At 32.0% G+C, this 72,089-nt stretch overlaps 4 protein-coding genes and 1 long non-coding RNA gene across 7 annotated transcripts; 3 read left to right on the plus strand and 2 right to left on the minus strand.

Annotated features, from left to right (window-relative positions):
- Window positions 1–2,964: 2,964 nt before the first annotated feature.
- Window positions 2,965–15,060, minus strand: LOC123291605 (gamma-aminobutyric acid type B receptor subunit 1). Of its 3 annotated transcripts, XM_044871947.1 has the most exons (14): window positions 14,548–14,669; window positions 11,654–11,920; window positions 11,449–11,583; window positions 11,213–11,383; window positions 10,807–11,023; window positions 10,235–10,516; window positions 9,900–10,027; window positions 9,392–9,533; window positions 9,176–9,326; window positions 8,647–9,095; window positions 7,560–7,816; window positions 7,275–7,412; window positions 6,599–6,755; window positions 2,965–3,300 (listed from the first exon to the last, which is right to left on the minus strand). In XM_044871947.1, the coding sequence occupies exons 1-14, from the start codon at window positions 14,623–14,625 to the stop codon at window positions 3,278–3,280; spliced, it is 2,595 nt and encodes an 864-aa protein (XP_044727882.1). In that variant the 5' UTR covers window positions 14,626–14,669; the 3' UTR covers window positions 2,965–3,277. The 3 variants fall into 3 exon arrangements, with proteins under 3 accessions (XP_044727882.1, XP_044727880.1, XP_044727879.1); XM_044871945.1 differs by lacking the exons at window positions 2,965–3,300; window positions 14,548–14,669 and adding an exon at window positions 14,849–15,060 and having other exon boundaries at window positions 6,450–6,755; XM_044871944.1 differs by lacking the exon at window positions 2,965–3,300 and having other exon boundaries at window positions 6,450–6,755.
- A 2,369-nt stretch (window positions 15,061–17,429) lies between these two features.
- On the plus strand, window positions 17,430–20,131 carry LOC123294183 (box C/D snoRNA protein 1). The gene is made up of 5 exons (XM_044875290.1): window positions 17,430–17,570; window positions 17,633–17,924; window positions 18,784–19,237; window positions 19,869–19,979; window positions 20,067–20,131. Exons 1-5 carry the CDS (start codon window positions 17,524–17,526, stop codon window positions 20,129–20,131), a joined length of 969 nt encoding a protein of 322 aa, XP_044731225.1. The 5' UTR covers window positions 17,430–17,523.
- A 1,262-nt stretch (window positions 20,132–21,393) lies between these two features.
- Window positions 21,394–23,607, minus strand: LOC123293263 (28S ribosomal protein S5, mitochondrial). The gene is made up of 4 exons (XM_044874024.1): window positions 23,445–23,607; window positions 22,786–23,370; window positions 22,017–22,216; window positions 21,394–21,868 (listed from the first exon to the last, which is right to left on the minus strand). Exons 1-4 carry the CDS (start codon window positions 23,584–23,586, stop codon window positions 21,470–21,472), a joined length of 1,326 nt encoding a protein of 441 aa, XP_044729959.1. The 5' UTR covers window positions 23,587–23,607; the 3' UTR covers window positions 21,394–21,469.
- Window positions 23,608–25,807: 2,200 nt separating this feature from the next.
- LOC123293264 lies at window positions 25,808–26,347 on the plus strand. Its single transcript, XR_006535009.1, has 3 exons — window positions 25,808–25,868; window positions 25,975–26,138; window positions 26,227–26,347. It is a non-coding gene; the product is annotated as an uncharacterized LOC123293264 (long non-coding RNA).
- A 2,487-nt stretch (window positions 26,348–28,834) lies between these two features.
- Window positions 28,835–60,459, plus strand: LOC123294185 (baculoviral IAP repeat-containing protein 6). The gene is made up of 38 exons (XM_044875291.1): window positions 28,835–29,104; window positions 30,827–31,008; window positions 32,663–32,797; window positions 33,001–33,242; window positions 33,654–34,231; window positions 34,340–34,921; window positions 35,249–36,019; window positions 36,295–36,715; window positions 36,821–36,980; window positions 37,051–37,224; window positions 38,256–38,829; window positions 38,920–39,061; window positions 39,864–39,925; window positions 40,025–40,229; window positions 40,873–41,145; window positions 41,283–41,551; window positions 41,640–42,127; window positions 42,822–45,607; window positions 45,800–46,184; window positions 46,421–46,873; window positions 46,936–47,203; window positions 47,847–48,039; window positions 48,122–48,648; window positions 48,996–49,334; window positions 49,678–49,881; window positions 50,134–50,538; window positions 50,830–52,431; window positions 52,636–52,974; window positions 53,154–53,729; window positions 53,868–54,364; window positions 54,481–54,802; window positions 54,907–55,005; window positions 55,126–55,216; window positions 56,019–56,587; window positions 57,121–57,431; window positions 57,805–58,149; window positions 58,225–58,389; window positions 59,222–60,459. The coding sequence occupies exons 1-38, from the start codon at window positions 28,930–28,932 to the stop codon at window positions 59,678–59,680; spliced, it is 16,368 nt and encodes a 5,455-aa protein (XP_044731226.1). The 5' UTR covers window positions 28,835–28,929; the 3' UTR covers window positions 59,681–60,459.
- The last annotated feature ends 11,630 nt before the right edge of the window (window positions 60,460–72,089 follow it).

The raw sequence follows: 72,089 nt of genomic DNA on the forward strand, positions 1-72,089 counted from the left end.
ACACTCAACTTTACAAAAACTTTTAATAAATATATATTGCTAAGTTTGACATAGATTTTTTAATAATAGAACTCTTTTGTTTGTAAATATTTATTACTTTCATGATAACAATGAGAATATATACATTTAATTGAACTAATTCAAGTGTGCAGCTGATTAGCGCTTGTGAAATGAAATATACTGAGTACTGGTTGCTCATTCTAAAAAGTTACGAACCACATTAGTGTTTTTTGAATTTCAAAAAGGATTCCAAGCCCTATGTATCCAAGAGCTCTTCAATAGCCTAAAGTGGCATTGATATTGAGTCATCAATTTTATGGTAAATACAATATAAATAAAGCCATGAAAAGTTGTCTACTTTATCGTTTTTGTGACCTTATAAACTTTTTCTATGGAAAAATTGATATTCAATTATTTATTTCCAATTATTCGCGAATGCTTTGAATCTCGAAACTTTTTGAAGCTAAAGTTGTGAAGGAAAACAATCCTTTTTTAAAGATCTCTTTATCTTGAGAATTTTTGATAAAATATTTCATGTAGAAAATACATGTCCAAAAGTTTGAGTCTAATCTAAACATGAAGATTCTAAACTCATCGAGCGTGAGAGAAAATTGATAGCTTCAATAGCTTTAAAACTTGACATTAGAAGTCTATGATCTGTATCTTATGTAAGAAACCTATTTATTTGTGCATCAATAAGTTTAGGTTCTATAGACCTGAATGTTGCTTCTCTTTATTTATGTTTATTTATTATTGATAACTTGGAGCTGCAAGCTGCCAACTAACGGTAATAATTCGTACTAATTAAAATCGGAAATGTACCGTTTATCAGTAGTTTCAATTTAGACCACCAGATTACTTAAAATTTATCAATCATGTCTACAATAATATTTTACCTGGGAAAATATTTAAGATAAAATCTTGGTCTTGAAAAGATAAATTCGTAACATTTCAGATTGAATAACCAAATAATCAATAGAGTGTGTCATTTTATATGAAATTTATGACGTAAACGATCTCTTCAGTGTTTTAACAACATTTTTAAAAAGCGTGCTAAAAAAGGTATAAATATACTCTTATCATATGAAATTTCGTGATATTGACGAATCATGCCTTTCGTTTTTTTTTTATATTGAAAGTTTCATAGAGAATGACACCGGTTCTCTTAAAAAATTATTTGCAAAAATAAAAATAATTTGAAAGTAATTAACTAATTCGTGCGTTTTGATTTAATTTCCATTATGAAAATTGTTTATAATTTTCTTCACTTCCTTCAAAATCTTTGGTTAAATGGAAATTAAATCATGATCAAATTTCTCGTATTTATAAAGTTGAAGAAATTTGATTTTTTTTTTTCATGAAGATTCAATTTTCCAAAATTTAAGAAGAGTTTTGACATTTACGAATATTATTTTGATTTGAAAAATTGAATCAACAAAAGAACATATATATTTTAATAAAACTGACATCAGTGTGCAAAGTTCACAGCTTTTGTTTTGTATTACACTCATGTCCAATGAGCTGTGTGACGTGTGTTGTTCTTTAAGAACACACCCCAATCTCGTGTATTTCTGTGTCAATGACTTGGGGTACAACAACTGGATAATATGAAGAATTATGTATGCATTATTTATGGTTTTTTAACAACGATTTTTGTTTAATAATGAAAATATGTCACAGAAATCACATTTTTTTAAGGTATTAGGTATGTACGAAGAAAATTTTTCTAATTTTCATTATGTACGATTTTAGCGAATTCGATGGATGAAAATAATAATAAATTTTTGCTACTTATTTAAAAAAGAATTATTTAAAATTTCTATTTAAAAAATATACTAACGAAATTTTTTTTTTTGTTAATAAATAGATTTTTTTTTTCAATAAAAATGTTTGTGGCGTGTTTTCGTAAACTTGCCATATTATTTTTTAAATATATATAATATTTCCATATAAATACAAAAATTTTTCACTAATTTTATTTTAGAATCTAGAACTGAGCACGTATGTTCTTAAATGCACTTTGTGACATTTTAATTAAGAACGTCTTTTTTTTTTCAAATTTGAATTTCTACAACTTTGTTTTTTTTTAAGTAAGATCAAAAATTGACATTGAATTTTGTACTGTGTTCAAATTAAATGTTTTTTTTGAATTTAATTATAAATTTATTGTACTACAATTCGTATTATGGAAAAAAATTTCGTAAGAAAGTTGTAGAAATAATTTTTTTATAACAACTATTAATAATATCACAATAAAGAAAAAACATTTTTTTTTTTTTCAAAATTCGTTATACAATAGTTTGGATTATTTTAACTCTGTGACGTTTCTTGTTAGATTTCTTCATCTCCAGTTAACTTAATCTACTGATAAGTCAAAACCACAGTCTATATATATACAAGTCTGTTAACTCTATAAAAAATGCTTTCGGAAATTGATGTCCGTGTTAGTTCTCAAAACTGCTACATAGCAACGCCACCAGTATCGAATCCAAACTGGCCAATAATTTATTAAATTATTTATTAATAATTATTCTTATTTCAACAGATATTATTATCAATTAATTAAAATTATTGAGTAATTTAACGGAAATATAAATAGAATTTATGCAAAATTAAAACTTGTTTATTTATTTTAAATTTTTTACTAATATCGCTATTTGGATTCAACATATGTGGCGCTGCCTAGTGTTTAATAATGTTACTAAAGCATTTTCATTAAGAGAGCAATGATTTTTTGAAGTTAAATGACTTGTATATATTAAATGGCTGTGGTCAAAACTCAGATATTTCATTTCATTATTCTGAAAATGTGGTTTTAATTACTTTACTTGAGATGACATAACAGGAAAGAGCATTAAAAGTTTCTTTCCTGCTCTTTTTTATTATCTTAACCAAAGATAAATGTCAAAAGTTTTTTTTCTGAAAAATGATTGATAGTTTATAAACTCAAGTTAACTTAGATTTGAAGAAATCGAACTTAACATTTGAGTTTGGATAACATTTTTTAACATCAAAAAGATTCGAGGCATACTCAAAAAATACTACAACATTTAAAATTTATGTGTTTACTCACTGAAATTCATCCTCAAATGTTTTCGCCATAGAAATAATCAAAATAAAGTTAAAAAAATTTTAACTAACAGTTTTAACCTTGTAAAAGAATTTTAAACTAAGAACAAATATTTGTTTGTTTTGGTAAAATAGATGTTGAAACATGGTGAGATCCTTTCTTTCAGCACATCTATTTATCCAAAAGATTATCAATCAACGGGATAATTTAGATCTGCTCGTCTTGGACATCTGTAAGACAAAAAAAAATCGATTAATTAAACTCCCAAAATGTTTAAGCGAGAAATAATGATGAATTTTTTTTTTTAATATAAAAAACTTGTCTCGTTACAACATAAATTGTGTTTTTTTTTCTTGAAAATTTAAAACTCGCACATTTTGGAAGTATAATGTGATTTTTTAACGTCCTTTTCTTTGTCCCTAAACACTTTGTTTACATAACTTTTTAAAAAAAATTTCGATTTATGTTATAACGAGATTTTTCAGTTACTACGATTACTCAGCAAACGATTTTTAAGCCCTTGGATTAAATTTTACAAGTGGTGGGATCGATATTAGCATTGGAAAACGTTTTATTGAAAAGCTGTGAACTTTTTAAGAGTTTGTGTAATATTGAAGATGAAATTACTACCAACTTAAATTTTTTTAATATTAATAAATTATTTAAATTGGAAGTTAATTCACTTTCTAAATTAAAATTTAGCTGGCTAGTTTTGTGGATACGCGTGAACATCATTGCATGTAATAATAAATTAAGCAATCCAGATATAAGGTATAAACATCTATGAAAACTGGTGATTTCATGACCATGGACTACGAGCTGTACACAAACAAATAAACATGGACTGCCACTATAATAGATACAAGATAGTTGCACCCCATCTATGATGTCAGTTTTCGAATTAAATAAAATGTGTATGAAAATCTACAAAAACGTAGATGGAAAAATTTGTTTTCTAATTTTAAGGAGGTAGAAAAATTTGTGTAAATAGGTTTTTATTGGGTTTTATTTATTTTTTTTTTAATTTAAAAAAATTAATATTTTTGAATTACTTTGTTCATTTTCAAGTTTTCCAAAAAAATATTAATTTTCAAAATAATTTTTTTACTTTTTTGCACACATTGGGTGTATCCCCAATTTTTGTGAAATATGAATATCAAACGAATTTGTTTTAGAAATGTATTCAAAGTATAAAAAGTTTTTATTTCTAAAAAATTGATATAGGTTTTGATTTTTTTGTGTAGTTTTCGGGAAGTTGTAGTTTTTTTTTTAGTTTAAAAAGTTTATTCTAAAGGTATGACCTCACTATGCTGATCGACAAAACCGTACGTCATCACTATCTTAATTAAACAGCTTTGTTGATCAACATACTGATGACGTAACTATGAATAAATGCATTATGATCTAAAGCATTGTTTACAACAGTCGTATGTCGCATGTAGTACTTATTATTTTATTTTACACTCCCAGAAAATTACTTTAGACTTAAAAATAATATTTTTAAAGCTCTACCCAAAATTAATTCTTGTCTCGGTGAAAAAATATGTGTTATCTTAGCGATTTGTTTTTACATAATGCCCGTGCTTTAACCAACTTTGATTCAATTAAATATTGGATATGTTTGCCAAACATTTGGATACTTTAACGTCATACAATTCATACCTCTGATCGCTACAATTGTTTGCGACATACGACATACGACAAATTGTAAACGTCCGCATATTTCTAAAACGTGACCATACATAAATTATAAAATATTTTGAATCATTTTTTTTTGATAAAATTAATGAAATGTTACGTCACGTTTTTATTGTTTTTTTTTAAATATAATAATAATTATCGTTATCAAACTAATTAGTGATGATTTGTGGTAGCTAGGTAGCCATTTTGTGTATAAAAGCATTTTTTTTTTATTTTGTGGTATATTTTAAAATTTTTATTATAATTTGTGTGCGCTATAACATTTAATTATATGTTGCATTCAACTGAAATGAATCAGTTAATTTGATATCGAAATGTATCAGTGTAAGCTTTCAGTTCCAAGGGAGGGGGTAGCTAGATCCTCCTGTTACGCCCATATGAACGTTATAGGTTAGGAAAAGTTCTAAGAATTAATTATTATGTATAATTTTGTGAATTTCACGATTAATTAGTTAATTTTGTAATAAATCCCTTAAAAAAGAAATCAAATTTTTATTCAATCGATAAGTGCCATTAAAAATGCATTTAAATTATACATTTTCAAATCTCGCGGGTAATTTGACGAAAACGCAGGACGCCATATTGCTCCGTAGTCATGACGTCAATTTGACGTAGGTATAAACAAATGCGTTGACATTTCGCGTGATAATTGTTTATAATTTAAACATTTTAGTTTACCCAGCATGTTATTACACCGAAGGCCAGTGATATCAAATTAACGATTCAGAATTTTTTAAATTTATGTTTTAAAAGCTTTCTTATTTCAGATCTACATTTATTTAGAAAATAAAATTGAGTTAATGAAATTTTTGAATATGATTTATGCGCTAATGAATCTCTAGTCTAGTTAATGAAAAACGAAACATTTATATTCAGTGCAATTTTTTTTAAAAATATAACAGGCCCGTCCGTAGTACTTTTTGTTCGAATCAAATTTGAGGCATTTAGTAGATTTTGTCCTAATCAACAAAAAAAAAAAAAATGTATATACTTATGTACGCGCATGAAAAATTATCCATCTTCGTTAATAACAAATATAATAATTTATAAATAAAGTAAGCATATCATGATACTTAAATTGTCATCTATCTTTCTTTGTCTATTGTTAGTGACATTTTGTTTATCAACTAGCTTCATAGTGTTAAAAAATTGTAACTAGCTTCAACATGTAGTTTTCATGTCACACAGTGCTTCGGTATAAGTACAAAAATGGACCAAATGCATAAAAAAATGTATAAAAGGGTTCCGTAACATACTCTATAAGAAATATTTAACTGGATTTTTTTCAAAATGTAAAAACAGCAAACATAGTATTATAAATTATTGAGTTAGGTGAAATTTATTGAAGTTTAGGGTACAGCAATGCTACCGATGCCATTATTAGCTTCTCACCTGTAGAATAAAAATAGGATGATTTAGGAAAAATCAACGATTTTCCACGTTTTCCCAATTTTAGAAAAAAATAGACCGATTTTACCGATAAAATCCGATCCCTAGCCGCAGGTGATTATAATACTATGGCCAGACATAAAAGTGAATGCCAAAAAAGATGGAAGTTGAAAAAAAACATTGAAGGATGTACCAAGAATCAAAATGAAACAAAAAATTCGTAGACGGACCTATTATTTAATAATTTAAAATTTGTTGTAATAAGGAGATTGGTTTTAATTTGATTGTTTTATAAATAACTCTCACTAAACTCGAAATCTGATTGACTAGCACGCGATGATCGTGTATAGCATGACGTTGTCCCCCCACCAAATGCACTGTCCGAGGTGCCAGCATCTGTTATAAAATCAGCAACAATTAACATATGTTCCTTACTACCTTGTGTCATTATCTGGGTGCCACCCGTTGTTATTGTTGTTGTTCCACCCACCACACCAACTGAACCACTTGTAGATGTTATCACACCACCGCTTGACATTTTCATTGCATCACGTTCAGCTAAACGCATTTTTAATAATCGAATTTTTTCTTCTTTCTAGAACAGAAAACAAACCAAAATCAATGCTTAGATTAACAAATACGTATTTTAACTATCAATGAAATCATCATCAGCGAATTAATTTTTGACGTCCTGCCCGGCAATGCGTTTTCGCTAAAGTTTAACTTCATCGATTATTTTTCCGGAGTATAATTTGACTTGAACGAGCGAACGGTTGGCGCATCCGAACCAACAGAGAAATCCAGGAGATCCTGAAGGCAGAAGATATTGTGAAGTTCATCAAATCACAGAGGCTCAGATGGTTCGATATTGTATGCCAAAGTGTACGCCACACAAAGAAGAGGCAGACCCCGACTCAGATGGTTGGACCAAGTTATCGACGACCTTAAGGTGATGCGAGCTCCCTGATGGGGATCCGCTGCCAAGGACCGAGCAATCTCGAGAAGAGTGGTCGAAGAGGCCAAAGCCCTCCCCCTGCCGGGTTTAGATGGATGGATGTAATTTGACTTAAGATTTCTGAAAATACTGGAATAAAATTTCTAATCTTGAACTTACCACAGAGATTAATTTTTGCAATTCTTCGTTTTCGACTAATAACTTTTGATAACGTTCTTCATCTTCCTTGGACACACCAACATCTGGATTGTATTTACTTTCAGCCTTATCTTTTGGATGACGAATTACTTCAATTACCTGTCCACAACAACAACAAATAAGTTTATTTCAATACAATCAAGCATCGACAAGCGATAAGTAAAAAAAAAAAACTGATTCTAAAATAATTGATATTATAAATGTGAAAGTAAGAATGTTTGTCTAGAATGCGTAGATGATACATACCTTTGGTACAAATATTAGTGCCATACTTAAAAAACAACAGAATATAATTGCCAATGCCACAAATGCATAGCTTGCATCTTGTTGGGATGCAATGACCATGGTCACTGGACATGTGATCAAACATAGAACGACAACGTTATAAATACTCATGCCAACGTAACGGGAATCATTGATCTGTTTTACTTTTATCGAACGTGTTTCATATGCCAAAAATAAACCAAACACAAGGACTAAACCTTTGTAACCATATATCACACCTGCAAAAAATAAACATGCAATTAAATATTAATATTTGAAGGTTTAGATGGTTCTTAACTTGGTAAGATTGTTGATGCAATGTTACCAGGAATAGACACACTTAGACCATAAGATTCACGGTTATATCTAAAAGGATCAACGATTTATGCTTGAACTGTTGGATAACAAAGAAATCTTCGTCATGCTGAGAGGTGCTCCGATCTGTAACACGAAGGATTACAGATCGGAGTACATATCAGCATCTGCCCAGATAGTCAGGTTACACTTCAGTCCCTTGAGGCGTCAAGATTCCAATCGAGGATAGTCTATGAATGATCGCTTGGAACTGAATAGCACAGGTAGACTGATCTGGGTATCGGTCCACTCTGGCGTTAAAGGGAATGAAGCAGTGGATTTGTTGGCAGGAGAAGGGTCGTATCAAACGCCCCTTTAACCTGAGTCTGCCATTCTTTTAGTAGAATGATCTGTAATTTACCGAATCAAGGAATGGCACGACAAGGCCATATTGATTACTGGAACGGTGTATAACCAGAGTTAGGCCATTTGAATGTTCTCGCCTGGAACTCAATAGAGCACAGTTGAGAAGGGTGGTGAAACTCTTGACAGAAAAATATTGATTGAACTAAGACTTTCATAACGTGGGGATCTGTGATGATCCCGCTAGGAACTCCATACATGTTATTTACACCTGCAAAAACCTCCAGGACGTCATGCTTAAAATGTTTAAGTCTGAAACATTGGATTTATAAATCCTAGAGAAATCCCCATTCGATTACTTTCGAGATTTCACTCATCTTCTTAAAACTTTGTATTTTTATTATGTACTTACCAAGCCAAACTGTGTTATGATGACTTTCACAATGTTCCAATTCTGGTCGAATTTTAACATCATCTGCAACAGAGGGTGGCGCTTCCAATGGGAACACTTCAACACGCCGTTGTAATGGATCATGTAACTGCCATGCCAATAACAAAACAACATCCACAACTAATAAACCGGTCACCATTGAATATAATTTCCATGGTTCAACTTTTTTCTTTGGATCCGCTTTTGATTTGGTTGTTAAACGATGTACACGCCATACTTTACTAAACATTGCACCGTAGGCCAACGTGAAACCAATGGATAGCATCCATGCACGCACTTGACATAAGAATGGAAACGAACTGGATGAAATAAATCGTCCATCCAGGCCTAAGATGAATACACTGACCAAACATACGATAACACCGAATAACATGATTGTATTGCATACGGGATGTGACGATTGTATTACTCTGTAACAAAATTACCCAAAAAATCACGCTGTTAATCCATATAAATTTGGTATCATTTTAGAGAAAGACTCTTATAGTACCTGCGATGATTATTCCAAATATTAAAGACAATTAATCCAATGGCTACAAAAATTCCACCTGTTGAAATAATCCCCATACATACAAATAACGATAAAGACACTGTGCGTAGTTCTCGTTTTACAATTGTACGATCTTGTGGTACTTTACCACCTGCAAAAAAAGGTTTTCCAAATTTATATTCCTACATAACAACAAAAATAAAAATATATACTAACCACTCCATCGTTCCCGATTATGCCATGTTAAATTATCCCGTTGTGTGTCGTAATATCCTAATGTAACATAATGCCCTTCTAATAATTGTTCAACTTGTGTAAGTGCTATACGATCTCCCTGTGAACTGAACGCGACTTGACCCTGAAAAAATTTATTAATTTTTAGCAGCTTCAAAATATTTCGAAAAAAATTATTACAAAAAAAAAAATTAAAATGTTAATATTTATAACATTCTTGTAGTTCTTGGGGTGTTTTCCCCATATTCTAGGGAGTTGCGATGTGGTTAATGAAATTTTTGGAAATATTTTGGTAATTTTATTTTATTTCGAGTTGATTGACGAAAATCTCATCTTTCTTGCATGTATATAGAACAGGAAAACGTAATTTTGGAGGGTTTTTTTCGGTTACCCGGAGGGTTGAAATGAAAAAGTCTGAAGTTTTTAGGTTTTAAAGCGCTCCACAAGATTTTGATTGGTTTTGATAGAGGTCTTTTGAGCAAAAACTTACCGAAACGCCTAAAAATTGTGTAGAATTGATTGCAGAATAAATTTCATCAGCTGTTTCTTTATCGGTGTATGTAAAGTTTTTTAAACTTCGTCCCTGTTTTTGTAAACGTTCCATAGTTTTATTAAATGCTGCAAAATATGAAATGGACATTTTGTTACCTTGGATGTATGATTCGGGAGACCAAAGGGGTTTTTCGAGATGAAAAGCATTAAACTAATACTTCTTACGGGGCTTCATTTCGATGTGACGCCCAACGAAATATTAGTTAGCTGTTTATCCCAAAAAAACCCTTTAATCATCCGGAACCCTTTAATCATCCGGACTAGAATACAAACCTAAAGCGACAGACCAGACAGCATCGTAAGCTAATGGCGCTTCTTGATACCCTTCTGGATAACGTTTATTATCGATGTCATAACCCTCTTGCTTCAGCACACTATTCAAACGATCCCGAAAATCATCGGATGTCATTCCCGATATTGTTGGTTCATGATTTTGATTCCACATTAATGCTTCGGTTGTAATATGTCCTTCGGCTGCACGACGCATCTCATCTTTTGTACATTTTATACCTTCTTTTTCTAAATTTATTTCAAACCAATCATCTTCATACCAACCTGTAAAAAGAGAACAAGTATTACTTAAAACTTCTGAAAGAATGCACTTATACCATTTTTATCATCTGCAGGTTCAAAGCCCTAGGTGAGAAAGGGTCTAGGGTGGTTCGTGACCCTTCTTAAATTATTCGATAATTTGTGAATCTCATTGCGTCACTTTCAATGCAAGTTTGGAGAATTAAGCCCAATCTGTTTTGGAAGAAATCCTGGTGAGAAATAGCGTCGTTGTTGGGTTCCTTAAAATTGTAGCAATTTACCTCTGTAAGAGAAGTCTTAAAAGTGTTACTTACCAATAAAAAACCAGACATAAGATTTCCCATACAATTCATTCCGATACATTTCACAGAGAACTCGACGTGCGGCCACAACATAAAATAAACCAACAATAACTCGTGCATCCTGTCGCCATAAATTTCGTACAGCATCCGTTGGATCGGACAAAAATGATTGTCGTGTTACAATTTCAATACTTGCTTCTTTACAACGTACTTCCAAATCTTCAACAGTCTGAAACGGAGAAGAAAAAAGTGAAGATAAATGCTCCCCTAGTCACCGCGAAAACCATCATTTTCCAATCAATAATGAATCAAAAATTTCGGGTAAGTATCTCCAAGTTTGTTATGAGAACAAATATTAAAGCCATTTGGTCGAAATTGAAATATTTTTAATTTAAACGAAATTATTTTGAGAACTTACAGATATAAAAACTTCTTCAGCCTGTTGGAGAATTGCAATTCGGGACCAGCCGAATTTTTGCATTAATTTAATACGTGTTGGATTATGTACGGTTGCCGATGGATGTGTTCGAAATAATGTTGGAAATCGATTTCGATCAGATAATGCTGGTGAACTAGCTCCATAACATAGCTGAAACAAACCAAATAAATTGCTTCTTATATACCATCTCTTCTAAATACGCCACATTTACTTACCACAACTAAATTCCACATTTTGGCAGCCTCGGCCACAGTTGTACAAACAGTACTACATCCCGCTAACAGCATTAACTTCTGTGGCTGATTGTACAATAAATTGTACATAACACTGGCACCGAGTCCTGGTTCACACTACGAAAAACAATCGAATTATAACATCGTAAAAAAGCTTTTTCGAAAAGGTAAAAACAAATTGAATTACCTCACTATCATTACTATGCAATTTGAGTGTGAACCCGGGCAACAAGTCTGGTCGTTTGTTGACATCGATTAGAGCTAAATTTGCAGCGGGCATACATGCTTGGCCACCTTGCCAACCGCCCTCGCCAGCGATTGGAAATATGCCACCAATATGCAAAACAGTATCTCCATCGTCACTTTCGTCAAGAGATTGTCGTTCGACAGTCAATTTTTGTGTTGATAATGTGGAAACACATGCTAGTAATGTAATCAGCCATAGTGGCAAATACTGCAAAGAAAAATGAAACATTTTGGAAAAAATCGATAACAATTAATACCAATAATATATAAGAGGGGTACCGCAAATATTTCCTTAGCATCTAGACCAAGGGGTCATCTGCGCCCTCCTTGAGAATAACCTGGTACTCGAAGGTGACGCTATTTCAAACGCGCACATGTATCTATAAGATATGATCGAAGCCAGAAGCGACACAGAAGACGAGACGTCTGTTATGCTATAGCAAATGAAACTTCAAAATTCTGTCGAGGATAGGTCCACGCCAAAACATTTGGCCATGCCAAAAAGAAAGTTTTTCACATATAAAGACAAATATATATCAGGGTATGCTAATTTTAGTACCAAATTTGTAACGCTTAAAAATATTGATGCTATGAATAAAATTTTGTTATAGGTGTTCATAAAATCATCTAATTAGTCCATTTCTGGCTGTCCGTCCGTCCGTCTGTCCATCTATGGGCACTATAACTCAAAAATGAAAAAGATATCAAGCTAAAATTTGTATGGCGTACTCAGGGCGTAAAAAATGAGTTAGAATTCGTAAATGAGTAACATAGATCAATTGGATCTTATAAATAAACAACTTTTGTTTGAAACATTTTTTTGTAAACGTCACTGTTTCTCCAAATTCTCCAAAACTATAAAAGATAGGGATAGTTAAAGATTTCCAAGTAGCTTCAACTAGTGGTCTTGTGAAACATTCTTGAAAAGCGAAAAAAAAAAGTTCCACAAAATACTTTCGAAAATTTGCTGAAAGATCGCCACGATTGTGTTGATTTTTTAAACTCTGCTATATTATAAAAAAAAAAATAATGCATACACTGACATTCAACACTTTCTATACAGAGTATTTCAACAATTAACTTAGTCAATAATTGTTTGTTTTCATTTTTTACTGTTAGATTTTGTTGTTTTTTTGGTTATAAAGCTTTTTTTAAGTTATGACATCAGAGTTCTAAAAGATACAATCTATTTGTACTTTTCGTAAACATATATCAATAAAGAAAACAGAACCCGAGCGACCATCATAAACTTGATCATAAAAAAGTCAAGATGTCACGCCATTGGAAATTTTCTGAATTGATTTATTTCTCCTCAATGAAATATAAATAGACATACTAAAAACTTAAAGTATATAAACTTTATCAATTTATATATTTTACGATTTACTATTTACCATACGATTCAAAGCGATGCGACACCATATTCTAAGTAATATACGAGCATATTGTTCAGGTAAAATCTATAGGGTGATCAAATTTTCCGGGAGTTTTTTTTTCCGGTCTTTTCTTTCATAAATACATAATTTATTAGGGTCATATTATGAATACTATTATGTTAAAGTAATTCGGCTATTTGAGCAAGTCCCTTGATCACAATAACCACAGTTTTGGGGACTCTTGTTGGGCAAAATTTTGAATTATTTCATTTTAAAATTGTGATTTTAAAAACTTTAACTTACGGCGCTTTCCAAAAAGCAAACATAAAACAAACTTTGGTTTTTGACGCTTTTACGATATTTTTATACCAGTTTATTACATTTACGTCATACAAATTGCCTAGTTTACGATATTTTTAGAGCATTTTATTAGAGCATAACAGGCAAAAGGTAATCACGTTAGTCTTTTTAAACTCCGAATTTCTTTCTCTTAGCAGGATTTTTGATTGTAAATTGTATCTGGGGCCAAATTACATTAAAATAAATTAATAGAAAATGATAAATAATAAATCTTAGAATTTCATAGAATCAAATTTATTAGAAAATATAAAATTTTTATCAAAACTTATCATTTACGAACAGAAAATATAAGATACTGAAAGCTAAAAGTACTAAAGTATTTTTTCCATCAAAAACAATAAATTTTTTTTTCCATTCACAGTACATTTTTTCGTGGAATCACCCAAATGGCAAAATGGTTGAAATAACAAAACGATATTTTAAAGAAAAATGGCAATTTTTTCCATTTTAGAAGTATTTTGCTAATCGAAACGATGAAAATGAATATCTTAAGGATATACTTAAAAAAAATATTTGCACAAATTTTAAGGTCCTGAAAAATACATTCACGTCAAACCTCGGAATATTTTTCACATTTTAGCCAGCACTGAAATTTTTTTTACCTATCTTCGACGGCAAAAATTAGGCATTCAAATCTATCAAAAGGTTATCTAGTCTATTAAGAAGCTACAATCTTAAAATAATCGAATTCGAAACATCTAATTTTTCAGATATTTTAAAACAAAAAGTGATTTTTTAAACATAAGCTTTTATTTTAATTTTTTTTTTTTCAAAAGATTTAAGGCTTAATTTTCTAGATTCAAAATCTAAGAAATCCTTTTATACAGGTAAAAATTATCAAACTAATTCTCAATAGGGAAAACAATATGAATAAATATTTAATTACGAATCTAGAAACTTCTAAATTCCCCTTCAATAAAATTTAACACTTAAGTGACTAATAAAAATCTTTAGAGACCAATAATTATTTTAATATTATTTATATAACATTTTGGGTTGGGCATTAATTATAAAAATATTAATTTAAAATAAAAAAAATAAAATAAAAATAAAAATAAGATAATGATATAATTGATATTAGTTTATAATAGGGTCGCACCTTATTAATAATGAAAGTTAGGCAGACCGCATTACCCACATGCAAATACGATGGCTGCAGTTGTGGAATCCCAGGCATAATATTTGTGTTGAGACCACATCAAGTAACACATTTATAATAAAGAAAATTTTATAATAAAAACACAACACACATTTAAAAAACTATGTTAGAAAAAAAAGAAATTTTAGAATTTTAGAAATAGGTAGAAAAAATAATATATCGCGATCGTTTTATTTACTTATTATTACAAGTAAAAACTAGAACACATTGATTATATTTGAACGAAACTTATAAAACTTACTTTACACATTTCTCTCACAACTAAATTCGATTAAAAATTCGAATGTACGACATTTTCGACATTGTTCGACATTATTTTCTTGGTGGTATATATGTTTTTCTATTATATACTTGCATCCATCATGTTACATTTATTGATCTAGACTTAGTACAAGTAATGTTAGAAAGATGTTCGTTCGAGGTTCGAGTCGAGCACTCTGTTTGTAGACGACCGTATGGACCGCACTCGCGTACTCACTGTTTTAATATATATCACCTGTATCTGTATCAATGATATGCTTTTTCGCTTTTCGCCTATATTCGTTCCTCTTTACTATATATGGTGGTCGACTAAAAACTTTACTACCGAATACCGAATACCGAATACTATCATATTATTTTATCCCACTTTACTATTTTATAAGCGGAAAGTGGTTGTTATACAAAGATTACAGGTTGCACTTTTTAATGTTTTTCAAAAAATCCGACAGTCGAGACGATTTAGGCCGATGTAGATTTTAATAGGTCCCAACTGTTAAAGACGCGATATGTAAACTGCTGGACATGTTTTTTCCTTTTCAGTTTATATTTAACTCAGTCGAGTTTTTTGATTTTTTAAATAATTCAAAAAAAGAATTCAAATATCTATTCAACGATACCCCACTTACCATAGTTTGTCGACTTTCATTTTTAGCCAATCCCCCATAAAATTTCCAAAATTCTAAAAAGGTCGGTATAACGATCTCTTTAAAGAAACCAAAACTATTTCGACGTAGTATTTCAACAATTTACTCAGTCAATTGTTAATTTTCACTTGTTTTATTGAGGTCACTCAATATATATATATATATATATATATATATATATATATATATATATATATATATATATATATATATATATATATATATATAATTTTAAATATATAATAGTAAAGAGAGCTTTTACTATTTTATTAGAAAAGACATACTTTTCATTCAATTGCGTGTACGTAACGCATGCGTAATACATTCAAATAAAATCAATTACGTATGTCGTAAAGCTTGCTAGAAACTAGAAATAAATTTATTTATGAGCTTTCATACTAGCAGAGAGTATAGTAGTGATAACAGCAGCTTATATTACATTTAAACGTATATATAATTGAGCTTTTTAGATCATATATTCTCTCCCGAAAATATAGACTTGTAGGCTTCAGAAGCATTTTAGACACAGTTTTTTTCATAAAAATATTTTTTTAATAAAAATCTGACCTTTTGTTTCAAATTTAAAATTGACTTTGTGATTAAAACTTAAATTGACACAGTTTTATTGAACGTTTGTGTAACATTCTATTATTTAATTTAAGTTAAATAACAAAATTTGGAATTGTTATACAAACTCTCGATAGTAGTATGTTGAAACCTGCTGTATAAATAAAAGTTCTTCCAAAATGTGTTAACCCAAATGAATTAATATACCGTGTGGGATACTCCACATAAATTTTTGTAAGAGCCCTGTTGCAGGTCATCAATATGATCGCTTCATGGGCTCTATTTTTCTAATTCGAAAAAACAATTCACCTAGAACGCTGACCGTTCTAAGAACTGATTGGGCCAGATTATCATGTTAAGGTGATTATTATGTTACCTTATCCGCGTCGGACAATTATTGTTGGCGGCCAGTAGCCATTTAACATTATTACAAGTGTTTCATGGACTTTCATGGAAATTAATTTGTAAGAGGCCATTTTATTGCAAAATTTGTGTCTATTTTCAAGAAAATTTGGTGTAACCGCTCTTATCGTGGCAGAAAGCTCTGTCACATCGATTTTTTAATATATAGAACCAATAAAATTTTACCCTTATCGCGGAATTACTTTTTGTTTAAATTTCTTTTTGAGTTCTACTTTCGAAATGTCTCGGTGTGGCAGCTCAAAACTTGACCATAATACTTGTCACACCAGTAAAAAATTAAAAAAACCTGGAAACAAATTTTTCTTCCAGGATAAACCCTGGCACATCTATACCTATCCATATTGAATCTATCGTTAAAATAGCATTGATTCTTCATATGCGAAATTTCAAAATACGTGTAAGAGCAGTTTTACAGTTACGGCGCCCAGGACTATAATTTCAGCGAAAAAAAATTGTAATTAAACAAATATGTTTGCTTTGTATTTATGAAATTTTTTAATTCGATAAATATTCCTACTGGAATGCCTATTTTTGGACTATTTAAACGCTAATCATCAGCGATTTTTGTAGAAATTTTTCTGGCAACACTGATGGTGTACCATTTAAGTCGATAGTTGAAAAAATCTTTAAGGGTTACTAAAATACAGCACAATATTGGGCTATATTTGGTTTTTGTCCACCTTCAGAGTTACCTGAAAGGCAATTTGGGCTTGTAATATGGTAAGAGATATTATAACCAAAATATATGCAGGATAATTAAACAATAAGTCATTTAGTTGTTATTTTCACTTCCATGCACCACCTATTGACACATTCTGAAATGAACAAAAGCTTTCTACATGCATTTGTTTATTCTTTTTAAAACGACATCTTGTGTACATATTTCGAACTCAATTTTAAATAAACAAAAATAAGAGTATTTTCGAAAAAACGTGCTCAAATTTGGTTAGTTTGACATTTAATTATTAATAGTTTTGAAAATAACTTGACTCAAATCGAATAAAAATTGTATCTTCGAAAAATGGACGATGAAAATATTATGGATGTGGATTATCCATTTAATGATCGGTAATTAAAATTAAAATTAATTTTGTAAATCACTTTTAATTAATAATAATATTAACTTCTAGTTTAGGACCATGTGAGGTATGTGGACTCAAAGAATCAATTTATACATGTCCAAAATGTGAGGTGAAAACATGTTGCTTAAAATGTGTTCGAATTCATAAAAAAGAGCTGAGTTGCGATGGTGTACGAGACAAAACAAAGTTTATTCGTATGAATAACTTTTCGAATTTGGACTTGTTAAGTGATTATCGTTTATTGGAACAAGCGTCAAGAACTGTAGAACGTTGTAAACGTAATCCAAACACATGTTTTAAAAATCGAGGAACACAAAATCAAACTGAACATTTACCGTTGGTAAGAATCTATTTTTTTACTTAGAAATTTCAGTAATTGGGTAATTGGGACACCTTTTTCATTTCGCTGGGTTTTTTCTAAATTTTCACTTCCAAAATCCGTTGGCTACGTTTTACCTTCTCCTAACTTTGGGAACAGGTTCTCAGTAAAGATCCCTTCCAGACAGGATTGGGAGGAGAAACTAGTTAAGCCAAAGGGCGTTGTTTTCTACATTGACGGATCTAAGTTGGAGAAGAAGGTGGGTTGTGGGATCTTTTCCGAAGATCTTGATCTGTGTCTATCATTTCGGCTGCCAGATCATTGTAGTGTGTATTTGTGAATTCTAAGACTGAACATCCTTAGGTGCAGGGACATTACAATCTTCACCGACAGCCAAGCGGCTCTAAAATCCTTCAGTTCAGTCTATCTATCGTCAAGGGTAGCACAGGACTGCCGTACGTCCTTAAATGAGCTGGCGGAACGAATGAATGTAGACCTGGTATGGGTACCGGGACACAGAGACATTCCAGGAAATTGTGAAGCCTGGCAGTGTATCACGGCTACAGCAGGAGCTGTCACAGTGATGACGAGGAGGAGACAATGTCTCATCCTCTCTGTCACTGCCCAGCTCTTGTCATGAGTAGATGGACTTACTTGAGCCAGCCTCTCTTTGACGATCTCTCCAACCTAAAGTCAGTCGACGTCAAAGCCCTCCTGCTGTTCTTAAACAGCTCCAAATGGTTCATAGAGTAGTGGCCGGAGATGAGCCAACCTATTTACGGTATCACAACGGACCCTATGGTCTAAGCGTGTCCCACCCCAGGACAGCCACTCTAACCTAACCTAACCTTCTAAATTTTTCTGATTTAATTTTTTCCAGCATTTATATCGTTTAAACGCTGCATGTATTCGACGTAATACTTCATTAAAATTTCTACCAAAAGAATTCACACGTCGTAAATCAAATACCACATACTTGGATTGGAAAACTCAAACGATTTATTGGAAAATTGAATGGATTTTTCCATTAGACGATGGAAATTTAAAATTAATCGATGATAAATGCTCCGAGAATGATACGTTCGGTTTAGTTTTACAAAAATATTTTACTGAAATCGAAAATTATAAACGTTTAGAATATTATCAATCGAAAGGGATTAATGGTGTTTGTTTATTGTTAAAAGCTGAACAAAAACGAGGCGGTAAAAGTTTCTATGAGCTAGAATTAACGAATTGTATTAAGGATTCTTTTAAATATAAAATTATTATTGAGAATCCTACGATTTATGTTATTTTTAAGGAGCATTTGTCGTTGTATAATCTTATTGATGCTGGTAAGTTTCATAAGGAAAGGGCCATGCAACAGGCCTGTGCGTAGGAATCATCGGATGGGGGAGGGCGAGGGGAGAACTCAAAATTTGAATTTGTTCATCAAAATGTAATATTCAGTCACTATTTTACAACTCCGATGCACAATTGGAGTGTTCACTCCTTAAGTGTTGTATATTGTGTTAGTCAGGTTATTGTCAGTTTCAAACAATAGATGCTTTGTCTGTTATACGTACTATGTAGCATAATTTTTATATGAAAACCCGAAAAAACTCGTAGAAGTGCGATATACGTTGGCTAAGTAGCTACGCAGTCATTCTGTATCGGTGGTTAATAACTACACTGTGTACTGTGTCCGTCAGGTTATTATCAATTTCAAACAATAGATGCTTTGTCAACAACACACCAGTATATACATACGTTTCATAACCCTTCTCCAGCGTTTTCTCATCACTTAAATCAAAATCTGTTTCGTAGTTTTCAAATTGTTGGGGAATCACAGGGGGAGAGTTAAACCATAAAACACCCGCTCCCTTCGTACGCTCGGGCCTGAGAAGCATGATCGAATACAAGAAAAATATGCCCATAAAGAAATTTCTGATTTTCACGTGTTTTTTTTGTGTGGTTAAATTTTAGATGAAGAACGAGAAACTTTATTAAAAGAATCAACAACGGCGGATCCAATCAAAGATGAAACGGATAAAAATGAAAATATCATGTCGAATATATTAAATGTTAAAAATTCAATGAAACGTCGAAAAAAAAATAAACGAAATAATTTATTATTTATAAATACATCGGATGAATCTGAGAATGATTCGGATGGTAATCAAGAAACGGATGATTCTATTGAAGTTAAAATACCAAAACGTATGTTTAAAATCGAAGAAACAGTTTAATTTAATTTAGTTTAATTATTTAGAAGAAAATTAACTTAATTAAGAATTTGTATTGTTTTTAGTTTTTTATTATTAATTGTAATTTAATATGAATATTTTATTTTTTACATTGAAAAGGAATAAATTTTTATTTTTAGTTATATTTTATTCGAGTTTTTATTTAACAATCCAAATATCCAATGCCTTCAGCAGCCTTAAACTTTATTGTCAAATATGTGTTCGCTAAAAGAAAATCTTTTATCACAAAGGATCCCGGGCACAATATATTGATTTTTAGTTTCGGTAAAAATTTTGTTTAAACTATTAAGGTAGTTTCGATCATGCTGATCAAAAGTTCTTATGGGTACAACTCTCAAGAACCCTCCTCTTTCGGGTTACGGCCCTTAAAGGTTATGTCTACCATAACCTTCGAAGGGCCGTAGCTCGAAAGGGAAGGGTTATTGAGGGCCCAGTTCATAAGAACTGTTATTAGCATGATCAAAAATACCTAAAACCAAAAATCAATGTATTGAGTCCGGGGTCCTTTCAAACCATCCAAATTTCCGGGATCCTTTATCCAAATTTAATATAAAAATAATTTTTCTTTACTAGAAATTTGTTTTTGAAGTCATAATTGGCGTAAGGGACGATCAAGGGCTTAGGAGATGGTCAGAGCAAAGGAGGGATAGTAAAAAGACGGAGGGGAATATTGTATGATGAGTTTTCTGTAGTTTGTTTTAGTTTCAAGGAAACTTAAGGAAGAATCGGGAAAAGGCGGCATAAGGACTGGTCAGTTAAAGGAAGGGTAAGGGTACGTCATCAAAGGAAGACTGTCTCAAGTAAGTCCATCTTCTCTTGGGAAGACCTAAACAGTAGAAGAAAAGGCAAGACTTCATTACCTCCTTTTTCTCCACTGTAACAGCTCCTGCAATAATCGAGATACACGGTCAGGCCTAATCGTTCAGCGTGCCTGCCGCCTATTCACTGTTCTATAAACCTTTTCCAAACAGAGCCGATTTTGATGAGCATCACCAATTTTTTAGTTCTTTCGGGTACGGAACCTTAAACTCGTTCTTGAAATAAAGCTAAAAACACTCGCCATTAAATTACCTTTCAAACGAAACAAAAAAATTCAAAATCGGTTCATCCGTTTAGGCGCTACGATGCCACAGACAGACAGACAGACAGACGCACACACACCCATAGTGGTCAAACTTATAGCACCCCTTTTTTTAGCTCGGGGGTTAAAAACATCCCGAATGATAGGTAATTTTCAAGAATGATTTACAACTCTATGAATTATAATTTATTAAAATAAAATTAATTAACAACATCGAATCTTATAAGCAAGAACTAATATTATTGATTAAGTTCTTCTTCTGTTGTTTCCTTTGATTCTACTTCTGGTCGAAATGGTCTACACTCTGGATATTGATCAGTTAAGAAACTTCGTAGTTCACCATATTCAGCCATAATATTCTGTCGTACCATTGGTTTATTTCGTATATATTCCTGTTTCTTTAAATAGATTTGCCACGATGGTTGTTTGGTGTATGCCGGTGGTAATTTTTTCTTTTTTAATACAATTCGATTATCTAAACAATATTGTGTAAAATCTAGAACTTCATCCGTTGGTATTTCATCGATTTTTCGACATTCGGTACTTGGTGATGCAACTATTTCTGGATAATAATCATTTTCTTTTTTAAATTCAACTAAATGCAAACGTTTCTCTTCTGCTATTTCTTGGTGTGTTTTCTGGAAATCAAAAATAATAATACATAAAAGGAGTACCCGCAAATGGATCCCTAGCACCTAGACCAAAAAGTCCTCTGTGTCCTCCTTGAGAACAAACTATCCCCTCGAAGGCGAAAAGTCTCCGGGTAAGAGATGTTATTATACTTACTTGTTTTAATAAGCCCAAAAAGAAAGCTTTGACAACATGTTGTAAATTTGTTGAGCCTTCAACTTTCGCATACAAATCTTTAATACCCACAACTTCACAGATTGTTTTAATGGCTCGATGACAAATTAATCCATGGCCTTCAGGTTTTTTACTCACAAAGATTTTCGTCTTACCAAATTGAGTAAAGAAATCATGATAAACTGAAAAAATAATTTTTTTTTTAATTAAACTTTTTTTTCCGGCGTTTCGAAGTTCTCATTTCACTTTCAAGGGCCTCTGTTCGCAAAGTTGGTGCGGCTATCACAGAACACTGGCTGGGCTGCAAGCATGCTGAACGCTTAGGCCTGGCAGTGTATCACGACTACTGCAGGAGCTGTCACAGTGGTGACGAGGAGGAGACAATGTCTCATCTTCTCTTTCACTGCCCAGCTCTTGTCATGAGGAGATGGACTTACTTGAGCCAGCCTTTCTTTGACGACCTCTCCGACCTAAAGTCAGTCGACGTTAAAGCCCTCCTGCTGTTCTTAAACAGCTACAAATGGTTCATGGAGTAGTGTAGTACCTCTTTTTTCGATCATCGCCTTGCAATTCAAACATAGCTAAGAACACTCTCCATTAAATTACTTTTCACTCAATAAAATGAAAATCGGTTCGCCCGTTTAGGAGCTAGAATGCCACCGACAAACAGACAGACACACACATATAGCGCCAATACCTATAATACCTCTTTTCGATTTGGGGATTTAATATAAGGGGAAAAAAACCTAACCTGTATGATTTTTATAAATATTAATAAACATTAATTTTTGTCCAGCACGATTTCTCGCTTTACGAATAGCAGCTTTTGTATCAACAGCTTTCCCCAATGCAAAACCAGCTACACCATTCCCATTTCCAGTCACTGCCAGTACAGATAAACGACGTTTCCGTCCAAAATTTCCTTTCATATTAAATACAATTTTCATTTCTAACGCCTTTGTATCAAATCCTTCAAAAGTATCTTCACCGATTGGATCTGGAGGTCCTATACTACGTCCTGGTAATTTTGCACCCGACCAACCACGTTCGATGGGACTTAATTTGATGCGACGAAATGTACCCATTTCGTCACGCATTTTAATTAAACGATTCTCGTAATCTGGATCGGTAGGGAGTTTTTGTTGCTGCACGAGCTCCCGTCCACGCATTATTGGTGCGGATAAACCTGGCCATAATATATTCGCTTTACCGACACCAATTACTTGGCCACGATTTAAATTTTTTGCTACTTTTTTACTAGAACCTTTTCCTCGACCACGCTTTTTACCAGCATTACTTACAGATGTTACACCTTTCCAAATTTGCTCAGCAGGCACTGTGCATAAAAATTTTTAGATTTAATTTTTGGGGGTTTTAAAGGTTATGTTTGCGAAAGATTTCCCAACTTACATTTATTAAAAAAACTTGTGGTATTTCTTGTGCAGTTTTTCAATATTAATGTGTTTCCTGTGGGACTGAGCAAATAATTTTTGGGTAAATTTTGAGCACATTTTGTTATTAAATGACAAGCTTTCAATATTTTCGTGGCCATTTTTTTTTTGTTACGTCAAATAAATTTGTCGGTAGCAAAACATCGACAAACAAAATGATTGCATAATAAATGTTGAGTTATTTTGGTTCAAATGTTTGGTTTAACTTTAAAGATCAATTAAAAGATTATTTTTATTAATTAAAAAGAACAATATTTAATTTGTAAAGGTGTTCATAATGACGCTTGAGGCTGGCTTTAAGTGTTTAGCTGAAAAAAATAGAACTATGTGTAGCGTCAAATTTAAAAGATGTAACTTCATGATGACGCTTGACGCTGGCTTTGACGTCAAATTAGGAATCCACCTACCAGAAAAAAATAGAAATATATCCAGAGTCAAATTGTAAAAAGGAGCGACAAAAAACCACAATATAGTTAGCGTGGAATATTAATAAAATTTATTAAATCATATATCAAAAAATTGCTCTCTAAATGCTCCATCAGATTCCAAAATTGCTCCAATTATTAAATTATCAATTAATTAAATATTTGCAATTAAAAATACAAAATTTTATTTTCCAATATTTCAGTAAATTGATAGTTTTTCCTAACGTTTTTGCTATCAATAAATTGCTCCCGTTTATTTCTTTCGGGATATAACAATAACGATTTATAAATATCTATTATTTTTGCATAATTAATTAAAATTAATAATTGCAATTCAAACAGGTATGTGATGACGTCATTCACAAGGGGAATGTCATAAACTGGGGGGAGCGGGAAGGGAAAGAAAAACAAAAAAGAAATAATAATAGAAAGTAAATAATTAGATGTATCAGTGAAAAATATCAAAAAATTGCTCCGTAAATACTCTTTCAGATTCCAAAGTTGCTCCAGTCATATAATTAATATGTAATTAAATATTTTCAATTAAAAATACAAAATTTTACATACACAAAGGGGATGGGGGGAAGCATGAAAATATATAACAATAGATTGTAGTTATTATCTATGGTTATGATATTTGTTTTATTTAATTAAATATTAAAAGAAAATAAACAATCATATGTATCAGCGGAAAGTATCAAAAAATTGCTCCGTAAATACTCTTTCAGATTCCAAAGTTGCTCCAGTTATATAATTAATATGTAATTAAATATTTTCAATTAAAAATACAAAATTTTACATACACAAGGGGGATGGGGGGAAACATGAACATATATTCCGATAGATTGTAGTTATTATCTATGGTTATGATATTTGTTTTATTTAATTAAATATTAAAAGAAAATAAACAATCATATGTATCAGCGGAAAGTATCAAAAAATTGGTCCGTAAATACTCTTTCAGATTCCAAAGTTGCTCCAGTTATATAATTAATATGTAATTAAATATTTTCAATTAAAAATACAAAATTTTACATACACAAGGGGAATGGGGGGAAACATGAACATATATTACGATAGATTGTAGTTATTATCTATGGTTATGATATTTGTTTTATTTAATTAAATATTAAAAGAAAATAAACAATCATATGTATCAGCGGAAAGTATCAAAAAATTGCTCCGTAAATACTCTTTCAGATTCCAAAGTTGCTCCAGTTATATAATTAATATGTAATTAAATATTTTCAATTAAAAATACAAAATTTTACATACACAAGGGGAATGGGGGGAAACATGAACATATATTACGATAGATTGTAGTTATTATCTATGGTTTTGATATTTGTTTTATTTAATTAAATATTAAAAGAAAATAAACAATCATATGTATCAGCGGAAAGTATCAAAAAATTGCTCCGTAAATACTCTTTCAGATTCCAAAGTTGCTCCAGTTATATAATTAATATGTAATTAAATATTTTCAATTAAAAATACAAAATTTTACATACACAAGGGGAATGGGGGGAAACATGAACATATATTCCGATAGATTGTAGTTATTATCTATGGTTATGATATTTGTTTTATTTAATTAAATATTAAAAGAAAATAAACAATCATATGTATCAGCGGAAAGTATCAAAAAATTGCTCCGTAAATACTCTTTCAGATTCCAAAGTTGCTCCAGTTATATAATTAATATGTAATTAAATATTTTCAATTAAAAATACAAAATTTTACATACACAAGGGGAATGGGGGGAAACATGAAAATATATAACGATGGATTGTAGTTATTATCTATGGCTGTGATATTTGTTTATTTAATTTTTTTTTTGAGGTTAATTATATCATTTTTATTCGCCGTTGTATTTTCATTAAAACATTTTTAATTTAAATAATGTTTCAATAAGTTACTTGAAGAATAATTATTTATTGTAAAGATGGTTGTAAAAGGTGAGTCGACAAACCTTTATTTGTTTACATAAATTATCGACGTCTTAGGTTATTTGTTTATAAACTTTTATTTTATTTATATATAATTATATTGTTGAATTTTCAGTTTTCAGATACAAATATTGGCAAGCAGTTGGACTAAAATTATATTTCTAAAAAGAGATCAATCATCGAGATGATATTGAATCCGGACAATTCCTATAACTCGCCGATGTACCTATTAACCCGAATGTTGAATGGAAACCTATGGAAATATCTGACCAAGGCATTGTAATTACTAATTTCTCATGCTTTCTATCGTTAGTATGTTTTATTGCGTAGAATTAGTTTTAATTTTTATTATTATTACTTTTTTCAGTTATGAAAATACTGATTCGTCAAAACACTTACGGAAAAGCTGACCGAGCACTTTTTATGGATTTTCAATGTTTTATCAAATAAATTAAAGGTGGAAATAATATTATATAAATCTATTGAAAATAAATTTTAGAAGTAAATTATTTATGTACATATTAAGTGAAAACAAATAAACATATTATTAATAAACAAACAGATTGCACATATTAATTACATTTTATATTTTTTTACATTTTGGCCCGCTCAAAATAATAATAATGCTTTTGTGAGAACTTATTCAAAGTCTCGGAAGTGCCAAAGTTGATATAATTAACGCTATATATACATAAAAAACGGTTTTTGGCCAATATTTCAACAACCAACTGGATGAAAAAAAGGTTCAAACAAAAATTGTCGAAAATTTTTTTTCCTAAGAAAAATGTAGAATAAAAAATTGTGATATCTCAAGTCATTTTAATATTTAATTAAATAAAACAAATACCATAACCATAGATCATAACTACAATCTATTGTTATATATTTTCATGTTTCCCCCCATTCCCCTTGTGTATGTAAAATTTTGTATTTTTAATTGAAAATATTTAATTACATATTAATTATATAACTGGAGCAACTTTGGAATCTGAAAGAGTATTTACGGAGCAATTTTTTGATACTTTCCGCTGATACATATGATTGTTTATTTTCTTTTAATATTTAATTAAATAAAACAAATATCATAACCATAGATAATAACTACAATCTATCGTAATATATGTTCATGTTTCCCCCCATTCCCCTTGTGTATGTAAAATTTTGTATTTTTAATTGAAAATATTTAATTACATATTAATCATATGACTGGAGCAACTTTGGAATCTGAAAGAGTATTTACGGAGCAATTTTTTGATATTTTTCACTGATACATCTAATTATTTACTTTCTATTATTATTTCTTTTTTGTTTTTCTTTCCCTTCCCGCTCCCCCCAGTTTATGACATTCCCCTTGTGAATGACGTCATCACATACCTGTTTGAATTGCAATTATTAATTTTAATTAATTATGCAAAAATAATAGATATTTATAAATCGTTATTGTTATATCCCGAAAGAAATAAACGGGAGCAATTTATTGATAGCAAAAACGTTAGGAAAAACTATCAATTTACTGAGATATTGGAAAATAAAATTTTGTATTTTTAATTGCAAATATTTAATTAATTGATAATTTAATAATTGGAGCAATTTTGGAATCTGATGGAGCATTTAGAGAGCAATTTTTTGATATATGATTTAATAAATTTTATTAATATTCCACGCTAACTATATTGAACTCGACAAAAAACAAAATAGTTTAGTAATCCATAACGAAATTTTTTTCCCGCCCAGATGGCAGCACGACCTAAACTGACCACGTGACCTAATTTGACGCTCAAGTTCAGCGTCAAGCGTCATCAACGTTAGCTTTGAGCGTCAAATTAAGAATCCACTTAACTGAAAAGAATTATGTCCATTTACAGTTTTGGAAAAAATGAACATCAAAGTTTTGACCTAATTTTCACCTTCACAAATAAACAATGATCTTTGCGAAAAAATGTTTCGAACAAAAGTTGTTTATTTTCTATAAGGAATAACTTTTACAATTAAAATTTTTTCTTACGGTTTACAAAATGGATCCAAGACCAAAACTTGTTATCTTTTTTCGTTTTTGAGTTATCGTATTGTCAGATAGACGTATGTCTGTCTGTCTGACTACCTGTCGTCTGTCCATCTGTCATTACGATTACTCAAAAACGAAAAGAGATATCAAGCTGAAATTTTTACAGTGTGCTTAAGACGTAAAAAGTGAGGTCGAGTTTGTAAATGTAAAATGAGTCAATTGGGTCTTGGATCCGTAGGACCCATTTTTTGTAAACCGTTAGAGATAGAACAAATGTTTAAATGTAAAAAATGTTCCTTATAAAAAAATAAACAACTTTTGTTTGAAATATTTTCTTGTAAACATCACTGTTTACCCACGAGGGCGCTAATTAGGTGAAAATTTTGTAGTATGTATTGATATGGGAATATCAGTTACATGTGTGTGTGGCTATTTAAGAGTGGAAATCTTTCTTTATTTACGTGACGCCAAAAAACAAACGATTGCGTCATCAAAACTGTCTATACATGGTATTTCAACAATTAACTCAGTCAATTGTTTGTTTTCACTTGTAGTCAATGTATATTTTTTGATAAATATCCTTAGCTGACCCAAGCAATTACCTCAGTTTTTGGCACACCTTTCACTGTACAGAAAGATAAGTGATGCTCAGTCTAGGTATTATAATGTCAAAGTATTTTACACAGTATGCGTGTAGTTTTAAACAAAATTATATAGATGTCACTTTCATTATTTTATGTATGTTCAAAAAATATCCACTAGAGACCGTTAGCGTTAGAAAAATATAAGATCTTTTTTGATGTTGCTTACCCTTAAAAAAAAAAAAAAACTTTTTCACAAACTCATAGAAAAATTATTAAAGTGTTATTATAACCAAATGTATACGTGAATAAAAATTGAGACAATTTTAAAATCGAAAAACTCGAATTTTATTTATTTTTGTTATTCTTCATTACAATTTTCTAAAAAGTGTGTGAATTACATTGAATTGTGTGTTTTTTTTTGTATTATCAAACTCTTTATCCCAGCCAATATCAATGGCGGATCGACAAATGTGCTAGCAAAATGGCTCAAGAATTGTGGTCACTCAAAGAAGATGGTTATTTAAATGTTGATTTAACAACGAAAAATATTGTTTATCATCCTGCATTAAATATCATTCTTGTTATTACACGGAATGGCAGTGTACATGTTTTGGATGTGAATTCTGGCTTTATTTTGCAAACAAGTAATCTTTCTGGTACGTAATTTTGGTTATATTTTTTTATTATGCTGTTAAATTTCAATGATTTCGCCAAAATTTATTCATCTCGAAAGGTTTCTCGCAGATAACTATCCTCGAATAGACGACATGTCATTGTATTTTTATTGTTTTAATTCTTTTAACGCCTGTTTTCGGCACTTTAAAGTGTTTTTTTTTTTTTGAGTTTAAACTTATCTCCGTTGTAGAAATTATTTCCGTGAGTTCTTATCAATTGTGAATCATTTGTGGGAAATCCCCTAGTAATTTGATTAAGGCGTATTCTTAAATAGGAGCTGTCATAATTTCGTAAACATATTTGAAAGGGTTTCGATATGTAAACAAAAAATTTCTGAAAAAAATATTAAGACGTCATGAGCCTTGAACAGGAATTCTTAATGTTTTATTAATTTCTGAAATATATTGCTAGAAAATTTTCTAGATCTAACTAAAAAAAAAAAAAAATATTAGAAGTTTTCAAAAATTGTCAAAGCTTTTAAAAGTTATTAAGGCCCTTTAACCTGAAAAGCCTGTTGAGTGAAGGAAACTCGCTCGGTAACAGCGCCGAGGAGATCTTGAAACTAACCAAAGCTGATATTAGAGTCATCGTAGAGTTACTTACAGGGCATGATAACCTGAACAAGTTCCAACATCAGATTGGAAAAAGACAATCTCCTGCGTGTGACAGTTGCGGAGAAAATTCAGAAGAAACATCGATCCACTTTCTCTGTTACTGTCCGGCGCTCATACAGCAGCGAAGGAAATGGTTTGGTCCGGACATAATCGAACCAGAAGAAATTAAGAAACTCAGCGCTAGGCAAATCCTGGGTTTCAATACATCCGTTGGTTATAATAGCCACTGAAAAATGTAGCGGGGATAGAGTACAAGGGTCTATTTGGCTAAGTGCTCTGAATCATTGCTTCGAGGCGCGATGCTCGAGCATGGCCCGCTAACCTCCATACCATACCATACCAAGGCTCTTTAACAAAATTTTTTTAAGGTTAAAAAACACACCTAATCGAGGAAATGAGGCATTTGACTCAGGAATCAACTCCTGGTTGTCAGTGGATTTTTGGAAAATGTTTGTCTGAGTGTATTCAATAAAATCATATTCTTGTGAACTTGTGCTTTTTCGATTTACGCACAAAAAGTGGGGCAGAAATTCCCTACTTCCGGGCAATACATTTTCTTTATTTAAGATTTAAAAAACATTTTTGGATCCTTGACAATTTATCCCAAACTTCACCATTTTCGAAATGTTTGAACAAAAAGAGTACGGGTTTTGCCGAAAATTCGTTACTGACGAGAATAAAGATTATTTTATAGTTTTTGTCCAAAATTTAAATTGAGAACGGCGCCGCTTGGCATTTTGCATGCAAAGATGGGTGGATTTGTCGTAGCCATTCCTTACTGTAGGAATGACAAGCTGAGGAGAAAGAGCCGTTTCAGACAACTCCTGTCGTTAGCCTTGACTGTGTTATTCAGTCTCGGGGACAAAAATTAGGCCTGATTATCTGAAATATGAATTTCTGTTTGAAAATCGTCGCATATAGACCCAAGAAGAATCGATTCTTTTATTCTAGGTCCTTTAGCTGTTCTTAAATGAATTTCAAAGTACAAATTTAATTTAAATAAATTGGCCTTGAAATTTTATCAAGGGCAGTTCGTCAAGAATAGATTCTCATTATTCCATTTTGAAAAGTGAATTTCTCTTTTCACAGCTGGTTCGAATGCAAATATAAAATGTCGTTACCTAGAAGATCAAAATAAAATCTTATTCACCGATGGACATGGAATTGGAATGCGATCAGATTACAACGGCGTTTTATTATTGGACACAATATTACAGCGCCGTTTAAAATGTAGCGATGACGTTGTTAAGCTAGAATTACTCTTGTCTGAGGTAAGTCACCTTTTTTTCTCTTTTTAATATCTAACATTCTGCTGTAATTGCGTCGATGAGCGAGAAAAATTTATGATTTAACGATTTGAAGGATTTTGCTCTATCAAACGCAAATTTCATCCTATTTTAACAAACCAAGTATGTAATTCCACTAATTTTGGGCCATACTTTTCAAAATTTTAGTCAAATGTAACGTTATTGCAATACTTTTCAAAATTTAACTACTTTTGTTTCCTTAAAGGCTCAAGGAGTGATATAAGCGACATAGTAACAAGAAAAACGGAAAATACGACCCAAAATTAGTATGATTAAAAAAAAAATTCATTCAAATTGAACAAAATTTGGCCAAGATATCCAAAAAATTGATTTTTTATACTTTATGACGTCACTAAAATTCAAAGAATTTGATTTTGCTCTATCACACCCAAATTTTATCCTATTTTAATAAACCAAGTATGTAATCCCACTAATTTTGGGCCATAATTTTCAAATTTCTAGTCAAATTTAACGTTATTGCAGTATTTTTCAAAATTTAACTACCGTTGTTTCCTCATTTGACTCAAGGAATGATATAAGCGACATACTAACAAGAAAAATGGAAAATACGACCCAAAATTAGTATGTTTCAAAAAAAATTTCATTCAAATCGAACAAATTTTGGCCAAGATATCCAAAAAATTGATTTTTTATACTCTATGACGTCACTAAAATCCAAAAAAATGTATTTTGCTCTATCACACTCAAATTTTATCTTATTTTAATGAACCAAGTATGTAATCCCACTAATTTTGTGCCATAATTTTCAAATTTCTAGTCAAATTTAACGTTATTGCAATATTTTTCAAAATTTAACTACTAGATATTCATTAAATGACTCAGATACTTATTGATAAATTCGTTTCTATTCCCAGCCGAAGTCTTTAGTTCTTGCCAGATCTTGCCTCAATCCTTCTCTTCCTTTTCTACTGTTATTCTTCAAGTTTCTCAGTCTACCCTTTCTTCTGGCGCCTTGAGAATGCAATTCCAAAGTGACTCAACTACGTCAATTGTTTTCCTTAAATTATGGCCAAGCCACTTCTTTCCAGGCCATCGGGTATTCATTAAATGACTCAGATACTTGTTTATAAATTCTTAAAGCCTGGCATTTATTTCATTTTTTCCATGTTTTTAGCCCCCGACGCAAAAAGAGGGGTGTTATAAGTTTGAACACTATGAGTGTGTGTCTGTGGCATTGTAGCTCCTAAACGAAGAGTGTTCTTAGCTATGTTTCAAGAGAATCGGTTCAGTTTGGAGGGAGCTACAAGGAAAAATTCGCATTTGTCTTATGTTTTTTTTTAATTTTCGTAATCTTCACTTGTACTAGCATACAATAAGACACACTTTACATAAAATATTTCCCATTTACGTGGTAACATTATATTGAACAACCTTGTATATATTTTATACATAGGGTTAGTCGTAGTATTTGACAAAGGGTGTTGTTATGTTCGTATCTAACTTTTTAAATAATAAAACTTGCATAACTTAATATTTAAGAATATTCATTGAAAACAAGTCCGATATGATGATCGAATGCAACGCCTGGCTCTAGACTATGGGTGAACAAAGTGAACTTTGTTGTTTTAAATAATCATAAAAACATTTTCTTTTACAGGCATTAATGTTTCAACAAAGTTTAAAGAGTATAGACTTAACATGCACTGATTTACATTCAGAAGTATTAAATGAAATTACCGAGAAAATTACACGGGCCCAAAGTCAACAACGGAACGGAATTAAAGCACAAAAAGTAAGTATACACAAATATAGTCCCAAGTTTGTAACGCTAAAAATATTGATAATTATATAGCATGTATATAATGTGAGAGTGTAATCAACTTTGTCTATACATGGTATTTCAATAATTAACTCAGTCAATTGTTTGTTTTCACTTGTTTAAAAGAGATAATTTTTGCTTAATTGTTAAAAAATAATAAAAATTTGTTTATACAGTGGAACACCGTGTATTTGGAATTAAAACTATCAACATTACGTGCAGTAGCGCTACGTGTTGTGACCGAATTAAAACGACAAAATCGTCATATACCAGCATTGGCTGTGGCTGCTGCGATTAGTGAACGATTATCAGAATTAGCGCCACGCAGTGAACGTAACATTGGTTTAACAACATCATCAACACAATGTGATCGTTCAGCAATGTACAGTGAAGCGAAACGACGTGAAACATTTGCAAGGTAACGTAATATTTTATATTTATTTAATGTGTAAAACACGGGAATTTGTTTTTTTTCAACTTTGTAAGCTTTCCATTTCTTTGCGTCACGCGTAAATCGTCAGGTTATTGAAATATAAACTTTTTAGCGTGTAATTAACTTATCGATTTTTTTTTACTAATCTGATCGTCTGTCCTACGCGCATGAGCTTCAAAAAATTTGCATTATAACGAAAATTTATCACAGATTCTGCTTATGCAAAAAAAAAAAAAAAAACATTACCTTACGGCGCTTTCCAAAAAGAAAACATAGGAAAACTTTGGTTTTTATCGCTTTTTCGATATTTTAGAGCGTTTTTTTACATTTACGTTATACAAATTGCCTAATTGATTAGTCACGTGACAGCCTTTAAAAAGAATATTGGATTTTTAGATGGCCACATATGGATTACAAATGGGCATTACCAGAACAAATGGCACAAGCTGGTTTCTACCATCAACCAAATAGTTCTGGTGATGATCGTGCAATGTGTTTCACGTGTGCAGTGTGTTTAGTATGTTGGGAACGAACAGATGAACCATGGAGTGAACATGAAAGACATTCACCAAGTTGTCCATTCGTTAAAGGTGAATACACACAAAACGTTCCATTATCTGTTACATATGCAACGGTACCCGCTGTAGATGTTACGAATCTATTGACGACATCGTCAAATCATCAAACATCATCATCACCACCACCATGTACAGATGTTACAATTATATCGCAAACAAATGTACAAGATATGATTGCGTTTGGGCATAAAAATGGAATGGTAACGGTTTACAATATTAGTGGAAAATTAAAGCGAACGCATTGTTTTTATGTCACACAATATGATACAATTACGGCTGTTACATCAAGTATTCAACCATCGTCTGGAACCAATCAACAAGTGGGAACAACGGGTGTAGCTGGGACAACAACCACCATCGCTACAGAAAATTCACATAATATTTTATTAAAACGAGGTAAGATCTTATTCCTAACACTCGAACTAAAAAAAAAAGGGATGTGTGTGTACTTTATTTCTTCGAATATTTGTATTTTTGGAATAAAATGAATATTTTAAATTTCAGATAACATAACGTTAACATCTCTATGTGTGGTCGGTGATAAACTAACACGAAATTCACGTGGAGGAAACACGAAAACAACATCATCACACGATAAAAATATTATCAATAACTCCACATCAATACAAACAAAAAATGTATCGAAATTACGTCCATCAATAATATGCGGTATCACTGTAGTACATTCATCATCTACGGCGGCTACTACATCACCTAGTGATCAAGATACAACAAAACCGAACAAATCTTTATATTTAGTTGTTTACGATTTTCAATATAAATCAGCAGCGAGTGCTTCATCACCAGAACAAATCATTGCAACAGGTGGTGGTACAACTACATCATCACCAGCAGTAGCTGGTGATTCAACTCCATATGAATATCTAATTAAACAGTGTAATGATATTCTAACGACGAAAATATGTGACATCGAGGATAAAACAAAAGAAACTACTGAACCTTTTGTTGTTTGTAATGATCTTTCACCGAAGAGCTATCAGAATTTGATACCAACGTCAGATGATAAAATATTTTTACCACCTGACGATAAATTTACAATGAGTGATGTGAAATCACTATGTCCAGGTAAGATATCGTTTACCTTTTTGTTTACTTATAAATTTAAGTAAGGTATGCTATGTCCGTCAATTTATTGTCAGTTTCAAACAATAGATGGTATGTTGGCCCGAAGTGTGGTCTGACTATATGAAGAGATGCTGATCAAGGACAGATCTAGACACCTTTCAGAATGACGATTAAGAAACAGTCACATATTGACCAAAAGAAATCGATTTCTTTATTCTATGTCCATAAACTCCTGCACCAGATACTTCTCTGGCCCTTAGAAAGAAGTCTTAGGGCTGCTTAAAATAAATAATAATAATTACATCTAAAAAATGTGTGTTCCGTTAGGTCCACCTGGAGATTCACATGGTAATGGTCCAAGAATATGTAACGATGACGATTTATTAGATACCACTTACATTGACTACACTTTTACAAACGGTGGAGGAGATGATCAATTATTAGATGATGACGATGAAGAAGATGATGATAGTCGAACCCCCGTTGAAGATGATTACGATGAAGAAGCAACAACGACACAACCACATCAAAAATATATCTCCGATCATATCACAGAGATGAAATTAAAAGGGGAACAAAAGTTATTAACCTATTCACATGCTGTCCAATGTATACGAATCGATGTCGACGATGAGAATCTAGAAATCGTCGAAATTATCCCTATCAAAAGTACTGGGAGTCATATTTTAGTAATCTTACGTAATGTTAATGAAAAACAATTAATTGATGGTAAATGTATTTTATTGATATATTCATTAAATTTTACGGCAACTTCGTCAACACCACGTGGTGATTTAGTTAAAATTGATGAAGTACCAATCTTACGTAAAGAATTATTAAGTATGGAGGAACCAGAGGAATTAATTATTTTACCACAATGTTTTGATGGTCATGATACCAATCATTTTACAATATCACAAGCACCTGGTGCACCATCTACAGGTGGTTCTATGAATGCGGCTCAATCACAAATAAATGGTTTAGCTGCTATGGTATGTGTGGATGGATGTGTTCGATTATTGGACTTGTCTACGTTGAGTATTGTTTCTGAGGCAAAAACTCCTGGAGCACGATATGTATCGTTAACTTATTGTAATAGTAAGTATTGTTTTTCATTTAAATTATGGAGGTGGTAGATGAGGCAGTGTCCGATTAGGGAGTATCTTGGCAGGCTCACTTGAAAGGGGTGTTTGAGACGACCCCTCTCGTCTTAACGAACTCGCTGTTTGGTTCCATTTAACGCCAGAGTGGCTCGGTTCCCAAATCAGGCGTCAATTCGATCACTAGATTTTACTCCTCGATATTTATTTCATATCCGGTGCTGTAAAAAGAAGTAAACTCCAAAAATAAAAGTGTAAAACTTGTATTTAAAGGTTTGGAACGATTATGCGTATCAACGGAATCTGGTCCATTACATTTCTATGCAATTATGGGTCATGATACGGAATTTATTGAAGAAAAGGACGATGATGAATATATAACTAATAACAATTCTACGATAACATCCACAAAACCATTATCATCGTCTGGTGATGTCAATGTTAACGATAATAGTATTCAAGATAATATTGATGGATTAAATCGAGATCAACAACAACAACAAAGAGCTAGTGTTAATTGTACATCAACTATTGATTCTCAACAACGAAATTCATCATCTTCAGAAGTACCTGCATCAAATAATAGTAATGGTGGTCAGCAGCCACCACCATATCCAACATATCCACAGGAGAAAATGGATAGTGAGACATTGTTATTGATTGCATCCAAAACTGGTGATGTTGCGAAATTTAAGTAAGTCCAGCTTTCAAATAATTTTGTTTGTTTGTATTTCAAAATGCTAATTTTAGCGTGGCGTATGTGATTTAAACATTAAATTTAATGAAATTTATGTTTCAGTGAGATGTTAAATTGTCGTACAACATTAACAGTTAAAGAATTAAAATTGTTACATTATTTTTGTGAATTTGATACAACTTGTGCTACATATTGTGCGGTATTACCAACATGTTGGAGTGAAATGCAACAATGTCAACGAAAATCTACACAACATATGCAGGTAAATAATAATATTATTTGAGAGATTACTTTTAGAACACCTTGTATTTCCTTAATTATATATATTTTAGAATACAAATGATATAAATCAACAACATACAAATCGAATATGGCGTTTACAAACGGATTCAACGACATGGGATGAACATGTTATAGAATTAACATTACCATGGAGTGCATGTATTGGACATGTAGATTTACAATTCTCATTACATCAGCCATGTCCATCATTACCAAATATACAGGTAAGTTTACAATCAAAAATGTGGCTTTGTCAGTTTTGGTTGATATAGAGCTGCGTGAGTATATTACCGGGACATTCAAATTGGTATTTGTATGGAGACATTTTAGACGGTTCTTATATTATTGATAAAATTTATCTTTTTAGAGGCTCAGTCATCCAGGCACCAAATCCAATAAAAGTGGTTTGTTTTTTCTATAAAGACAATTTTTGTTCGAATTAAATGAACAAACGCACAAAATGGTCGCTTTTCTCTATCAATTACTGTCTATTCAGTTTACAAAAAAAGTCTCAAACAAAAAATATTTCCGTATTTCAACAACAACAATAAGCGCTACAGCCCGACGTGGGCCTTGGCCTCCTCCACAATGCGCCTCCAGACGTTTCGGTCCTGGGTCTTGGTTCCCCATCCAGTGACTCGCATTGTCCTCAAATCATCCAGCATCTGGCCCATCCATCTGAGCCTTGGTCTTCCTCTCTTCCTGGTAGCATAGATCTTGGCGTTAAGTATCTTTTTCGGCATCCTGGCGTCTTTCATTCTCTGGACGTGCCCAAACCAACGAAGTCTTTGGGATTTAATGAACTTAACAGTATCTTCACCGTCCAGGATTTCTAATATCTAGCTGTTGTTCTGGATACGCCATTCTGTCTCATTAATTTGTACCGCTCCATAGATTCTTCTGATTATTTTCCGTTTGAACCTTCTTATCTTCTCCTGATCTGTTTGTGTATTTATAACTGTCTAATTTAAAGCGTTCATTTAATGTTTGTCAGATATAAATCAAAATGAGGTTTTAATTTAAAGTGAAAACTTTAATCGAATTCGATGCCGATATAAGATGTGCGCCTTTGAAATTAACATTTTTCTTTTAAAACATTTTCCTCGATTCAATTTATTTATCGAGCTTAAAGCATATGAACTTAAAAAAGACACTCTGTATATTAAATTGACACGTTGTATATTCTCTCGCCTATTTTTTTATGATAACTTTTTTAATTTGTTTTTGAAAATGGTAATTAATGATTATTTTATAGGTGACGTTACTAAAACAACATGCATCTGGAATTGGACACAAAAAAATCAAAACAAAACGTAAATTATTCACATTGTCACCGTTAACACCTGTCGACGATAGTATCGAATTTTTCTACGATCGTGACAGTGAAACAAATCAAGAAGAAGGTGGTACAAACCCAAGTAATACAAAAACAAAAACTACAAACTCACCACTATCACGAGTATCTAATACAACAACGACGACAACGACAACATCATCATCATCTTCAACAACACCTGGTGGTGCTGGTCAAACAATACAAAATCCTGTATTAACCGATGAATATCTACAAACTCATAATGTTGATATCCTAGCGGGACCAGTTACATTGTCGTCATGTTTGGATTTAACCGAACATAATGGTACAGTCACTTTAACTAGTCCGAAATTATTAAAAGCACGTGGGAGGACATTGTTAATACATATTAAAGCATTGTTAGATCCATCAAAAGATATACATTCAAATAATACGACGAATAGTAGTGGGAATGGAGAACGAAGTACAACGTTGAATAGTACGACCAAAGATAAATTAAGTGATAAGATTATTGGTAAGTAAAAACATTCAATAACGATGGCTCGGAAAAAACGGGAATTATTGAATTGTCACGTTTTTTTTTTTTTTTTTTTTTTGTAAACAGGTTCTGTGTCTTCATTAAGTGATCGCTTGACAAATTCAACGACACATCGAAAAGTAATGGAATCGTATATTGGATGCGATTGGTTACATGAAATATCATTTTCAATTCGTACAATGAAACAAACTTCATTACCAAATGAAAGGTAAGCTAATTTTTATAAATTTTTATAAAGAGTGGTTGTCCTGGGGTGGGACACACTTAGAATGGGTTGGCCCATCCCTGGCCACTACTCCATGAACCATTTGGAGCTGTTTAAGAACAGCAGGAGGGCTTTGACGTCGACTGACTTTAGGTCGGAGAGGTCGTCAAAGAGAGGCTGGCTCAAGTAAGTCCATCTCCTCATAACAAGAGCTGGGCAGTGACAGAGAAGATGAGACATTGTCTCCTCCTCGTTACCACTGTGACAGCTCCTGCAGTAGTTGTGATACACTGTTAGGCCTAAGCGTTCAGCATGCTTGCCGCCCAGCCAGTGTCCTGTGATAGCCGCAACAATTTTGCGAACAGAGGCTCTTGGAAGTGATATGAGAACTTCGGAACGCCTGCGATTGTACTCAGACCATATCTGTCTTGTAGTACCACAAGTACGTTCTTCCCTCCATCTAAGATTGGCCTTTTTCAGAATATCTTCTTTCAGGAGTAACTTGCAGTTCGCAAATGGAACTCCCGGGTATTTATTGATGCTTGTGTCTGGCAGCATTGTGCCGTTTCTGGCAAGCTGGTCGGCCTCACAATTTCCTTTAATGTCCCTGTGTCCCGGTACTCATATCAGGTTTACATTCATTTGTACCGCCAGCTCATTTAAGGACGTACGGCAGTCCTGTGCTACCTTTGACGTTAGATCGCACTTAATTAAATCAGTAATCAAAGACCACGCCAGACTAATAAGATAAAATTTTAAAATTTAGATACGAATTGAACTCTTTTTTTTATTATTTTTGTTTCAGACAACAACGGATTGTTTTATTAGAATCAAATCATTTAATAACATTATTATGTGAAGCTGCATGTTGTAATAAAACAAATACAGATGAACAATTAAAACAACAACAAAGTGGTTCTAAAAACAGTTCCAACAACAACAATACCAATACTAATAATAATAATAATAATAAACGTTTAATACAATCATTAAGTTTGGATATATTAAAATGGATTAGTACATTACGTTTAGGATATTTTAAATCAGAATTAGGTGTAACATTATTACATCATATTAAACAACATTTACATCAATTAATATTATCATGTATTATTTATGGAACGAGAACTATTGCACATAAATTAACAACATTACTTATTATTTGTATTGAGTAAGTATTAGTTCAAAGTATCAAAAATAATAAAAGTACTTCAAAATGTTGATTTTGTTAATAAAAAGCCACCAAAAATTTGTTTCGGAAAAATACACACGCTTTCTTGCCAAAAACTTAAATTAAATTTTAAACCTTTTTAAACTTTCAAAAACGCGGGCATCCAATTTGATGACGTAATATGGGTATCACTATACGAAACAATTCAAATAAGTTTGACAGATATATTCATAGACATCTGATTATAATAAATATAAATACTTATTATCTATGGATATATTATACCCAGCTGTCTACACTGAACTAACTGATGGTCTATGACTCATACCGCTATGAGATCACAGAAGGGCTTGCCCGCGTTTTAGATCACGTGATATACAGTTTAAAAATTACGATTTTTAATTTTAATATTATAAAAGAAAAATGTGCTTTTATGACTCAAAATTAGAATATTTAAATTTATTTTTACATAAATTTTAACTTTTTTTAAATTTCATGATTTATTTCTGACTAACGATAATACCTTATTGGAAAAGGGCGAACATAAAGGGCGGGGTTTTGTCTACCATTACTGAAAATGATTCTCCCCACACCCCCTTTACGTAATAACAATCTGAATAAATAAATTTTTTGTTGATTGTAGCAATGGTCGAGCAATGTTAAATCCATTAATATCACAAGAGTTTGATACCGCTGTATTGTTATCATTGTTACGTGCATCGAATGCATTAGGACATATACAATCATCATCAGCGTTACGTTGGTACACGATGTTGTTACAACATGTAATTACCGTTCAAACAATTACAATCAAGAGTACATACACGTTAGCGTTGGAATGTTTATCATTGGTTTGTAAGATAGCTAAACAATTACAAACACGCTCGAATCCATATCATCAGCTATTACGAAGCAGGTAAGTCTTTATTCATTTTCACTGGCTCAGATTTAACTCTTCGTCCATAGTGGAAATTTCACGCGATGGATGAAGGGAGTTGAGCACATCTACACCCCCATTCATCTATTGATTGAAATGATCATTTTGTTGTACAGATTTGGTTTATATGGTATGCCATTCGAACCAGAACTTTTAGATATTGAACCACCGGTATTTCATAAATCAAGTAGCTATCCAGTAACATTTGCTACAGTTGTCACTGGTGATTTATTTCCACAAGCATCGTCATCATCCAACAATAATAATAATAATGGTAGTGGAGGTAGTTGTTTAGTTGGTAATGGAGCAACTGGTATTAATGGTGTACATGCTGTTAATTCTACAACCGATCAATTTGATATTAAAAATTTATTTTTTATCTCTGGTAAGTTTATTTATTATTATCCAAGTTGGGAGGGAAGGGTGGTAATTATTAAGGAATATAATTGAATAGGATTCAATTTCTCAAACAGGTTCCTCAAACAATAACAATCACACAACAACGCTACAAGAAAATAATAAAAATTCATCTGGTACAACATCTCCAGGAACCAATGGAATTGCTTCAAATAATACTAATAACGGTATAACAAAATGTCGTGGTTTAATTACCAATAATTATCTAAAAGGTTTACTTGAAACGGAACCATTACATTATGTGTGTGCATCCGCATCAGAAGGGACACGTATTGAGAAATTAATTGAAAATAATAATTCCAATCAAACTACATTGAATTCAACAACTTTGTTAAATGGTAACACAACAGCTGCTGCAGCTGCAGCGGCCGCTGCTGCTAATATGTATGTATCGAATAAAGTAACGAATTCAACGTCGTCTGCGTCGGCTAGTGGTGTTGATAGCAATAATACATTCTCTAAATATATCAATGATGAGTTTTTTAATTCATCATTTCCAAAATTAAATGATGATTTATCAATTGGACCACAGAAATTGTCAAAAGTAAGTAATTCCGTTTTTTTTCCATATCATTTAGTATCTAAGAAGCCGCACATATATACAAGGTGGACCATTTTAACACTATAGTATGTCGCATTTAAGATGAAGACACCCTCTTGTTTTTCGTTATTTATAGGAATATCGATTTGAAATTTTCCAGTCATATTTTTTAAGATACTTGACTTTAAATTTAGCCTACTGCAAATTAGGGCAAATAGGACCGATTCTTAATATTTTGCCTAGTGTTAGAGATGGTTAGAGATATCGAAAAAACTGTTAGAAAAAATTGCATAGAATATTTTTGTATATTCATTTTTATAACCAGATTGCTGCAGGTGCAAATAACCCGTGTAGAGGTTTTTCATCGTCCTCCATACAAGCCCCCAATTCAACTGTGCTCTCGATTGAGGCGAGTACAATTCTACCTGTGGCCTATCGCATACCCTGAACAAAGTCCCAGTAATCAAAATGGGCTTGTCGTAACCATTCCTTGATTCGGTAAATTGCAGAGTATTTTTCTATGGGAATGAGAGGTCCAGGTGAAAGGGACGTTTGATACTACCCTTCTCGTACCAATGAGTCTACTGCTTCATTCTTTTTATCGCCAGAGTGGCTCGGTACCCAGATTTGTATTTGTAGAACTGAAAATTTTTTGTTCCAATGAAAGTATTCTCATTTTAATTTTTTACTTTTGCAGTTTCTTTCTAAATTAAAAATCGAACAAGAAGATGGACAAATTGTTTATATCAATGATGTGATTGATAAGAATCTATTAAATACAAAAACATCTGTTGATACATCGGATTCTCTTGGTCTAAATAAATTATTAGCTCCATTTGAATCAAAATACACATCATCCTCTGCGACAGATGATGATACAATCGAATCATCTTCAATCGTTTTTAACATGAATTCATTAAATCCATGGACAAATCAACAACAAACCTCCACAATAACCCAACCATCATCTACAACACAACAACCATCAACCAAACCAAAACCACCACCACCACCGCCACCACCACTTAGTGAAAAGAAATACAACAATCATACTCCCATAGCTTGGCAACAGTTGTTATTAACTCCAGCCCAACATATACTTGTAATCGAACGAATGCATTCGGGAGCTCGACGTTATGTTACCCTAGACTTTGGTGCTCCTATATTATTAACAGATTTACTTATACCAGCTTGTAGTGATTTAGTTTCGTTGTGTATCGATGTCTGGTTACATAGCGAAGATATCGATAGTGTACGTTTAGTTGTTAGTTCGGATATCGGTAGCAAGAATCTCGTTTTAAGCGATTTACAACCGTCTCCGCTGTGTCGATACATGAAAATCACGATAATTGGACGTTATGGCATGTCTACAACTCGTTGTAAAATTCCAATTGGGAATTTTTATGGACATATGATTGTACTTCCAGAAGATGTTGTCGAAGAATGTAATTCCATCATCCCCGATCAATATGAAATCAATATTCAAAATAATTATCTTCTACAATTATTAGAAGATATCAACTGTCGTTATACATTATCCTGTTCGAAACTTCGAGATTTATTAGATCCATATTTATTAATCGATGATGATAACAATATGTATAATTATCTTAAAATTAAATCAGATAAATTTAAAATGGTATCATCTGGTGGTGGTGCAGGAGTTACAAATAACAATAATTTCCAGGAAACAAATAAAATTTTAAATATTTATAATGAATGCGTTAATTATCAACAACAGTTGAATATTGTACGAAATATTATTAAACGTTTAAATAATACAACCTGGACATCATCGTCAGAGGACGATAGTTTATCGATTGCAAGTACAGATAAATTAATTAAAATTAGTGAGAATTTATTAGAAATTATTTTAACAATTGTTTACGAAATGAACGATAATTTACCACAAGTTCCAACACAATTATTTCAATATTTTAATTATGAAATGAGTCAAGAGCTATTTTATTATCTTTGTGTTCCCGCTCACAACGTAAAAATCCAGTTAAGTGTTGTTACCCTATTGATACGAATGTGTGGATCTCAACCATGGTGGGGGAAGTTTTTAAATGATACATTTTATACTTTATATTCACAACAAAATCGTGATATATTCCCACAAGATCGTATTTTTATTCTATTTGTTTATCTATGTCGAAAAACATTGCTATCATCGACGACGAATATTAATCGTTCAATAATTCTCGATCCAATTCTATTTAGTTTATGTTATTTATTACAATCATTTAATAAGAATTCACCAGGTCATCATGATGGTGGCGGTGGTTTATTGTTAGCATCGAAAACTGATTTAACATTAATCGGTTGGTTTTTATTATATTTAACACTTAGTTTGGATTCGATTAAATTCGATGGTTCTACGGGATTGATTATTAGTTCACGTTGGGATTGGTTAACAGTGGAATCAACACAAAAATATTCACAACAAAATTCACAACGAATGAATTCAACAAATATGGTTGCTGATGGTTATCGTAAAAAATTACATAATCGATTCTTACATTACAAACAGCAATTAGATAATCTTGATTATACACAAAAAGCGGTTAATGCATCCACACATGCGTTATCAGCGATGTCAACGCATGCGGTACATTTAACAATGAAGCTAGAGCAAGCGTTAAAACAACATGAGCATTTTTTTAAGAAAATTAAACAATATTCGACGAGTTCGACGACGAATTGTGATAGTAAACGTTTTAAACAGTACTTGGATAGTAAGAAAACACCGCGAGAGGAAAAATTTTCGACTCCGAATACAAGTAATTTAAATAATAATTTAAATAAAGATCATTGTTTGAATTTATGTCGAGGATTGGTGAATTTAATTTTAAATTTAGATTGTTCGTGTAATTTCGATATCTTTCTACTTTCATGTAAGACAATCGCACGATTAATTATCACAACAAAACCGTTTATAACATTATCCGATATTTTAACCGCTGATCAACTAATAAAATTACTTCGAATATCGATCCATTATTCGGGAACAAATCAATGGATTACCCATGCGATTATCTGTTTGCTACAAGATATCTTGGAATGTGATAAATATAAAGCACAAAAAAGTTCAACGATTAAAAATAAAGTATCCGCTACGTCGTCGTCAATTGTTATTGATGATTTAGCAACGGATAATTGGTCGAATACAACCGATGATAATGCTGGAGGAGGTAGTGTTGTGGGGGGAGGTACTTCGACAACGAATCAAGATATTATCGATTTGGATGATTTTATGCAAATGTCATTGGAACAAGATATTATGGATTCACAACAAACGGTTCAACAACAATCGAATACAACAATTAATAATACAAATACGATTACAGTACCGTTACCATCGTTGCCCGAATCCGATGATTCTGATTTGGATGATGCGTTAGATGATATTTTAGAGAAGAAAGTATGTAAGAAATCATCGATTGAACATGGAAATAAGTTTGGCTTGTCACCAATGTCCAGGTAAATAATCCAAAATTATATACAGAGTGAGTCATTTTTAACCCCCCGAACTAAAAAAAGGGGTGTTATAAGTTTGACCTCTATGTCTGTGTGTCCACTTTCAATCCTTTGACTTACTGGATTGATGCTAGTTCCCAATAATAATAAGTTTTCTCTAAATTTTAATTCAAAAATGACATTTTATTTTCACAGTATATCAACAGCAACGGATGCACGTTTAGAAATTGGTTTAGATTGTAAACCAGAAATCACGTTACGTCGTCTAACAATGTACTCCTCATATTATTTACCTGCAGCGGTTTGTGGTCCATTAGCTGCACCCCCATCTCAATCAAGTAGTCCATCATCCGATCCTAAAGATAATCTAGGTAGTAGCAGCACTACTAGTTCTAGTTCTAGTACTTCTTCAACATCGTCATCGTCAGCATCATCTTCTTCATCTGTACCAGTGTATACAGAAGTATGGCCTGAAGAATTAATGATACCATGGGAGTTTGAATCAGATGGCGAACGTAATACCAGTGTTGATATCTTGACCAAATGTTTTAATACACTTATTTCAGATTTTGAATATAATGTAAGTATTCCTTCAGGATTTATATTAATTGTTCTCAAATTGTTATGTATTCCTGTAGTCTGTAAAAATAGTAGGATGTCTAGCGGTCCTTGAAAACCTGGAAATGTACTTTGTTTTACAGCAGTTTCTGCTGGTCTTAAAAAGCTCCAAATGATTCTTGGAGTAGTAGTTGGGGATAGGCCAACCCTTTTTTCGAAATCTCAACAGACCTTAATCTAACCCTTGATCTTTTACAGATGTCCGTATCATCTTTAGAACAAGTGCTTCAATTATGGATCACAATGAGTGTATTCTTATCTGAACAAAATGGAAGTAATCAACAGTCTTCGTCATTAAATTGTAACAACAATAATATCTCATCGATGAACTCATCAGTGATACCTGGTTTAACAATATCACCACAATCAATCAGTCAAGTGATTAAATCGATAAGTATATTACCATCGGTATCGTTACGTGCATGGACATTTACATTCCAATTTTTAACGTTATCATCAAATTTACCATATGTGCCATTATCAACGACCACCAGTGCATCATCTACAGAGAGTCACAGTCATACAACAACAAATGATTTAGAACAATCGTTAAATGGTTTTGCTACACATATTATTCAGGATCAAAGATTTTATCATATGTTGTTAAGATTCTTCTCTGGCCATGGAATTGTTTTATCTGATAAACGATTGGTAAGTTTTTGTTTCGATTTTTTCTGAAACTTGTAGCCTAATAAAAAAATTTGTTGTTACAGTGTGGACCAACAATATGTCAAACATTACATGAATTATTGTTACGTTTACAAATTCGTTCCGATGTGGTGACACCGTCCAGTCGTTTAGGAAATGAATTAAAGAATATTTTATTAAAATTATTAAATGAAATGATTGAACCAAATATTGGTTCAATAGCAATACAACATGGACCATTAGATGCACAATTGGAATTTATACAAACATTATTACATTTAGATTTTAAATTCAGTCATTTACATCTTATTGAGAATATTATTCAAAATTTAGGTAAGTTATCTGTCTGCTGTCTATTAGGGAATATTCATGAACTTTAAATTTGATTCAAATATTTTTCTTCCGTAACTTTAATAACTGGACATTTCAACTAAACCATTATTTTAAGTAATTAATATCTTTTTAATTACTTAAAATTAATTAATAAAAGTACAAATTCAATGAGGGCATTTAAATATTTCTAAAACGGAAATTCAAATTTGTATACGGACGTGATATCATAGTACGGGCTTGTCAAATTTGTTGACATACTATATGATATTAATTACTTACATTTTATATGGTATTTCATTAAATTATATTATTCTACGGCTTTTTATTAGAAAACTTAATAATAACAAGTGTAAATTATACATTGAACTGTCACCAATTGGACAGATCACGTACTTATACGTCATCAACAGAGAGCGCCAAAAAACTGCGTTTAAATATCTCAAAATTATAATGTATTTTAAATATTTGTTTACACTTAAATACAGCATTTTTAAGCAGTATTTATATTTTTTACTTTGTTATAATGGTGTAAACAATGAATTAAGAATATTAAAAAAGAAATACATGAATATTCCCTTTTGCAAAGATTCCTATCACGATTTTTATAATGAAATTAAATCGGTAAATTTGATTGTTTTTTTAGGTATATTAGTACATAATTACATGTCTAAGAATGATACAGTGAGAGTAGTAAGTTTAGCTGAATTAGGTAATAACTCACAAACACATAATTTTGGTAATCTATTTTCATCTGTGTTGGGAACAAGTTCTAATAAACATGGTAAACCTGCTACCTATGATCAGTTAATTGTATCATTGTTAAAATTAGCTACAAAGTAAGTATTATTTAAACATGTTTTTTAGCGAAATTTTTATCTTTATCGAACTTATTATAATATAGAATAAATTTGATTATAGACTAATTCAAATACCTCTACCATCGTCTTCAACGGAAAATGAAGAAATCAAAGAAACTAATATACCTGAAGAAATTTATACGAACAGTAGTGAAACACAAAATACATCGACAAGTCGTAATTCATCACAAACAGATGAATCTAAAGTACAAGAACAACAACAGCATGGAGGAACATCATCGTCTAGCACATCATCCTCTAGTTCATACAAAACACCATGCGTTGCAGATACAATACTATCGTTACAAAATATACCAACAATGTTACGATACTATTACACGTTAAATTTGTGTACGGATTCAACTTTAGCTATGTTGTTTCTTGGTGCTACATCATCTTCAACAACGGCTTCATCGTCTGGAGGAGCTGGTGTTGGTGCGAATAATGCAACTAGTAGTAGTGGTATTGCTGATATTAGTGAACCAACAACAATTGGTGATGCGTTATTTCAATTTATGTCAACCATCTCGAAAAAGTGTACAAATTCGGAGTTGTTATTGAAGTCATTATTGGAGTTTTTAACGATAAGTAAGTGGTTTTTTAGAATTTCTGGTTTCACGACGAATTTTATTTCTAGACTCACAAGAATTCTCGACCATATAACTTCAAACTTGTAATCCGTGAATATAACTTCAAACTTGTACACGCTGTCAATAAAGCAAATATTGTTTGAAACTGACAATAACCTGACGAACATAGCACACTAGACAACACTTAAGGAAGTATGAAGTTAAGATCCATATTTTCCAATTAAATTTGATGCGGGGCACCTATGCAGTTGCCAACTCTGTCAAATGATTAATCCGACCCTGAGTGGACCAGTAACTTTTTCATCATAAATTCTTATTTGAGTTTTTTATTTTGTATGGTAACAGGTGATCGAAATGCAACGATACAAAATAGCTGTGGACATATAAGTGATCCGTTAGTATTATGGCTACAACAAATATTAACGAGTGAATTAATTTTATATGAATTTATAAAATACAATGGAGTACAATTAATCGCTAATCATTTAGTACAATGCTATAAGACAACAATCAGTAATCTACAACCAGCAACAATATCACAAATTATGCAATATCTATCGATATCACATCAACAATTACAATCATCAACGTTAGCATATCATCAAGGTGCTTCTGTTCATAGTAAGAAAATGCAACAAGCTAATTATGAGCAGAGCGAAGGATGGATTAATTTTGCACCATTAGGTAAGTTTCGAGGTTTTTTTCTATTTTTTGTTTCGAGCCAGGGAATAATAATAATCAGTCAATCAATCAATAAGCCCTATATCCTGAACTTCCGTCTGTTTTGAAGTGTTTGTTTTCCTCTTTTAGAGGATATCTCTTAAGTTCAGTGTTCCATTTGGCCAAGTCCTCATTTAATATTGTCCATTGTGTTCTATCTCTGGCAACCCTTCTTCAATATGGTCCCGCTGTGAGCTTCAACTCATCTTCCCATCTCTTAAATTGCCGCCTCGTTTCCTTTTTCCATGTCTGGAATATCACGCTATCACAAGGAGTTAAAAATTTTTGTTTGTTTTGTTTTTTTCAGGTACAATCACTTCAACAAGTCCCACAGCACAAACTGCAGATATTTTAATACAATCAGCAGTTGCTCCACATCGTAGAGCCCGTACACCACAATGGTCCTATCATTTTTATCCAGACGAGAATCATGTGGAATTATACATAACATTACCATCAGCCATTTTATTGCATGAAGTTCAACTACAACCGCATTTAAATAATCTTGCAAGTAAGTTATCAATATTTCAACTGATACATCCTGTACATTGTTATTCATTTATTAAAAAATCTACAGAGTAGCTCAGGAGTAACGGACGTTCTTGTTGCATCAAGGATATCCGTGACTCCTGTGACATCCTGTTCAAGATCCACCTATTTAAAATATATTGTTCTAAATTTTTAGAATCGCTTTTTATTTTAAAATATATCGAAAAACATTCCATAATTATTAATTTGATATTTTTTCTTCGAATTATTATAGCATGCCCGTCGGCGATCGCCCTCGAAGTTTCCCACAACGGGACTAATGGCCTTGTACCAATATGCCAACCATTACCAACAAGTGGTCTCTCATTTATTTGTATGCATTTAACGCATCCAGAAATAGTGACAAGCGTTTTAATACGTCTCTACAAACCAAAAGATTCGACTAATGTTAGTCTATTACAAATTCGTTTACTTGGAACCACAGCATTTACACAATCTTCATCGGGAAGTGGTGGTGGAATGGCATCAAATACGGGTACATCGAATAAAATAACATCACCACAAGTGATAGAAAACACTACGAATAATATATTAATATATGATGAAAATTCATCAACATACGCTTCGAATCCACAGACATGGAATATTCCAACACCAACTGAAATTAAATCTAGTTTAGGTAAATCAAAACTCTTTTATTTTCTACAGTACAGGTTTAGAATTTTCAATCAATCAATCAATAAGCCTTCTATCCTAAACTTCCGTCTGTTTTGAATTGTTTGTTTTCCTCTTTTAGAGGATATCTCTAAGTTCAGTGTGCCTTTTGACATTATCCATTGTGTTCTATCTCTGGCAACCCTTCTTCAATATGGTCCCGCTGTGAGCTTAAACTCATCTTCCCCTCTCTTAAGTTCCCCGTTCCTTTTTCCAGTAATTGTTATATTTTGATCACATTTTTCTCAAATTATAGGTTGGTTACGTTTACTCCATCAATGTTTTAACAACTTCGAAAATAAAAGCTTATCAAGCTTAATTGTAGCACAAGCGGCACAAGTTGATCAACTTTTAGAAACATGTTGTGGACTTTTATTGGTCTCATCATCAATGCTTGGTGGAAATTTAGATAATGTACTTCTAAAGCTATGCTTACACGATCAACAATTATGTTTAAATACTATCGAAATTTTATTAAACAACAATAATAGTTTACCACCACAAACAGTTACGTCATCGTTATCGGAGGCAAGCAACTCTCATATTGAAATCGTGTGCGAATTGTTATATAAATTGTGTACAATTCACGATCAATATACGGCGTTACGTGTTGAAGCGATTTTAAAATGGTTAGAAAATACAGCCCAACGAATTATTACCACATCAAAAGTGACTTGTAATCAATCGATTGTGGCTTATTATATTCATTGTATCGCTTCAATACTTTGGAAATTAAATTCGGAACTCGATTTAAAACAAATGATCACAAATCACTTATTTAATTTGATCTACGAGTGGACTTTATTGAGTAGTATTATTAGTATTCAGCTCAAAAAATCACTCGATACGCTGATATGCTCATTTTGTATGATTAACGAAAACTTCTTTCATATTTTATTAAATAAAATGTTAATTTATATACCAACAACTGAAACATACTGTAGTAATGTACCGGATGATCAAAAAATCAGTGTACAACAGAATGATATAAAACAATTAAATTTAACCGAACAACAATTAAATACAATTGCGATAGCATCACAATCGACGAATGTTATTCAACAACTTCTTGATTCTGGTTTACCAAAATTATTTACCGAAATTATTTATCAATTTTGTACGATTAGTTCGAAAATATTACGTACAACACAATTTATTGAACAACGAAAATTCGATGAGATTATAAATGATACGTTTTCACAATATCCGATGATTCGATTACAACATGTTGTAAATATTTTAAATTTCTTCGCTGATATGTGTTCGATTGAAACGTATATTCGAGATTGGTTGTTATATAATGGAACAAATTTTCTAATACCTTTGTTACGATTGTTATGTTTCGATCGGACAATTCATGTGAATTCGTCAACGGATCGTGATAATTTTTATAAGCTTGAAGATGCTACAATACGATTTTTAATTAAATCGTGCTCGATTTGTTCGAAAAATCAACAATTATTAGCGATGTGTTTATGTGATGTTATCGAATATCAAAAACAACAGATGACTGCAATGGGTTTCGGATCAAATCAAGCTTCAGGAGGTGGTGGAGGAATTTCGGGTTTTACACGTCGATTAATTTTACAATTATTGTTGGAGAATGAAAAAGTTTGGGTGTCAATTAAAGCGGATGAAATTATTTATAAGAATTTAACAACACTTCCGATGGATTTTGGACCACATCCTGCGTTTCGTGTTACAAATAATCATATTTTATTGTATTTGGATACCAATACGACATTGGATGAAATTTTCGATCGTTATATAACGTTTACGAATAATTATTTTACGACAACTACAGCTTCAAATGAAAAATCCACTTCGAAGGAACAGAAAAAGGATATTTGGGATGTAGGTGAGTAAATCACTTGGCTAATTTTATTACACGTTGTTGTTTTGATTTGAAAATACCATTTTTATTGAAAAAAAAGTAAAGGAACTCCGTTCCAACCGGGTGTCCATAAGACACCTCTCTCTTTTAATTAATATCGATAAAATTACCCATTTGCAAACTTTTAGTCACTGATTTTCTAAACGATTTATTTCTCATTGAATACAGCTTTAGATATGTCAGATCAAATGAGTGTCGCAGCGGGCGTTACAGCAAAAGATAAACGTATTAAAGATGCGAAGAACTTATTATGGCAAACTAAAGAACTAGAACGTGAATCTTCGGTGCCATGGATGGATAATTTATGGAGTATAAATGGTGGTGGTGGTGGTACATCTAGTTTTAACAGTAAACCAATGATTGTGAAACAAAGTCTATTTAAGTGTGAACAATTACCGTCACCATACGGTACAGCACCCTTGTCCAATAGTACGAAATTATCACAATTATTGTATCATTTGAAAACGCAAGTGATTCAGTTGGCGGTTGTTACACCCAATAATAAAGGTAAGTAAAAAAAATCTTGTCCTTGGAAGTTATTATTTATTAAAAAGGTAACAAACACATAAACAAACAAACAACCCTACTTTCACATTTATAATATATTCGCGTGCGCCATAGATTTTCAGCCAATAGTTTTATGAAAGAATTGAACGCATTCAATAACATTTATTTTCTGTTGATAGATAATGGAGGCATCAACGAGATCCAATTAGATAACAATTTAAAAGTTGAATCCACCTTACATGTATTCAGTCGTCTAGGTGGTTTAGCAATTCTAGCTCAACAATTACCTCTGGTCTACTCCGAAAATATTATCGTACGTCCTTTAAATAATCCACAAACAACAACATCTTCGTCAACGGCAAATAACAATAATCATACTATGATTATGATGGATATCGGGGGACCTGGAGGTAGTGCGTCATCATCAATTATTACTGGCGGTGCTATTCCAGCAGCTACAGCTATTGACACTGATTGGGTGAAAATTGATGGCAATACTGAGGATATAATACACGATGATTTAGAAGAAACAACCACAACTGGATACCACCATCATGGACATCATGTATCTTCACGTGGACAAACCACACCAACACGTCAAACTAATATTATACCAAATGTTCCGCCACATTCTTTGGCTGCGTTTGCCTTGTTTTTACGTTTACCTGGCTACGCTGACATGTTGTTACGTGATTATAAGAAAGCGCAGTGTTTGTTGCGGTTAGTGCTAGGTGTTACTGATGATGGCGAAGGAGGTAAGTTTCAAATACTATCTCTACACTTATTGATTCACAGCCGAAAAATTTTAAGAGGCTTAGGCATGCTAGAAAGATGCAACGAATAGATTGTGGTACAAATAGAGATCTCTAAAAATATTTTTGTTTGTATTTCAGGGGATATATTTCAATTACCAATTGCATATACATTACCAACATTACCGTTTCAAGTATTATGTCAATTATATAATTCAACACCAATTATTAATAATAATATCAATAATATTAAAGATCAAGATCAAGATCCAGATCAAGATAAACAAATAAAGAATGATAATGATGAATTACGTATAATATCAATACAATATGGTGTTATACATTTGTTATTAAGTTGTTTATCAGTGTTTACACATCAAACAAATGATTATCGTTTACCATCAGCAAATCAACAACAACATACTAATGGTGGAAGTGGTGGTGGTGGAACTAGTACTAGTAAAACAAGCAGCATAGAATCACCAACTAAAACATCAACACCAAATACTAATACAAGTGATGATAAAACACATTTATATTGGGCCAAAGGTACTGGTTTTGGTACTGGTTCTACACAACAATCATGGAATGTAGAGCAGGCTTTATTACGGCAACGGAGTGAAGAGGAACATGTTACTGTAAGTTATTTAGATTATATTTATCTGGGTTTAGGTTCTAGAACATATACAGAGTGTTGCAGACTTGATTATAAAAATGGCTTACGATTCAAATCTTTATTAATTTTTTTTTTAAGGTTTTATTACAAGTTTTGTCAAGTTATATAAATCCAACCGGTTTTAATAATAATAATTCATCAAATAAAGTTGCAATCTCTGGAACGGCTGCTAATGGTACAACTTCTAGTAATAGTAATAGTACTGATTCAGAACAACAAAATAAAAAAGAAGATACAACAACAAATAATGAAGAAGTATCATCAAAAGATCAAGATAATAATAGTGATGATGAAGTAACACAATCAGAATCAGAATCATTACTTCCACCAATATTTTATGATTTATTACAACAGTCATGTTTATTACCAGTTATTTGTTCATATTTACGTAACGATTCAGGTAAATATATATATATATATACGTTGGTTACTAAAACTATCAAAATTCTTCTCAAGTACTAATTTAGGTAATTTATATATAAATATTTAATTTTTTTGTTATAGTTTTAGATATGGCTCGTCACATACCATTATATAGAGCATTATTACAATTGTTACGTTCAATAGCAATACGTAGACAATTAGTTACATTATTATTACCAATTAATAAAAATAATAACCATAATAATAACAATAATAATAATAACAAATTAATTGATAATAATACAAATACAAATACAACAACAACAACATCAAATGTAATGAATGATGGAAGTAGTACATATAATAATAATGGAAGTCAATCTAAATTATGTGTATTATCATTGCTTACCAACATGAAGACATGTGTGGATACATATGCGTCCCGTTTAAAGTAAGTATAAATCATGGATATAGGAATATTTTAAAAGGGATGGGGTATAACCAAGTGGGGTGAGTCTCACTCAGGGGGAAAAGGCAGGGTATCATTGTGCCTACTTTCTATTGGCTGTTAACTAGGCACATGCAGAAAGTATGCTCAAAGCCTTTTTTAAGTGTTTTTGATTCGTTTGTAAGCATGGAAACATGTTTGACATAGGGTTGACGTGTGTGGATAACATAAACATTGATGCCTGTGTCCGGTAGCATTGTGCCATTTCTAGCAAGCTCGCCGGCTTCACAATTTCCTGGAATGTCCCTGTGTCCCAGTACCCATATCAGGTTTACTTTCATTTATTCCACCAGCTCATTTAAGGACGTACGGCGGCAGTCCTGTGCTACCTTTGACGTTAGATAGACTGAGCTGAAGGAATTCAGAGCCGCTTGGCTGTCGATGAAGATTGTAATGTCCCTGGACCTAAGGGTGTTCAGTCTTAGACATTCACAAACCTTGTGAATAGCCATCACTTCTTATGCTTGATACACACTACTGTGATCTGGCAGCCGAAATGATAGACGCAGATTAAGATCTTCAGAAAAGATCCCACAACCCACCTTCTTCTCTAACTTAGATCCGTCAGTGTAGAAAACAACGCTCTTTGGCTTAACTAGGTTCTCCTCCCAATTCTGTCTGGAAGGGATCTTTACTGAGAGGCTATCTACTTACATGACGTAAAAAAAATGATTCCGTAATCAATACTATCTATACATGGTTTTTCAACAATTAACACATTCAATTATTTGTTTTTAACTTGTAGGATTAATATAAAATCAACAACACATAATGGACATCAACAAAGCATCAAAAATAGTAACAAATCATCAAAATATAAAGATTATAATACTTTATCAACAGCTGACATGATTATGATGAGTAATGATATACATTATAATTTATCAAACGATAATAATACATCAAATGATAATAATGAACATCAAACATTATCAAATAAATCAACAACAAATCATTTATTTGATGAATCTGATGAAGGTCTTGCATTATTAATACCAGATATACAAATTACAGCGGAATTAGTTAAACAAGCTGCTATACAACATGGATGTTTAACAACAGGAGGAGGAAGTAGTGGAACTAGTAGTAATGTAACAGGTGGTGGAGGTGGATTAGGAGGTACCACAACAAATACTATAAATGATGGTGGTGATATAAATGTAAATAATGTAAATAATATGAATTTAGAACAATTAAATAATGAAAATGATGGTAAAACATTATTAAATAATACAAGAATTGAAAGGAATCGTTCATTTATGGTACAAACATTGGAACAACGATATTTGGATGTTATGAAACGATTACAGTTTGGTAAGTTTGGAATATTTCTTATTTTATTGAAATCAGGTAGAGATCAAGTATAATTATTGAAATAAATACCACGATACTCGAAATAAAATTGTATATTAAGAAATTATATTTAAAAAATACAATTAAAAAACATACAACGGACTTACATGTCGCTAAATATCGATATTTCAATTGCAACGCAATCATCGTCAGTAGCAAAATTTATTCGTATAACACATTAATCGCGTGCGACAGGCACGCTGAACGAATAAGGAGAATAGGAAACGATGTTTTATCTTCTCTATCACTGTCCAGATCTTGCCATGAGAAGGTGGACTCACTTGAGCCAGCTTTTCTTTGACGACCTCCTCAATCTAAAAGCCGTTGACGTCAAATCACGTCTACTGTTCTTGCGCAACTCTAAATGGTCCATGTAGTAGTGGCTGCGGATGAGGAAATTTACCGAGGAAATTACGGGAATTACTCTGATATATCTCAGTATGTACAAGATATTTAAACAGCTAACACTTAACGTAATATTATTTATTTTATAGATACATTTGAAATGATACGTGAATGTCCAGAATCAGATGGAGGTGGTTATCAATTTGTTGTATCATATCATTTTGAGAGTAATGTTAAAGCAGCTGGTGATCGATCACATCCAACACGTGTTAAACGTTTAGCACAAGAAGCTGTCACATTATCAACAAGTTTACCATTAAGTTTTAGTAGTTCAGTGTTTGTACGTTGTGATACAGACCGCTTGGATGTCATGAAAGTGTTAATAACGGGACCAGCTGATACACCATATGCGAATGGTTGTTTTGAGTTGGATGTTTATTTTCCACCAGATTATCCACAAGTAAGTCTTAGTTATATAACATTTCAGCTTCAATTCTCTCTGTTTTATGTAGAAATACACAAAACAGATTTGCACATCTTCTCCAAATTCAGCTAGAGTATTGAAAAATCTTGTATTAAAATTGAACAAGTTTTCAGTAGCTCCCGTATGCTTCAATTTGACAGATATTCACTTTTTGGACTTTCATTTTGTCAGCAAAGCATATATTATTTGAAACTGACAATAATCTGACGGACTTACACGGCACACAGTGCATTGCTATCAAAATGTATAAAGTACGTCGATGAAAAATATCTGAAAATCTGTCATCAGTTTGGAGAATGAATTTTAATAAAACTTTTTTAGGTGTAATTTTTAATTTTTGTTGTTATAGGCGCCAATGATGATAAATTTAGAAACGACAGGTCGTCATACAGTCCGTTTTAATCCGAATTTATATAATGATGGTAAAGTATGTTTATCAGTGTTAAATACATGGCATGGCCGTCCAGAAGAGAAATGGAATGCACAAACTTCATCCTTTCTACAAGTATTAGTATCCATACAAAGTTTAATTTTAGTACCAGAACCATACTTTAATGAACCTGGTTATGAGCGTAGTCGTGGTACTCCCACAGGCACACAAAGTTCATTAGAGTATAATGCTAATATATATCAAGCTACCGTTCGATGGGCAATGTTGGAACAAATACGTAATCCATCGCCATGTTTTAAACAGGTAAAATATTATTCGAGAGGGACAAAAAGGCTGTGAAGAAGGTATTCTGTATAACATTTATTTTATTTTTAACAGGTAATTCATACACATTTTTGGTTAAAACGACATGAAATTTCAACTCAAATTGAACGATGGATTACGGAATTGGAAACAATCGCACCAGAGAAACGTACTTCTAGTGGTGGTACTCGATCATCATCCTCAAGACGTGTACCAGCTGTCAGTGCATTAGCACTTAAGGTAAATATTATATTTTATCGACGAATACCTTCATGGACCTACAGTTTGAGTACCTGGCAACGCTATACTAACGTAATAGATCAGAATGTGACATTTAGTTTAGACCCAGGATATTTAAAAATAAATATTTAATTTCGAGGTGTAGTCGTAAAGTGTAGAAATAAAGCAATGAACTGTAGATTTTTTGAGCAGTAAGACGGATTGGGATGCGGTTTTTTGTAACTAAATATCGTTGAAAATGAGTCTAATTTTGTTACTCAGAGGTTTTTGGGGCCGTTGAATTCGAATATCACAACGCAAATGAACCCCAAAGTATATGATGAACAGAGCGGGCAGTATACACCTCGTCTCTTGGAATTTTACGCGAATATGTAACATATTTCGTCGAAATTCATTACTCGGGTGGTTTTCTATGTCACTGAATACGAATATTACTATGAAAATGGATTCCGAGGAAGCTGGTATCGAAGACGAACGAAAGAGGGGCACCTAGGGACGATATATGTAACATATTCTCGTAAAACTTCAAGAGATGAGGCGTATATTGCCAACCCTGAGCACCCAAATTCTCCCGGGTAACAAAATTAGAAACTTCTATCGATATTTAGGCTCTTTTTCTCCAGTTATTCATTTCTCCCTCATGATTTTTGTTCACATCACCACGAATGCAATAAAACCATATCCCGATCCGTCTTACAGCTCACGAAATCGACAGTTGACCCGGTTTTAGTGTTTTCTTTCTTCGTCTAGATTTTGTGTGTTTTTTTTGGCCCTTTCGATTAACCTCTCTTGAATTTATTTACTTACAAAAAAAAAAAAAATTAAATTTCAGCATCATTATATACAATTATATGAAGAGTTGTCACGATTAAAAACACCAGAAGGTCTTGAAGACCTTGAAGATCATATCAAATCGATACCAACAACAGCCTCGTCAGCAACCACAACACCCACATCAACAACACCATCGACCACCACCACAACTCGACAAGATACAACATCATCTTCGACAAAAGTTGTTAAATCAACGAATGTTGTCGAAACAGAATCAACATTTCCATCATTCCCGTTTGTATATCCAATTGTTAGCACAACCACAGAGACTCCAACGACAGAGGGTGGTAGTAACAACACTACAACAACAATACCATCAACACAGATAACAAGTACCTCATCATCATCAGCTCCACCTAGTGCTGTCGATACCTATTCCGAAGGATTCGATGCTACCGACTTAGAAATGGAGGATATGGTATCAAAATTAATGTCGGAAAAGTTTGTGAATGATTAGATTTTTTTGTGATTTTATGTTTCCGTGTGTATTAAAAAATTAATTTTTGGGGCTGAATTGAGAGCTTAGCCCCGCCGCGGTATTGTTCAATTCCCACACATCATTATTTTTAATGTGTTTTATGTTGTGTGCGTGTACGCATGTATACACATGCGTGGCGTGTACGCGTCTTGTGTGATTTTAAAATAAATAAAAAAAAAACGATGATAGTCAAGATTTTCTTATGCACAGAGTAAAAAAAAATTATATTTAGCGAAAAAAATTTAATTAAAAAACCAAAACTGTAACTTTGTAACTATAATAACTACTGTGTGTTCCAGTTAAAACATTATTTAATATATTTAAAAATAAACTTTAAATAAGCATTCTTATTTCTTTTGTTTTTGTTTTTGAGAATGACTGACTTTATAAATAATTAAGTATTATATCTGGTTGAGAAGTTTGAGCCAAAAGGTTAGGTTAGAGTGGCTTTCCAGACCATGGGGTCCGTTGTGATACCGTAAATGGGTTGGCCCATCCCCGGCCACTACTCCATGAACCATTTGCAGCTGTTTAAGAACAGCAGGAGGGCTTTGACGTCGACTGACCTGCAGCATTGATGCTCAGTAGAGTTTAGACTTTTTTTTTGAACTGAAGCACCAGATGAGCCAGATATAATCCTCTGAGAAATGTTTTAATCGCTAAAATAAACTCTTTTGAAGAACCAGAGAAATTTTGTTTGCTTTTAATTGTGATTTATAATTATTTTCCCTCAAAATGGAGGAAAATTAATAATTATATTTTTGCTTGATTTTTGTTCCTTTTTTCAAACTTTTCTTTAGAGTATTTCTCTTTTTTTTTTATAATTGCATAAAAATCACTTTCTAAAAATTTGATATAAAATGACAAAAAAAAATTACATTTTTCTTTAATTTGTAATTCAGAAAGTTGAAAATACACATGCTATTTGGTCGAAGAAATTACTTACGTATAAAGTTATATGTTTTAGCACGTGTATTTCCAACCTAATAGTTCTTAAGTTAAAAAAAAAAAATTTTATTATTTAAAAAAAAAATGTTAATAGGTCTAGAGTCATGCATCGAATTTGACAGTCATTTCAGAACGACCGAAAAACTTGATGAGTCAAGGAGAAGTACATTGGTTATGAAAATTTTAGTGTTTTGTAAAGCTTGTACAATCTTGACAAGAACCATATATCCAGCCATTTTGAAATGATTGACAAATACTACGCTTGATCCTGGAAAATTTTACAGTGTATTTTCTTGAAAATAGTAAATTTTTGTTATTGTTGTTGACAATTTAGTATTTTAAGTCAGTCAAATTTTATTAAATTCACTGTAACCTAGGCAAAAAATTTTCTATTTTCATTGTTTTTTTCTTTTTTTTTTTCATAGAATCCTTTTCAGCACCCCTTCAAAATTTTTATTACAATGATCATTTTATATGGAGTGCCTAGAAATCTCCTATAATACAGGATGTATTCGAAAAAGTTATAAAAAAAGCTCATAAAAAACATGGGACTGAAAATGTTTTCCTTCAGAACTATAGTTGTTTTCGTATCCATGTTTCTTTTTGAGCTTAGTTTGATGTGACGAATAAATCCCTATAATTATAGACACATATTTTTATACACCCTGTATATACTGAATGTTCAACGTTCGATTGAAACTAATAATGATTTAGTTCACTAAACGAATACCATACTATTATTCGCGTCATTCAAGAACTTGTTTCCCTACGTTGACCTGGAGGAATTTTTACACAGAGTGTTTGAAAATAATGATGCATTTAATGAATTTTTGGAAGACGTCGTCGAACATACCTCCTTTATTTGAAAAAAAATTAAATAAGTTAATTTATTTTTAGAAATGTGGGGCGCTAAACTTTATACAGATGTCTCAGAATAAATTTTCTTAGTCACTTTTTGATTTGAAAGTATTTAAAAAGTATTCCAATTGTAAATGCAAGTTTCAAAAGGGAGAGAGGCTAATTATAAATGTATTAGGACAATTTCAAAGCATTCAAAGATTGTTGCCCTTCTCTTTCTTACTAAATAGAGTTTTATATGTAATCTCTATGGCGATACCGTACAATGACGTCCCTTTTAAAGTATCTTCAACTCTGCTTAATTAGAAGTTTTTACTTTTTAGTCCGTGCAATGAGAATTCTTCACGTGAAGTGATTAAAAAAATTTATTCGTCACCCCCATTACGTAATTCGGCCTATTATGTCAGTGTATCTCTAAAACTTGCACTTTTTTTTTAAATTAAGTCAAATTGAGTGAAACAAAATTTCTTACTTGCGGGAAATCGGATAAAAATAGATTTATGAAAATGAAAATTTCTTTTTCTGACTCCATTGGGTTTTAGACTTTTTCTCTCCGTTTAGAAGGAACAAAACGATAACTAAGAATCGTTATTCTGAAACATTCTATATAAATAATTAATTATAATATGCAAATTTTTGTGATATGTTTTTTCGGCTTTGTAAAAAGTATAAAAAATTTAATAAATTAAAAAAAAGTATGCAGCAAATAATAAAAAAAAACCTCTTAAATAAATTTGTTGTGTGCAGTGGCGGATTTAAAAGGTAAAGCCTAGGAGAGCAATTCCTATCAGGTCCCCCCGGTGGTAAAAATTTACGGTTAAATGATGCCGTTTATAGTATTCCAACCCGACCCTTTGGTGTTCCAACCGGTCTTTCATTTTTCATGCCAACGTTTTTTTTCATTTAGATCATCGTGCCAATTGAGACTTTTGATCCGAATCCTACAATTATCCTTAGTAAAAAAAAAGTTTATTTCTGTTAAAGAGGGCGGTGTTTGTCTGCATAGTCCGGGGCCCTAAGAACAATTGTTCGTTTGGCGTCCACTTAAATCGGCCACTGTGTGTATATATATATACTTTTAAGTGTATTATATTTATAAAAAAATAAAGAATAAAAATATTAAAATTAAATAAATTATAAAACATAATTTAAAAAAAAATATTTTTCTGTAATATATAATTAATTTTTTTCGTTTCTTTTTGTTTATGATTTATTATACGGGGATGAGTAAAAAGTCACTATTCATTTGTAACACGTTAATTCATGTTTTTTCTGGTTAGCGATTTTTGGCTCAACCCTTATTTCTCTTTCAATTTATTATAAAAATTTTCTTTATATATTTTTCTTTTTTTTAAATAAATAAGACCATAAATAATAGAAAATATTATATTCAATAAATTTATTACAAAAAATACTTAATAACAGTTGTTTATTTTTTATACCCGACTCAAGCTCGTACGCAGGGATCATCCAGGAAGGAGTTCAAACTTTTGTTGATTGGTCATAAAGTCAAGAAAAATAAGAAACTTTTCTTTTGAGTTTCAATAAGTTAATTCTGCGAGCCACAGAAAAAAGCGTGGCTAAACCGTTTAGCTAATCTTCAGAATCTTCAGACATTGTTGATTATTTTTTAAGACGATGCGAAGTTGAAATTGAGCGTTCATTTGCCGCTGTTGTCACAGGTAAAATTGCAAGAACGCGAAACATTTGTTAGACATGCGGAAACGCATCTTCATTACAAATATCATGGCAAGCATGGTGAGCAAACTGGCAAAAGCCGTCACGTAACAAAATGAGATAGGGGCTATTCATTATATATATAAGCAAATTTTTTTTAACGATTATTGATTGCTTCGTAAGGAACTTCGTTCCTAATGGGGGTATCCGAAATCTTTTTTTTTTCGACGCATGCTCTCAGTTCATAAAAATACTTCATACTTAAAGAAGAGAAACATCTAGTATCGAGTTGTCTCATTTTACGCTCATCCCTTCGTCAACTTGAAAAGAGTTTATGATCTTCTGGCTGAAATGGGGCCCCGAGAATTGTTCCCTGACATGGTTAATCAGGTCCTGTTCAAAATCATAAAAATATAAAAATCTTAATAATAATAATAATAATAATAAGCATCTAATGGGGGGAGCGTGGTAAATTATGGCCTTATTGATGGAGCTTTGCTGCTCAAGATCTTCTTTTTTTATATTTGCTGACAAAAAGCAAGACAAGATAATTTTGACTGCCATCTGCTGTACTAGTTACTTGGTGTAGGTTGGTAGGTAGGTAGTTTACAACGAACAGGAGTAGACACTGAAACTAGAGTGTAATGCAAACACTTAGGATGGCATTAACAAATAATATATAAACCGATTTATTGACCTCTTTTAAAGAGTACACTACTGTACACACTACACTATACCAATCAGAGCTGAGAGCACCAGAGTACGAGTACGACCGTACCAGAGTACCTACTGCATTCATCAATTCAACATTAGTGAGCTGGTGGTCAAATCTATTTTATGATTTTTAGGTAGATTTTCTCCGAAAATTTAGACGTATGTATGCGTTAAATCGAAGATCAGGTAGCGGAGTGATTGAAAGTTTTACGCACCTCGTCAGCGTCTTAAAATTGAGCTAGAGGGTTGAAAATGTCTTACACGGAGAAAGTAATAATTTCATTCTTGTTAGTGTAATGATATTTGGATTTTTGAAATCATGGAATTAGTATTTTTGGCCATTGTACTTACCATTTTTAAGGCAAATAAAAATATTCAAATCAGATAAATCCAGCCAACTGGTTAAAACAAGAAGTAGAAGTTTTCAGTAGTTCCAATTTAGTATTGAAATGTATTGAAACGATAATAAAATCCTATTTTTAGATTTTCCTTATTCTTTTATCAAATTCGATAATTTGTCCTTCATTTGTAACTTTTATCGTGCTGGCTGGCTACTGATGAAAAATTTGTATAGAAATTAATGTACCGCTAATATAAAAATATTAATTTTTAGTATTTTTTAGTTTCTTATGCAATTTGTAAATCATATCTGTAATGAAAATTGCCTATATATAAAAAAAAAATAAACTAGAAGTTTTCAGTAGTTCCAATTTAGTATTGAAATGTATTGAAACGAGAATAAAATCTTATTTATTATTTGTCTATCCTATTTTTAGATTTTCCTTATATTCTTTTATCAAATTCGATAATTTGTACTTCATTTATAACTTTTATCGTACTGGCTTGAAAAATTTGTATAGAAATGTACCGCTAATATAAAAAATATTAATTTTTTATATTGTTTCTTATGCAATTTGTAAATCGTATCTGTAATGAAAATTGCCTATATATAAAAAAGAAAGTACATTTTTGTATTAATCATCTAGTATTTCTATAGCTTGTTTTGAGCCACTTATTATAAATAAATAATATAATTACATAAAAATATAGACAATATTTAATAACTGGTATTAAACTATGAAGGGGAAATATAACTCTAGTTTTTGAGTTCTGCTGCTCAAGAGTTTTTGTTGTTGTTGAACTGAATGATTGAATTGATATGTTTTTTTTTTTTAATATTGAGTTTGATTTCTTCTTGTTTTTGAATTTAAATAATGAATATAATGAAATAAATTCGAGTATTTTATTTACAGAATAAGTACCTATTTCAGTATCTGTACGTTTGCATCCGTATAGATAGGAGCTCCGCGATCTTAGCACCTCATGTGCGGAATTTCGATTGACCAATTATACCATCTGAAAGGTCAGAAATTGGTCATAAAAGGTCAGTTGGTCTCATTAATTGGTCAGCATCAGAAAATTTTTTATTAAAGATTAAAGTTTTTCAAGGTCAATTAATAAGTTTAGCACCTCATTCGCAGAAAAAATAAAAAACTCCACCTATGCGCGATCCGGAAGCATTCGCTGATAATTGGTCAGCTAATATAAATAATTGGTCAGTTTAATTTAATATTAAAAAAAATTAAAAAAGTTGTCTCTGTCGTAACGCGCATGCTTTGAGCCGGATGGTTTTATCAGGGCAGTGAGTACTTACGCACAGCTCTTCACTATAAACCAGACAGAGTAGGGGAAATATTTTTTTTATAATTTTTTACTTTTAAAAAAATGAATTTTTCCTTTTATTTAAATTTTTCACTCTTTTTATACCATGTATATATGAAATATACATAGTATATTAAGTTTAGTCCCAAGTTTGTAACGCTTAAAAATAATGATGTTAGTATAAAAATTTTGTCATAGGTGTTCGTAAAATCACCTAATTAGTCCATTTCCGGTTGTCCGTCCGTCCATCCGTCCGTCTGTGGACACGATAACTCAAAAACGAAAAAAGATATCGAGCTGAAATTTTTACAGCGTACTCAGGACGTAAAAAGTGAGGTCAAGTTCGTAAATGAGCATCATAGGTGAATTGGGTCTTGGGTCCGTAGGACCCATCTTGTAAACCGTTAGAGATAGAACAAAAGTTTAAATGTAAAATTTTTTTTCATAAACATCACTGTTTACTCGTGAGGGCGCCAATTAGGCGGAAATTTTATAATATGTACTATACTTGATTATCAGTTATGTATGTGTCACATGTTTGTATGTGTAATGTGATAAATAAATCAACACTGACTATGCATGGTATTTCAACAATTAACTCAGTCAATTGTTTGTTTTCACTTGTATTATATATATTTGTACATATGTCACCTATAAAAAATTTGAATGAATAATAATAATGGTTATTTTATATAGTAAAAAATCAATTTTCGGGATAACGTTTTCAAATTAATATAAATAAATAAATATCGTTATATATTTTAAATTTTGTTTTATTTTATTCAATCCCATTTTTCCTTTCAGAACAAAATTATTAATTAACTAATTAATTTTTTTTTAGTAAAGGTACAAACAAATTCTTATAAAATATAGGTGAGATAAAGAAGTTGGATTGTAAATACGTAATATTCTTTTTGGATTTTCATTTTATTTTTGTGTGGTATTTGGTTTGTAAAAAAAAGTTGATGCAAAAAAATTTTTTTAAGATGAAATTAATTATATGGAATTATGTGCAAGTAATTCGTAAATAGTTTTTATGTATTTTGATTTCATTTAAATAAAGTTGAAAACTCAAACCCTGTTTTTATTTTATTTTTCCCCATCTCTCTGTAGCTATACAATATTATTTCAGTTAAAAATAGGTAAGTATTTCGAACTTCACGATAGGTAAGTATTTCAAACTTCGTTTGGCATTTTTTTTTGTAATAATACTACTCAAAATTTTCCGAAAATGAGTTTTACCTTTTGTTATAATTTAAGAAAGTCGAAAATATCAATATAATTATTTATTAATACGAATAACAGAGCCCTAATGGTATAATGGTTAGCGTATCTGACTTCGAATAAATACTCCCTTGGTTCGAAACTAGGTGAGGACATATATTAAAAAAAAGTGCATTAAATCTTTTAAGCAAAATCTGATTTTTATTTTCATTTTTTTTCAAATTTCCACCACAGCATGTTTGCCTAGTAAATGATGAAAAAATTATTATTTTTTCGTTCAAAAACTTCAATTTTTTTCACATTTCTACTAGGAGAACATCAAGGACGGGCGGAATAAGTAGTACCTGATAGCAAGGTAATTGTTGTCACCTCGTAAGTCAGAAAGTTAGTGGTCTGCACACCCGTGTTTGGTGAGTGTGACCTCTAGTGGGCAGACCAATAACTTTCTGCCAAAATAAAATTTTAGACTTTCGGGGTGAAAACACTTACTCACCTTTCTCCTTATCAGGAACTACTAATTCCCACTTATGTTCTCCTAGTACAAATGTTGAAAAAATTGAAAATTTTTTCGAAATTATATTATTTTTTGAATATAAAATTAAACTGACCAATTAATTATTTATGTTAGCTAGCTGACCAATTATCAGCGAATGCTTCCCGATCGCGCATAGGTGGAGTTTTTTCAATCTTTAATAAAAAATTTTCTGATGCTGACCAATTAATGAGACCAACTGACCTTTTATGACCAATTTCTGACCTTTCAGATGGTATAATTGGTCAATCGAAATTCCGCACATGAGGTGCTAAGATCGCGGAGCTATAGATAGGTACTTAGGTAATGATAACTACCTACTAGTAGACCAGGAATATGTAGTGAAGTGAAGTGAAAAGTGTTTAGTGTACGAATACATACCTGGTGCAAGGTGTCCAAACAACTGGGCATTTTTACTCGATTACAGAAGGCTAATGTTTTCATCGAACGAACGGAGGATTTACAGAGCTGTTCTATAATTGACCGTAGAATCCTGAACTTTCAGAATAAGCTCAAGACGATTTCGACTATAAGGTGTTTTAGGCAATACTCTATATAATCCGACAAATTCGACAGTTCGACACTGCCCTGTAAAACGTTTCCCGGATTATTTGATACCTAACATAGTATCATTAAAATAAAATTTGTTTTTAGTTCATGACTTAACATCTTAGGACACCATTTTCAATTTAATGTGACGTCATATAGCCTTTAACCAGCGCACGATCAAGACGCTTTTAACGATACTTAATATGTCAAACTATGTCGAGTTAAAAAAAAAGAACTTTATTGATAGATTTCTATTATCGATTGTGCTAATTTTTAAGACTGCCTACGACCGCGTATAATTTCTGAATCCGACTCTGCCTTGGTCCGTACAGTACACATACTTCGGCTTCGGTTGAATCTAATAAAACTCTATATTATATTACGGTAGTCAGTCTATATAGTTGATAGGTAGGTAGCTAAGTATTTAAGTAGGTACTTTAAAGCACTCTTAAATGTTATACGATTGAGCGTTTAACTATTACGATTGCTTTGGTGTTCGCTCTGCAGTGCTATCAAATGGTTGAAAACGATTGTTATCAGAGGTTTATGATGTAATTTGTTTTAAGTAGACACTTATTATTGGTATTTAGTACAGACGATTGTTGTTTCTCTTTTTTTTTTTTTAACTTTTCGATAGTAAGCTTCTTGAGTTCATTCCACAAAAATCGAAATAATAGATTTAATGTTCAAACATTAAATTAATTATTTAGTACTAATCAAATCTCCGATAATCAAGCGAAATAATATACTAACACTATTTCTCATATGTTTGATCGCCTAAAGATATCAAATTTAATGGTGGAAGCAACGGGAAATATAAATAATATACTGAGTAATAATTTATAACTAAACTTCTCGTCGCTTCCACCATAAATTACATGAAAAATTCGATAAATTTAACATAAAATCAAAAAAATAGTTTTCTGTAAATTCGCCATGAACAAAACCTGGATTTAAATAAAAAAAAAAACCATGAAATCAATAAAATCGTCCATTATCGGGATAAAAATTTTTTCTTTTCTCGATATTTCCCCCAAGTGTAGTCTAGCCAATGAATAACAATAATTTCTATTAATTAATAGAAAGTTATTGATATAATATTTTACGGGTCATATTCGTCACAGTTCGTTAAGTTTAGTTTTTTTTTTAGTATATTTGTTTATTTATACCATTTATTTGATTGAAGATTGAAGATTTAAGTATTTTTATGAGTCTACTTAAAATAAGTACACTTTTTTAAAGAGTTTTTTTGTATTGCAATTTTAAAATAATTTGTTTATTTTCAAGTTTGAAATCAAGAATATTTAACAACAATAACAACTTCACTTGATTCAATTGCGGTTTTCTTTTTTACAAACATGTAAATAACACCGGATACCTATTGAAAGCCGATGATTAACTTCTTTGTGGAAGCTCCGTTATGATTTTGCCATTGAACGATAAAGTTTTTGAGGTGTTGACTAAAGAAAGTCTTTTGGAATATATTACCCCTGTATACGATTTTCGTTTATATTTCTGAAAACAATCGTCTTATCGGCAAATAAACTCGATTTTTATATTTTTTTTTTTGGTAAAAAAACTATTCAAATTGATTTTTATTTAAAGATAGGCAACTTGTATGACGTTTATGTAATAAAATTATATACAAATATCAAAAAAGCATCAAAAACAAAAATTTTTGACGCTTTTTTGAATGTTTTCTTTTTGGAAAACGCCGTAAGGTAATGCTTTTTTTTGCATAAACCGAATCTGTGATAAATTGTCTTCATGATGAAGACTTTTTTGAAGCTTATTCACGGATTAATTTAGGGATCCTATTTTTTTTTTTTTAAATATTAGTGAATAAAAGCGTTTTTTCCCTTCCTTTCAACTAGAACCCACCCCAGGATACCAACATACGGGTATTATATACAGTGAAAGGTAGGTACTTATCCTACATATTGCATACCTAGAATTTATTATAAAATACCAAACTCAATTTGTTCTTTTTATATCGATGTACTGAATTGAGTGTAAGTAGAAAAAGATAGTGATATCACTGTATTAAAACGAATATCCTTTTTTATTTACAATTAGTTTATAAATAGTGTATAAACACTTAGGGTATAAAAAGAACATATTTTGTATAGAATGATTTCAAAGAAAATTTCCACTCTTATCTTTCGAAAACCAAATAGAATTTCAAGAAAATGCAAAATCCATTTTAGACGATAGAGAAATTTATAAGGAAGAATCTCACCAAATTTCAAAGAAATCGGTCGAGTAGATATTGAGATATTATGTTAACCACTTCCAAAAATATAGTTTTAAGTTTGAGAGACAATTCCGGCAGAGTAACTCGGATAATAATATTACTCACTTTGGATTAATCAACGATCCCAGATCCGCATACATTGACCCTTCTTCTAGTTCACATACAATGTCTAGCATAGTTATTTCTGCAGAAGCTCGCAGTACAGAGCGATCAATTTAAACTTCGGTACCAGTAAATTTGCTGTATCTCCGAAAATAATTCTAATTTTGAAAAATCCGTTTAAGGACATATTCTTAAGAAGCCCAAACTTTTAAAAATATGCAAATTTCATCAAATTTCTAGAACAAAATACTGACAAAAAAACGAATCTGTATAATCATAATAAAACAAAAGAGGGGTACCGCAAGTGGATCCCTAGCATCTAGACCAAGAGTCCTCTGAGAGCCCCCCTTGAGAACGACCAATCACCCGAAAACGAGACGTCATCGGGTAGGAGGAGCTATTAAAATAGGATGAAGCTAAAGGATTTTGTCGAGGCCAGATTCCATACAGAAAGCCCACAGCTTCTCCTTCGGGATCTCTCCCAGGATAGATGAATCCATAGTTTCGGACTCGAACATTCTAAATCTAACGCCCTGCAAATTGTAAATAACATGTGTGGAGGTTTCGTCATTCTCCACACAGGTTGTCAAGTAGGATCATTAGAGATCCCCATGTGATGAAGGTGGTAGTTCAATCGACAGTGTCATGGTGGTAATCGAAGAGTCCCACCACCTTTCTCAACTCTGCTCTAGTAATTTTGAGACGAGCACAGTTGAATGGCCTAGCTGTGGTTATAGAAAGTTTGGCCTGTCACACGCCCTCAGCAAATTTCCAGGAATCAACATAGGCTTGTCGTAGTCATTCTTTGATTCGGTAAATTACAGAGCATATCTTGCTATGGAAATAATCATCCTGTATAGCCACATATAATATAGTGTGTTAAAAGGACAAATATCATATTCAAGTATCCTCCTGCCTGCTGTTTGGTGCAACATTGTAAGCGCACAGCACAGCACAGCACACATATATCTACACAAAGAGCGTGCTCTTATATTACGTATAGGCCCTCTTGAAATAGCGTCGCCTCATTGGATGCGTCCTTCATACCTAAGTAGGAGGGATTCCATTATATATGTGCCCTTATGTGTGCACAATTATATGAATATTAGTTTTATACAGAGCAAACCAGTGTACCATCGTACCAGAGTACCCACCAACCATATATTACCTACCAGGAGATAGTGCCATCGCGACCAAGCGAAACCACAAATATCACTACCGACGCCGCATACGTTTTTTTTTTTGCTTGTAGAGAGTAAAAAAATATGGAAGAGCAAATTTTCGCCTTAAAAAATAACCAGAAATGAAAATTTGTTTTCGTTTGGCGAAGTTTACAATCCTATAGTGCGTGTGTGTGTCTATTTGTCTTTCGTACAATTTGAAATTATCGAAACTGATAGAGAAAAAAGGAACTTAAGTCTCGTTTTTGTACCTCGGAGAAGGTTGATTAATTTTTTGAGTGTTACCTAAAAAACCGAATTAGTTACGTAGATAATATGTTGATAATAAGGAATGGCAAAACAAGAGTTTTTGGTCTAAAGGACGTTGGAAAACGATAGACCCACCTGAGGGTTGCAAATTGGAAAAGGATTGAAATTCTAAAGAAATTGTATCTCAGTCTATTTTAGAATTATTTTGACAATCGGAAGTTCCAAAGAAAATACTGGCAGAAGGGATGCAAAGGGCCGAGTATATAGAATGCCCGAGCGCACGAGGGAGCATACTATCTCCGGCCTTGGGTCTGGATTATCTTTGCACTCCTTAGAGCAGGTCTATCGTTTTCCCATGCCTGATTCTAGCATAGAATTCGACCATTAAACAAGGCAGGGCCAAAAACTTTGTAGGTGTTTCGAAAAATGTGTTTTTTC

This window comes from Chrysoperla carnea, chromosome 2, assembly GCF_905475395.1.
Source record: "Chrysoperla carnea chromosome 2, inChrCarn1.1, whole genome shotgun sequence".
NCBI lineage: Eukaryota > Metazoa > Arthropoda > Insecta > Neuroptera > Chrysopidae > Chrysoperla > Chrysoperla carnea.

Coding starts and splice junctions, on each gene's coding strand:
- LOC123291605 (XM_044871944.1), bottom strand. CDS start 14,625: ATGCCTGGGATTCCACAACTGCAGCCATCGTATTTGCATGTGGGTAAT. Junction 11,921..14,547: donor TAACTTTCATTATTAATAAG/GTGCGACCCTAT, acceptor TTTTCTTTGCAG/TATTTGCCACTATGGCTGAT. Junction 11,384..11,448: donor AAATGTGGAATTTAGTTGTG/GTAAGTAAATGT, acceptor GGTTTGTTTCAG/CTATGTTATGGAGCTAGTTC.
- LOC123294183 (XM_044875290.1), top strand. CDS start 17,524: ATGGACGATGAAAATATTATGGATGTGGATTATCCATTTAATGATCG. Junction 17,571..17,632: donor GATTATCCATTTAATGATCG/GTAATTAAAATT, acceptor ATTAACTTCTAG/TTTAGGACCATGTGAGGTAT. Junction 19,980..20,066: donor ATTAAATGTTAAAAATTCAA/TGAAACGTCGAA, acceptor ATGGTAATCAAG/AAACGGATGATTCTATTGAA.
- LOC123293263 (XM_044874024.1), bottom strand. CDS start 23,586: ATGGCCACGAAAATATTGAAAGCTTGTCATTTAATAACAAAATGTGCT. Junction 23,371..23,444: donor CACAAGTTTTTTTAATAAAT/GTAAGTTGGGAA, acceptor TTTTATGCACAG/TGCCTGCTGAGCAAATTTGG. Junction 21,869..22,016: donor TTTTGGGCTTATTAAAACAA/GTAAGTATAATA, acceptor TTTGATTTCCAG/AAAACACACCAAGAAATAGC.
- LOC123294185 (XM_044875291.1), top strand. CDS start 28,930: ATGGCTCAAGAATTGTGGTCACTCAAAGAAGATGGTTATTTAAATGTT. Junction 50,539..50,829: donor TGAAATTAAATCTAGTTTAG/GTAAATCAAAAC, acceptor CTCAAATTATAG/GTTGGTTACGTTTACTCCAT. Junction 57,432..57,804: donor TTCCACCAGATTATCCACAA/GTAAGTCTTAGT, acceptor TTGTTGTTATAG/GCGCCAATGATGATAAATTT.